General features: G+C 32.6%; 4 protein-coding genes and 2 long non-coding RNA genes across 6 annotated transcripts in view; 2 read left to right on the forward strand and 4 right to left on the reverse strand.

Annotated features, from left to right (window-relative positions):
- LOC139528414 (uncharacterized) overlaps positions 1 to 2,914 on the reverse strand; it is a 3,009-nt gene extending 95 nt beyond the window's left edge. Inside the window, exons 1-3 of the long non-coding RNA XR_011665587.1 lie at positions 2,788 to 2,914; positions 1,170 to 1,300; positions 1 to 277 (exon numbers count right to left, since the gene is read on the reverse strand). The exon at positions 1 to 277 is cut by the window's left edge and continues 95 nt beyond it. This is a non-coding gene — a long non-coding RNA (uncharacterized lncRNA). The remainder of the gene's footprint in view (positions 278 to 1,169; positions 1,301 to 2,787) is intronic.
- LOC139528415 (NTR domain-containing protein-like) overlaps positions 1 to 7,855 on the reverse strand; it is a 19,165-nt gene extending 11,310 nt beyond the window's left edge. The window contains exon 1 of the mRNA XM_071324390.1: positions 7,746 to 7,855. The gene's annotated coding sequence lies outside the window, so the exon portion shown is untranslated. The remainder of the gene's footprint in view (positions 1 to 7,745) is intronic.
- Positions 7,856 to 9,886: 2,031 nt separating this feature from the next.
- On the reverse strand, positions 9,887 to 13,348 carry LOC139528444 (uncharacterized). The gene is made up of 5 exons (XM_071324418.1): positions 13,271 to 13,348; positions 12,161 to 12,284; positions 11,410 to 11,492; positions 10,665 to 10,752; positions 9,887 to 10,331 (listed from the first exon to the last, which is right to left on the reverse strand). The coding sequence occupies exons 2-5, from the start codon at positions 12,204 to 12,206 to the stop codon at positions 10,198 to 10,200; spliced, it is 351 nt and encodes a 116-aa protein (XP_071180519.1). The 5' UTR covers positions 12,207 to 12,284; positions 13,271 to 13,348; the 3' UTR covers positions 9,887 to 10,197.
- A 3,536-nt stretch (positions 13,349 to 16,884) lies between these two features.
- Positions 16,885 to 49,825, reverse strand: LOC139526809 (uncharacterized). Its single transcript, XR_011665185.1, has 2 exons — positions 49,762 to 49,825; positions 16,885 to 17,115 (listed from the first exon to the last, which is right to left on the reverse strand). It is a non-coding gene; the product is annotated as an uncharacterized lncRNA (long non-coding RNA).
- LOC139528968 (uncharacterized) lies at positions 23,583 to 25,079 on the forward strand. Its single transcript, XM_071325213.1, has one exon. The coding sequence runs from the start codon at positions 23,637 to 23,639 to the stop codon at positions 25,077 to 25,079; it is 1,443 nt and encodes a 480-aa protein (XP_071181314.1). The 5' UTR covers positions 23,583 to 23,636.
- A 9,916-nt stretch (positions 49,826 to 59,741) lies between the features above and the next one.
- Positions 59,742 to 70,623, forward strand: LOC139526810 (low-density lipoprotein receptor-related protein 8-like). The gene is made up of 9 exons (XM_071321963.1): positions 59,742 to 59,849; positions 61,852 to 61,952; positions 62,397 to 62,558; positions 63,489 to 63,614; positions 65,624 to 65,743; positions 67,649 to 67,774; positions 68,299 to 68,424; positions 69,177 to 69,299; positions 70,042 to 70,623. Exons 2-9 carry the CDS (start codon positions 61,859 to 61,861, stop codon positions 70,128 to 70,130), a joined length of 966 nt encoding a protein of 321 aa, XP_071178064.1. The 5' UTR covers positions 59,742 to 59,849; positions 61,852 to 61,858; the 3' UTR covers positions 70,131 to 70,623.
- Positions 70,624 to 72,089: the final 1,466 nt, after the last annotated feature.

Consider the following 72,089-nt stretch of genomic DNA (forward strand, 5'->3'; position numbering starts at 1 on the left):
TGTAGATGAATTAATGTGTTAACTGACTAAATATACATTGTGATATTTGATATGCTGTCATTTATTGTCTTTTCCTTTACTTCTCATCATTGATGTCCTCCAATAGAAGCATGAGAGTATTATCTGACACAAGTTTGGTAAATTCTATATTTTGATTCAGTTTATATTAAAGTTCTATTCGTCACAGTCCTGTTGCTACAAATGACTGGAACTGCTTCCTAGCAGAGTTACTTCTCCTTTTTAATTTGCCCAAGACATTTCCGTGTGACAATTTCTTCTGTAAACATAAAAAAGGGTGATTAAGTAAAAAGACATTTGTGATGTTTATATAAGAGATGTTGAATTTCACAAGAACTGAATGTAACTGAAAGTTAAAAGATCACGAAAGGCAAATATATACTGAACATTCTTATGAAAAAAATGCGCAAAATCAACAAGTTATTATACTTGAAATAAGTAACAAATGCAGTTTTCCAGAGCAACTTAACTCCTGTAAAAAAAGGTAATCTGCAACATTTATTGAACTCATCCATGACTTTGGCTTGCCAAAACTAACCTTTGAATTTGATAAAAAAAAATATAAAAACAAACATGATGTTGAACAATAGGATTGAGATTGACAATGCAATTTTCATTATACTTTCCATTTTAAAGGGGAAAATATAATTCCTGTAAAAATAGTTTCTTAGCACTTAAGTTTTAAACTAGAAAAAGTCAAACACCTTCCTTTTTAACAGAATTACAATGCATAATTGACCAAAGCTGATTATTTAACTGGTCTTAGCAAAGGTGGATTTAGAGTGGGGCCAGGTAAAAATTTGGTTGATTATATAGGGAATCACTGAAGCAGGACCGGAGCGGGCGCCCTCTTAGGCAGTCAGTGGCCCCCTACTTATGAACAAATGATTAAAATTTCGAAAATCCTACAACTCACATAGGCTTGCGAGAGCTCACAATGCTATTTTCCATATTATTTATATTTCCAAGTGGCAACATGTGTACAAACTACTATTATTTAACTTCACCAAAACATTGATATTTACCACTTGATATCTCTTCTTATTTATTGTTTGTTGGGATGCTGTCCCACTAAAATATACTTTACACATTCTTTTATTCAAAAACAGATTATTATTAAACAAAAGTTATTGCAGAATAAAACTTCTTACCTGAAGAGTCCATTTTTTCTCCAGTGTCGATTACAAGTACATTTCCTTTTCTTTTCTTTGGTCACGTTTTTTAAACAGTGTCTTCTGTCCCAAAAGTTTTTTGTTATTGCATGTATTGACTTGCTTGGAAACTTTAATAAAAAATATATCAGTTATAGATAATTAAACATGTTAAACAAAAATTGTAAAACGAATTTCTCTGATAATTACATCTATACATATATATATATGTGTGTACGGGAAAACATGGTTTATATATAATGTTTGAGTTTTTATTAGCTTTTAATGAGCTTTCAATAACTGAAAGTACTATTAAGTTTTGATTGTTTGTCTTCATGTTAGATTTTTTAGCTTTGTACCAATTCAATGAATCAAAACAATTTCTAACCGATTTCACCACTTTGTTCCTCTTTTGTGCTGTTACACAACAGTCCCAACATTCTATTTATGCCTGTTCCAAGTCCGGATGAAATTTAGTTGTTGTTTGATGCAGTCTGCCATATTTGATTTATTTTGGCAAATCATTTTACATTTTGTCATGTCAAGCCTTGATGGCCTGTTATACATTTTTTGTAGCTGACAGTATGAGCTTTGTTCATTGTTAAAGGTATTCAGGTATCCTATATAGATGCTTAAATCCAGTTCATATGGACATTAGTAGATAGTAATCTCATAGGTGCTGACTGACCTAAGGGGGGGCCCGCTCCAGTCATGCTTCAATGATTCCCTATATAATCAACCAAATCTTTCCCACGAAAAGGGCCCCCCCCCCCCCCTGGATCCGCCTATGCATAATTGTTTTATAAACTATCTAATATAATTGAACTGATCCTTAAACCTCCTTTGAAAAAGGAACCATATTTTCACATGTAGAATCTAGGTGCTCTATTTATATACAGTGCTGTTTTTCCATCTACCATTGGACATTTAACCAAATTTACATGATCAGCTTGTGTGCTCTCTGTATAAACAATCAATGGAGCCACAATAGATCTGTTCCTACTGGAACATATATTTATTATAATGAACTTTTATTTCATAACAACTGCACAATACTAGCAAACAATAGTATTTATTGTTTTCAAGTATACAGGTAAAAGCATAGGTGGATCCAGGGGGTGGGGGGTGGGGGGCTGGGTGGCCCGCCCCACCTTTCGTGGGAAAAATTTGGTTGATTATATAGGGAATCATTGGAGCATGACTGGAGAGGGCCCCATGTTAGGTCAGTCAGCGCCTCCTCCCCATAGGAAAAGTTATGGATCCGCCACGGAAAAGATCAGGAAAATCAGGAAAGGCAGATTATCAAAAAAAAAAAATCATTGATAAAATTTAAGTGTTTTCTTTTCTTTTTATCCTCATCTTTATTATATATACTGCAGTAGAGAAGAGAACCAAAAATTACTTTCAAATAAAAGATGAAAAACGTTTTAAATATCAGGTGACAGTTAAAAAATCAATTTCAGAAATGTCCTGAAAAAAGGTGCCGATTTGACTTTAATAAGGTAATGAAGGTGACGAATTCAATTACCAGGTGCCCGTGTGTTTTGTGTCCAGTAAAATTATTAAGAAATTACAGAGTTTTTTCATGTTAATTAATTCACCGTATCGAAATACTTACACTGAGTGAGTCTTTGCAAAATTGTTCATTCTGTTAGGTACATAGTGGCAAGTGATAGTCATACCGTATTTTATTTATAAGTTGTACAAAAATAACCGCGGGAAATACCATTACACTGGCATGGAGACTCGGAGGAAATTACGGAATCCACATTCATATATATTTTTTTAAGGTCCAATCGGTTACATACAATTATTAATCATGTTTACTTGTTTTTATTACTTATAAATCTACGCATGGATTTCAATCATTAAATGCCGTTTAAATGGAATTTTTAATGCTTCGCCTTTGGTTTAATATTAGCCCGTACGGTTCACCCGGAAACGAGCGTTCAGACAGACGACACTGATACTGACATCATGATTCGTGAAGCAAAACGCAAATTTTATGGAAGATATGAGATGCAGCTAGGACAATGTAGGATATCTTCAATCTAGGACACTAAAGACAAAATGGGTAAGAATACAACTTTAATATTTTATTCGATTAACATTTCACGAAGGATTTTTAAATGTCATTTCCAAAACTGATTTATTTATCCACAGGACTCAGGAGTTTGAAATCCTATCAATAACGGGGTAAACTTATACCAAACTTGAATATCACAGTAGAGCTTCACTCGAATCAATCTTCTGTGATTTATCCAGTTTGAGTAAATTATAAAGACATGCACGAACTTATAAGTTAAGACCGTAAAGTAGAACCAGATGACCATTTATATTCTTACACTTCCGGAGCACCTGAGATCACCCCTTGTTTTTGGTGGGGTTCGTGTTGTTTATTCTTTAGTTTCCTATGTTGTGTCGTGGGAACTATTGTTTGTCCTTTTCTTTTTTAGCCATGGCGTTGTTAGTTTATTTTCGATTTATGAGTTTGTCTGTTTATAACCATTGAAATGTATATGTCTCTTTGATAACTATACATTTTTTGGTAGCAAGTGAAACCGGAGTGAAGTTAACACTGGCTTCGTAATATTCCTGTTGTCTTCCCAAGTTCTGAGATAAACTATCAAAGCACGTAAACAATAAGATGTTTATTTAAAAGACATATATATATGGTTGAATATAAGTCTACTTGTTAATGTTATTGTAACAGTCCCTAAAGTGGGAGCCATAGGATGAGCGTCCTCTCAATTCAAATCCTATTAGTAAACTTTCCTGAACCCAATGAGTGACATCATACTTATAGTTCCTAGCTAGGGACAAAGAGTCCAATAGGGTTTGGAAGTCTGGCAAGATCAAAGTCCTGACAAGAATAATAACATTGCAGGTGGTGTCTCGGGAGAAAGAGTTACGGAACTATAAGTAATACATTTGTACTAACAATAGGAACAATATATAACACCAGACTAGAGGACTGTGAAAACAAGTGACCTGGCATAAAATGAATATCCTGGTCTGGTTTCTCAATCTGGGGTGACTGGTAAGAACACATTCATAAATCATGGGCTTTAAGGAATCTTATTTAAGAATGTCATATCAAATTAAAATTTTCAGAGAATTGGATTTTAAAATTAAAGAACCAGGTGCTCTGCAGGGAGCAGCTTTCTACGACCCGCTGAGGGTGAACCATGAATAGTTGGGGCTAGTATCATGAGTATTGACACAACATTCAAGCTTGATACAGCTCTGAATTTGGATTCTGATAAAATTTTTGACATACATGTAATATGAGTTTCTGACACTAAGCAAATGTCAAGATCTTACAAATCTATTGCGCAATATTGTGCAGTTTAACATTTCTTCTTTAAACTTTTTAAAAATTTGGAATCCAAGAAATTCAATGACATTTTGTCATTTTTTTTATTAAATCGCTATTGACAGTAAAAGCTCGTCTGGCCTACTAAACAAGCCCCTGTGAACCACTAAAAAACAATAAATTAAGCAGCTTTGACTCCATAATAAATAAGATGCTCAAGCGCAGCCAATCATATCTGCTTAAATGTTTTGTAAAGATATTTATTTAAACAATGTATTAACAACAGGAAAATTTCCTGAAATATGGGCTAAAGGATTTATTGTCCCATTACATAAAATTGGATCTAAAGATTACCCATCAAATTTTAAGAAGCATCACGATAGGAAGTTGTGTAGGAACTCTTTTTAAAAATACTCAATAATAGATAAGAATAGTTTATATAAACTAAAAGAAATATAGTTGGTCCAGAGTGGACAATGCTCATTGTTGAACGCTGTATGGTGGCTATGGTTGTTAATTTCTGTGTCATTGGCAATCATATCACATCTCCTATTTTTATAGGACGACTGCAAGTTCTGGTGGATGGTTTTAGAAAAATATCATAACATATACATGTACATGTATACCGGTATGATAGAAAAAAAATTTCTCCGATAAGTAACTGTGTGGATGATGAATACATGACAGTGATTTTAACCTCACTGTAATAATTTAAAATATTGTAGCACTTGATACAATCACTTTTTAAACGACTGCAAAAATTAAAAAAAATCACGTCTGCGTCGTTGTCGTCCTCGTCCGAATACTTTTAGTTTTCGCACTCTAACTTTAGTAAAAGTGAATGGAAATCTATGAAATTTTAACACAAGGTTTATGACCACAAAAGGAAGGTTGGGATTGATTTTGGGAGTTTCGGTCCCAACATTGTAGGAATTAGGGGCCAAAAAGGGCCCAAATAAGCATTTTCTTGGTTTCGCACTATAACTTTAGTTTAAGTAAATAGAAATCTATGAAATTTTGACACAAGGTTTATGACCACAAAAGGAAGGTTGGGAAAAATTGAATAAATGGGGTTCTTTGATATGCCAAATCTAACTGTGTATGTAGATTCTTAAATTTTGGTCCCATTTTCATATTGGTCTACATTAAAGTCCAAAGGGTCCAAAATTAAAAACTTAGTTTGATTTTAACAAAAAATAAATTCTTTGGTTTCTTTGATATGCTGATTCTAAACATGTACTTAGATTTTTTATTATGGGCCCAGTTTTCAAGTTGGTCCAAATCAGGATCCAAAATTATTATATTAAGTATTGTGCAATAGCAAGAAGTTTTCAATTCCACAGTATTCAGCAATAGCAAGAAATCTTCAAATGCACAGTATTGTGCAATAGCAAGAAATTTTCAATTGCCCAGTATTGCACAATAGCAAGAAATCTTCAATTGCACAGTATTGTGCAATAGCAAGTATTTTCAATTGCACAGTATTGTGCAATAGCAAGAAATATCTAATTGCGCAATAGCAAGAAATTTTTCAATTGGAGTTATCTTTCTTTGTCCAGAATAGTAGTTGAATCAACTTAAATCATTGTTTTATACAATATACAATGTATATTCACTTTTACTACCAACTGATAAATTAAAACAATCTTTACCTTTCAGTGATAACAAGCACTTTTTTTTATATTTTAATATTTTATGATATATTTAAATGAGTAGTTATTGTTGCAAACTCCATTAGAAATTTGAATTGAGATCAGTTTTGGAATAAGGGAAAGGGGGATGTGAAGAAAAAAAATTTGGGGGGGGGGGGGTCAATTTTTCTCATTTCAGATTTCATAAATAAAAAGAAAATTTCTTCAAACATTTTTTTGAGAGGATTAATATTCAACAGCATAGTGAATTGCTCAAAGGCAAAACAAAAATCTTAAGTTCATTAGACCACATTCATTCTGTGTCAGAAACCTATGCTGTGTCAACTATTTAATCACAATCTAAATTTAGAGCTGAATCCAGCTTGAATGTTGTGTCCATACTTGCCCCAACCGTTCAGGGTTCAACCTCTGCAGTCTTATAAAGCTGCGCCCTGCGGAGCATCTGGTTATAATTATACTATGGTTTGTTTTAATACAAAAATGTATATAAAATATTAATACAACTGATCAAAATATAGCATATTCCCTCAACCAATATAGTGAGTTCAGTATAATATACACTTCTTAGTTTTATTATTTGATTGACATGAATTGTTTATACTGTCTTTTTACTGATATCTGAAATATTTGCCACTGAGACATTATGCAGACTGCCTTATGTAGGCATTAAAAATTTAAGCGACTGTTGGTCCATCTTTCAGTATTACATTGGATGATGATTCAATTTTTGTTTCCTTTTGTTAACTTTAGTTTGCAGTTGCCTCAAGCAAAGGATTAGGTCCAGTAAGACCCCTTTTTGGCCCCAAAATATAGCAGTTTTACAAAACTGTTTAAATGTAAACTTCTAGTTATTCATCGGAAAGTAGAATGCTACTGCTACATAAATGTGGGCTGTTTTCAACAATACAACGCACATATATCGGGTACTAGCATCATTAAGTCATGCTAAATTACTGAAATCTTCACAATTTTAGAATTTTAGTTAAATTTTAGACGTTTTTTTGTCTTAAATGAAAGTAGCCGCATTGGTGTCCATTCTTAAAAATATTGAAAAGTAAGTTGTATTTGATGATAACACATAACATATATAAAGGTTCAGGATGAACACGAATGCAGCCATTTCAATTAATATTTTATAGTGTGTCTTTCTATGTTGTGATGTTACACTATTGTTTCAGACAAGGGTGAAGGTTTGGTACCATTTAAAAGTTTAAACCCCCTGCAATTGTGTGTCACCTGTCACCTGTCCTTAGTCAGGAATCTGAGGTTTAGATGCGTTTTACATAACATGTACTTTTCATGCGTAAAACGCATGAATAACGCACGTTTAAAACATGCGTTTTACATAACATGCATTTTTCATGCGTAAAACACATGAATAACGCATGTTTAAAACATGCGTTTTACATGCGTGGTAGGAAAAAGACGTTTCCCGTGCGTTACCAAACACATGTTTTACATATGTAAAACATGTGTAAAACATGCGTGGCACTTTTCCCTGTGTAGAAGTATTATTTTGTAAATTATTCAGTCATACTTCATAAAATCATGATTATATTTAATTGATTTTTCAATATTATCTGTATACTAATATTTGACCTAACTTACCGTAAGTAGCTCCACAAAACTTTTGTTTATCTGTTTCATTTTTATATTTGCATCCATAGGTCTCAGAAATAAAATAAATCAGCACAAGACAACATATAGTCATTATTGTTAGCTTCATAGTTATTCTGAAAGAATACCACTGCATTTATTTAGATAAACAGTGTCGTTCTAAATATAAACGTTTCATGAGTTAAGTAACTATTGTTTATAGGTATACTAATGGCTTTTATTTCCTGTCGGGGAATCCGAAATTTCTCTGTTTGGAGTTTATTCGATACCATGAGTGTTTTGTGTGTCCGCTTGAATTGTGAGATATGAACATTGATAGACTTCTGTTGCCTGCTCTTAAACATTTAGCTGATACAATAATAAAATAGTATGTAATGCTTAAAAACTAGGAATACATTAATGACAATTTGACACAAACAAACCATCTAATTTTATCTAGTTTAACTTCTTCTTCACTTAAAAATATAGACGCCAAATATGATTGTTATATAGAAAATATGTATTTATTTACTGAATAGTTGATGTCCACAAATATGAAACTATATCATATGTAAAAAGATAACAAAATATATGTCAAAATCAAAAGCTTTAACACTTCAAACGAATGAAAAACAACTGTCATATTTTCTGCATCGGTGCAGTTCATATGTTAAACAAATGTTGATTAAACCTGTTTTTATTAACCAGCTAGATAATATTGTGTTCAAATCTGTAAAGCTATAAACCAAACCAATATGTTCACAAAGATTGTATTGTGTTCTGTTTGGTCCATTCATATCGCAAAATAAATAATGAAGATACTGATATCTGAATTGCGCTATACAACATAATCTACCTTATTCACGACGAAAATGTTTCCTGCATTTTAAATTAAAAGTCGTAAATGTACATGTTAACAAACAGGATACTGTAAAAATTGCTCCCAATTTATCATTTCAAAAAACCACAATTTTATGACGAACTAGTTTTTTTAATAAAAACGATTTGAAGCATATAATTAGCATACAACTGTTCGACATTCATAATCGACGGAGAAAAAAAATCCAGGTTACAAACTAAAACTAAGGGAAACATATAAAATATAAGAGGAGAACTACGACACAACAGAAACACAACACTAAAAAGCAACAAACACAGAAACGAACAATAATATAACAAAGGCCATGTTCCTGACTTGGTACAGGACATTTTAAGAAAAAAAAAAAACCGTAATGATTTTGTGCGTCCGAGTAGATTACTTAATGGCCTATACCAAGCAACTTTCACAACCCAAACCAATACTATGAACATTGCAGAAATACGCGTGAGGCAATACGAGCAAAAGAAATCATAAACAGAAAAAAGTAAAAACCGTACGTGAACTTTAGTTGGGAACGTTTGAACCGTAGTTAGAACATAACTTCTATAGATCAGTTTTTGGTGGGGTTCGTGTTGCTTATTCTTTAGTTTTATGTGTTGTGTTATGTGTACTATTGTTTGTCTGTTTATCTTTTTTCGTTTTTAGCCATGGCGTTGTATTTTCGATTTATGAGTATGACTGTCCCTCTGGTATCTTTCGGTTCTCTTCTATATCTATCATTGGAAATTTAAAGCGTGCGTTTTACAAATGAAATACTAGCTCAGCCTCTGATGAAAGATATGGATACATTGATGATATATGTATGGTTATTTGGAAACTACATGTTGTTTGATAATTATCATAACTATTGACATCCGATGTATACTCCAGTCGGCTATTGTCAAACATAATTGACGCAAACCTTTCTCAAAGATAAGACACACATCTGGCAGGATTCTGTAATTGTATGTTCACATATTTTGATATATTTAGTCAAACTGAATTTAACTCTACTTACACAACTTTTAAATTATGCTGACTACATGAACTCTCTCAATAATTCAGTGTTTCAACGACCATATCTATTTTGAGACGCTTCTACTGTTAAAGCAACTGGTTTTGATTGTTAAGTGCGAAGTTTTAATGGGATTCTATCAGGTTATTTTATCAGTTTTTATTTCAAGGAGGATTTTTACAAGTTCGATGCCAATGAACAACCTTTGTCTTTTTTGTAAGATGTAAAAAACAAATAACTATTTAAAGACATATTTCTGACAGTGACATAAGGTACAGCAATATTTGAATGTATTTACTAAAATAAGTTCACCTTCTTAATCTTCAAATCTGTATCTGCATTTCAATTTGAAAGCTCCCCTACCCATATTTTTTTAAACAAATCGTCGCAGTAATTTGCTGTACATTTTCAAAAATTCTTAATCACATTTTCCCGACGACAGTTATCTTAAAAGTTTATATTTTCAGTACAATTATTTTTTTCTGTTTTGTTTGCATTATTGAGCATAATTTTTTGATATAAATAACATTTTGAATGATTTATGAATCAATTGGATTTTACAGTTAAATAACAAATCTGCGTCATAGCGATTAACATGTAGTGAAAGTTCCTGTTTTTAGAGCTGTTTGTGTATCCTTTGAAATATCCTGCCATAAAATTTGAACCGAAAAACAAAGTCTTGTATAGTAAAATCTCCCATATGGTGAATAACTCCTTACTTCTCCTGAAATTAGAATATATAGCACATATATATCTGTTTGTTTGATATCTTATGTATCTGTGTTGTTTAAGATCCGTTAAATATGATTTAGGACAAGGACTTTATTCATATTGTGAACAGAATTATAGATCAAGCAGGCACCCATACATTACGTGTTATATCTACTTAGAAGAGAGATAACATTTTTATGAAAGAGGTTTAAGTATCGAAGTAATTCATTGTATGATGACAAAGTCACCTGTTTTTACCAAAATTCATTAAAAAAAATGTGTGTTGCAAATAAAAAAAAAGTGCATACATAATGAATCTTAATACAGAAGTAATTTAAACACTTACCTGTAATTAAATATTCAGATCCTGTTGTAAGACGTACTCCACGTGAATTTTTCGGTGAACGTACTTTTATCATATTATTCACTTTGTTCTGTAATTTTACAAGAAAAAGAAGAACCAATAACAATAATTTAAAAAAAAATTTGATCACAATTCATCATCGACCTGCTAATAAATGGCGTATATTTTACAGACGTATTTGTATCTCAAAAGTTTAACCCATCTTGCATATTTGTTTTTACAACAAAGATGTTAATTCGACTTCTTTTTTGTAGTAGTGTTTAGTGTTCCGGATTTTCAATAGTTAGTTTTTCCTCACTTTCCATAGCTTCTCGTAAGATTTTACATTTCGCGTCTGTATATTTTGTGATGCCTTTCTTTCATTTATATGTGAGCTTGATATCAGTGATGGATATTTCGTCATTTATTTTCTAAAAGTTTATTTCTCCAAGTATATACATATATTAGGCTTTCTAAATTGCTTGATTGATACTGATTGAAAATCAATTAGTCACGCTCCACCGAGTTAGGCGATGATGGTCTAGTGAAATAACTTTTGTTTCAATGTTGTTAACAGTTTAATGGTGATTTATTGAATAATTATTGAAATCTAGAAATAGCTTATGTATAGTCATAGAAGAATGATTAGACGATTTAATATAAACAACTGCATGTCACTACGTCATTTACCGATGATCAATTCTATCTCCTTACCGAATAATAATAATATTATCACACTGTTAATTACCTTAAAATTGTCCTTCACTTCCACGTCAAATTCAACCCAACTGCTTTCAAGGGTCCTGCTGTTTTTAACAATTCCTCGTATTACTTAAAAGTAGAACAAAGGCAGACAATAACATTATTGGGTTCAAAAGGTTTCCAGTATGCAGACACAAAAATAGTGTAGTTAATTCAAACACTACCAATGATGCTTTCCGATAATACAGGTAATATCAAGAATAACTATTATTGCTTTTTATTCCCCGGTATGATTGTGAAACTAATGGGCAACGTTTCAAACCATTTGAATGATCAGACGAGTAGTCAGTTCCGTTGTCATTGACACATAAAATATCATTGATATGCTTGTCTTTAAAGTTTACTTTTTTTTAATAAACTGTTGAATTATTCGAGCTATTTAGATTTTTCTAACACCAAGTTTAGGCTTCCTGACCGTATTCGTCACAGATTCCTTGGATTATTAGTTTTAAAATGCCTGATATATTTGATTTGGGTTTATCACTGTTTAGATTTTAGCGTCACTGATGACTCTGATGTACATGAAGACGAAACGTGCAATGTGGTTGTCAAATTATAAGCCTGGGATCCTTGATGAAGGTAAACGAGTCTAAATAGAAAATTCCTAAAAATAAAAGCAAGGAGTATATGCTCAGGGTTTATGCCACGTCAGATATTTGAAAGAAAACATATATCAATATTTTCATTAGAATAACAAGATCCCTAATAAAGTCAATAATTAAATTCTTTAAACTTACCAAAAGCAGCCCGACAGAATGCCTCTTCCCTGAAAAGTATAAACATCTACATCCGTACGCCTCAGAAATGAAGTTAGTCAACATAAGACAACACAAAGTCACTCTGGCTGTCTTCATGGTTATTCTAAAAGACATACACAATGCTTTCTATTGGCCTGCACTGTACCATAATTGTATATATAAACCATGTTGTTAATACGATCGAACCCAGTTATCATAGTAAAACTACAAAAAGATCTTTGTGGATTTGTGGAATACAATAGGACGTGTATTTTGTAATAGAAAATTTTTTTTTTGTTATGTCAAAAACTACTGAACTCAACCTCAAATACTTATCTTTAACTATCTTTGTGATACAAATATTACATATGTCTTATATCTCCTTTAGTTCATATTTTCAAAGTAATATCATATAAACAATAAAAAAACATTAAGTATATATTTTCGGTAGACAGTGCGGGTATTAAAATAAATGCTTAAGCTTTAAGTATATGACAGCTTTTTTTTAAACATTAACGTTTTCGAACAGCGGTATACTACTGTTGCCTTTATTTACGTCAACGAAATACCGCATAAAAAATGAAAAATAAGTAATGTATTCTTAATTCAGCTCAGTAGTCAGTATTTCGGTACTGACATGATATAACAAACTTTACTAAAATTGTCCGTTTATAAATTTATAAATTATTAAGAAACTAAGGTTTCAACTCCCTCAGGCAAAGTTGGCTTTAGATGAATTTGGCTATTTATTTTAGGTATTTTTTTTTATATATAGCTCTTCAACGGTTTCGGTACTTATACATCTTCGGATTTCAAATGTTTGGCTTTGAGCGTTCCTGATGAAGGTAAATCCAGAAAAGCGCTTCGGACGCAAGAAACTAATAACGTGTTGTTTTCAATATTTTAATGTCATGTGATACTCTGTTTTATGTACTTCAATGACTAAGTTTTACTATGAAAACGTGGACATATCAAGGATAAGATAAGAACGTGAGTAGTGATAAATTTTGAAATTAGAAACAATTTAAACAACAAGATGTAACACATCTCATGTTTATTTAATATGGAAACACAAGTATAATAAAACAGTGAAAAAACCATTACTCGTACCTTATGTTATTGAATAAATGGGTGTGCCTTTGTCTGAATTAATAAATTATATATACATTTGTGAACAGGATTTTATAATAATAACGTAATATTAATCACTCTTTCAAAACCTTTATATGACAGAGTTGTAGTTGTTGCGTATAAATTAATTGTCCAAATCTAAAAAAAGATAAGTTTTGTTGTAATTTGTTGAGGGTTATTTACCTTATACTGTTTCTAATTAAATAAAACTCACTTAGTATATAATTTCTGCATCTATTTCCTTACAGAATATTTAGAAAATAAACATAGCTACATCAATATAATTTATGATGCACATTTTACAACGGGCTGGTAAATACATTATATTATCCATACTTCTTCATTACAAACTTAACATTTCTCAGTTCCAAGTTGACATTTCTCAATTCCAAATAGTATTTATTAAGGCGACAATAGCTTACCTATGCTTAAATATTGCATCTCGACAAGAATGAGGCAAATCAAAGTAACAAACAACAACTGAGGAAATTTCATGAATTCAGAATATACCTAAACCTAGTGCGTCGACAGGGTAAGTTTTTTCTGCTATCTATTTTGAGGTTCAAGTGACATTTCCCAGTTTCAAGTTGATATTTTTCTTACCAAGTTGCTGATGTTGCTATGTATCATTTAGAAATCAATATTTCTCAATTCCAAGTTGACATTACTTACCTCAAACTCGAAAATTAAAAAAAAAGTCGGCTTAAAAGAGAAAATTTTATCTTCGAACTGAAAAATATTATTTTGGCATTAAACAATGTCAATTTAAGGATGTACTTAGGTGAGGTTAGGTGAAAATTAATAAATTAAGAAGTTAAAATTAATACTATAAACTGGTAGAGCATCAATTGAGGATAAAAATAAGCTAAAAATATTGACAGGTCATGGACCTCCTTTTTGAGATATTTGAGATTTAAAATATGGCGGGAAAAGGCTGACTCGGACTTTTACCTTATATTTGCATTGATATTATTAGTTCTCAAAACAAAAGAAAGAAAATTAAGAATCTTCTAAAGTTTTGGTAAATGACCTTTCATGAGCTATTAAGTCTTATATGAAAAAATAAATAGGTGTTATGGGGCAAAATATTTTACATTGTATTGTATGGAAAAACACCAAGGAGTCCGAACATTTGACACAAATTCCAAAACCTCACCTAAGTACATCCTTAAGAGTTATAAATGTTATTTTGGTAATCAAAAATTATTAAACATATATATTTCATGAAATCTTGTATTATATTTCACTTGTAGCTTTAGGGGAAAAATATGTGTCATTACATATATATATATTGTAACTTTGCGCAACTGTTAGATATGGGTGAAGTTCTTACCTGTGCAAAAGTTTAAATCAATTTGACGACTTTCAAAGAGAACTTTATTTTTTTTTTATAGCAGACTTGCAAATTAACTTTGTTCTCATCAGCCCATACCTACAAAATGTTTTGTTTCGTTTTTTTTGCAGGACTGCTGCAGACCTGTCCTCTAACGAAGCAAATCTGTAATGGGGACATGTCAGGTGGACCAGACCAGACCTGTGGACAAGGTCAGGTGGACCAGTGAATTCCCATGTACAGGAAAGCTAGACCAGACGTGACCTGTGGAAGGTCTGCTTGACTAGACTAGACATGTGAACAAGTCTGCTGTAAACCTGTCATGTGGAGAAATTTACAGACCACTCATGACAGTCATGGCAACTGAACTACTTTTTAAACGGATCTTTGTTTGTACTGATCGACATTTCTGTTCTGGACCGTCATAAATCCTGTCTCAAGTTACTAGTAACTTACAGTCATAAAGACTGGTCATCAAGTTAACTATCTATACATGTGAGGTCTGTATCCATCGATACTTTCCCCCGCCTTCTTATTGTAAGATAATACTGAAACTCATTCTAAATGCACTGGTGATTTCTAAATATCTGATAACTATTTTTTTTCGTATATACTTCAACCATGCTACTTACGCAATTTCATAAGTCGATTCGATTCCATTGACTGAATATAAGGAAAAGAGAGCTATGCATTTTAAAGTCATCCACTCCGAAGCTAAACGATGTAGGTCCAATAAATCAGCTTTTGAGCTTCAATTATAGGTAATATATTTTTTTTGGCTCAAAACACAAATCAAATTGTTTAATCGATTAATTAATGCCGTGTTGCATGTCTTGTGTGTTACATGCTATACTTTATTAAATTGATTGATACACGCCTCAATACTTAGGAAATGTCTTAAATATAAGAAAATATTGACATATATTAATCTACAATTTTGGTATAGCCATCCAGTAACCTACAGAAGAGGGGCGAAATATACCAGAGTTTTAGTCAAACTGACAACCCATCGACTAAAAGAGAAAAAAGACAAACAGACAAATTACAATAAACAAAACACAACAATCTGTACCCACATCTTAGAAAATGTAGACAGACGTTAATAAAAAAGGGACGAAAGATACCAAAGGGACAGTCAAACTCATAAATCTAAAACAAACTGACAACGCCATGGCTAAAAATGAAAAAAGACAAACAGAAAAACAATAGTACACATGACACAACATAGAAAACTAAAGAATAAACAACACGAACCCCACCAAAAACTAGGGGTGATCTCAGGTGCTCCGGAAGGGTAAGCAGATCCTGCTCCACATGTGGCACCCGTCGTGTTGCTTATGTGATTACAAATCCGGTAAATAGTCTAATTCGGTAGGTCACATTCATGAAGGGGAAGGGGATTGTAGTTACGACGTAAGGAACATATCCGATATCATTTGTGAAACGGTTCTTCCATAACGGTCAACCAACTCGTGATGGCGTCCGTAAAATTTACAAAGGGATGATTTCAACTTCACCATTTGGAACTCTTGGTTTAATAGCTTCCTTGTGAGCAGTAACCCTCTATCAAGAAAATCATGATAGGAAATGCAAGCACGGGAATATCGTATCAATTGGGAGATATATACCCCGTATTCAGGTGCTGCTGGAATGTTGCTACTTAGAAATGGAAAGTTCACAATTGGAAAGCTGAAATCATCTCTTTTGTCGTAAAGTTTTGTTTTCAACCGACCCTCATTGTCAATTTCTAGATGTAAGTCAAGATATGAAGCCGACTTAACTGTATCTGTAGTATCCTTTATCTCCAATTCGATGGGATAGATGCGTTCCACATAGTCACCAAATTTTGAATTGTTTAGTGAAAGAACGTCATTTATATAGCGGAAAGTAGAGTTAAAGGATATTGCTAACTTCTTATCTTTCTTCCTAAGAAGTTCCTGCATGAAGTCAGCCTCATAATAATAAAGAAACAAGTCGGCAAGTAGAGGGGCACAATTTGTTCCCATTGGGATGCCGACAGTCTGTTGAAAAACACGTCCTCCGAACGTTACAAATATGTTGTCAATCAAGAAATCCAGCATCTTGATAATATCGGTTTCAGAGAATTTTTTGTTTGAATCAGAGTGATTCTTTACAAAGTATGATTTATCCCTCCTTAAGACAAGATACTTGTATCTACGTTGGTCATTCTTTTTTATGAAGCAAAGTAATACCAACTCTTTCAATTTGTCTTTTAGTTTGGAATGTGGAATACTAATAATAAGTTACATCTGATAACTGTTTTAATGTCAGCCTTTATCGTATTGCTCATTCGTGAAAATAATGCATTTTGTTTTCATATTCGAGGCCTTAAACGCAAAATGTTAATGGTTAATTCCTAAAACATGTCTATGGGAAACCGCTCGCCTACACGATTTCAGCAAAGTTTTACTTTTATTCTAATGAAAACACACTCGGAAGCCGCCGCAGCATTCATATCGTACTAACATATCTACAAAGAAAAACAAAGAAACATAATTTGTTCATACCTATAAAACAATATCTACATAAAAGATCTGCAAAAAAACCAACCTGTATTGCTTTTACAATAAATATAAACATAATACCAAAATATTTAACATTGGTAGGAGGGAGTGGAAATTTTATCTCACTAAGATTGAACTTCGATTGGGTAAAGCGTATTTAAATTTAAACTTTTATCGGGAATGACTAGTCTGTTCTATCAAATCAAGAAGCTTTAGGTTCTGAACTAGGTTAAGGTGACTTATTGTTGAGCTAACATTCCCGACCGAGTTTCAGTGGAAAAACATTGTCAATAGTGCTATCAACCGAATTGAAAGACTTCAAAGGAAGAGCGAATTCGAAGGGACAAGAATTTTGTCAAATTGTTAAGATTGTATGAAAGCAATAACTTTGATTTCCTGTAGCAGTATACACAATATAGTGGCAGACTTTTAACCGCAAAACATATAGCTTAACACTGGACTACTAGCGGAAAGGAGTAAGTTCGGTAAGTGCCATATTTGGCCCCAATTATAAAGTTCATGATTACAAGACAATAATTGTTTTAAGTTGCCTTAAAGACATGTGAATAAGTTAAACAGAGCTGTTTTTGTCAAAGTTTAATTCTAACACAACGATTTTTACATTCCAAAACGGTCAAGATAAGGGATTTTGGTGAAATTGACAAAATCAGCGGGATTTCAACCAAATAAAGGACCAGGAAACATAGAGCGCAGGCGTCGACAAGCTTAATATTCAAATAAGACATGTTAAATGTCTTCACAAACATTATTTTAAAAGATCTTTGTTGTCGACGTATGCGCTCTATGTTTCCTGTCAAATAATCTTTGGAAATTTACCCATTTTCATTGTTTTTTCGTGAAAAATCAATATGAGTACAACTTATGACGTCATAATGAAACGCAGAAACGTAAAATTTTAAACAAAATGGCTTATATCCTATCTAGTCAATGTATTAGCTATAATTTATCGTGATATTGGTCAATAAATCCGAATTTGAAATTTACGCTAAAAAAGTGGGCCATTTTAGGACCTTATCGAACATACTCCTTTCAAACTGTGTGGACACTTTGTTCTAGATATACTCTGAGACTACTATAACACAGAGATTGGTCACTCTCTGTACTGGCCAGTCAAATCGTATTTTCACGATGTCCACGGATGCGCGCGCATTCGTACTGATTAGACAAGAAGGACGATCAGCCATTGTTTACAAGCGTGGTGCAAAATAATAACAAATGTGGCTTATTAAGGCGTTTTTTATATCAGTAAGTATAATAATAAGATTAAAAATGTTAATTATTGTTTGATTATGTTCACATTAGCCTTGTTTAGTATATTTATAAGCGTAAATTTACAAATGAAACATTGAAAATTTACCGCGTTTGACTTTTCAGTTCGTTAGACCGACTCGAGTTATTTTGTAAATAGGTTAAATTCAGAGGAACAGTTGGTTTTCTAGATAGTATTAAAACTTTCTTTCATATTTTTTCTTTACACTGATGTATACTTTGTCATAATTTGATATACCAGCAAACTGCTATTAATCCCTTTTTGTGGGGAGATTTACCACATGAAGGTTTTCAAAATGGCCGATGTAAATTTTGAGTCAATTTCTGCTGTGCTAGGGTATAATTCAGTTGAATAATTTGTTTTCCCAAATGGCATTAAAACATTCCCTTGTATTTCTTCTTTCTACTAATGTTTACTTTGTCATAATTTGATATACCAGCATACTGCTATTAACCCCTTTTTGTGTGTGTGTGGGGGGGGGGGGGGGGTCCCCATGATGAAGACTCCCAAATGAAAAATGTCAATTTCTGTTGTGCTAGGGTATAATTCAGTTGAATAATTTGTTTTCCCAAATGGCATTAAAACATTCCCTTGTATTCTTCTTTCTACTAATGTTTACTTTGTCATAATTTGATATACCAGCATACTGCTATTAACCCCTTTTTGTGTGTTTGTGTGTGGGGGGGGGGGTCCCCATGATGAAGACTCCCAAATAGAAATTTGAAAAAGGTAAGTTTGTCCACATTTTAAACAAATCCATCAATTTACCATGGCTATTAGTTTGTTTAAGTAAAGTTGCAGACCCTATTCTGAGTATTCATTTATCATGTTTATAGTCTAGAAGCATAAGTAAGTTTTCAATGTTACTGATTATAACTTTATTTATTGCAGAAATGCCTCTCCGAAAGAAATCCCGTTTGGGACGACCTAAAAAGAACAGCCATCAGAAAAAAGAACCGAAGCATAAAAATGGTAAGTTTATTTTTCAACATGATAACATTTAAATATTTGCTGACTTTGAATACCAATGAAGAAGGTTTACTGTAATATCCATTACTTTATACATATGTCACTGAGTTCATTGCATGTCTAATGCTGAAGAAAAATGCTTCATTCCCTTTGTCGTTTAGGTGAACCCCATCTCTAAGGTGGTTATGTCTGAAACACTTTTGGTTCCAAAATTTAATGCCTGCTGTCTGTGGTGTTTTCTCTGACAAATGTTTATTTATCTTTGTCCTTTTGTTGTCATATTGTGAAACTGACATATTTCTTGGTCTAAGTCTTATAATAACAGAACCTATTATGACCTGTGATACTCCTTGTTGTTGAATTTCAACAGCTAATTCAATCAGGTTTTCTGCTATGTCCTTTACACTGGCTTCTGGTGTTATATCATTTCCACCAACCTGTATAAATACTACATGGGGTCGAAATCTTCTAATGACGTGCATGTCCATTCTTTTAAGTAATTCTGTGGTTCGACCTCCTTTTCCATGAATGTAGGATTGATGACCTGACAAAAAATCTGAAGATGTGTCTTTCATCCACTGATTGAGATCCCTTACTAGACTATGACCAAATACTAACACTCTCTCTGACATTTTTAAACTTAGTGTTTTCAGGGTCAAATTGATAATGTGAATTAGTTTAAATTCATTCTCTTTTATAGTGTTGGTGAACTGTGTTAAGCACTGGCAGCATAATCAATAAGTGGTGTTCACATATAATTAATTATATAGATTAATTATCCATATTATTTAACCAGTTAAAGAAAATAATATTATTTATAGACATTCAGAATGATTAAGTGATTAATTATATAAAAATAAAAGGTTTTCTGTTTAATTAAAACTATACAGCCTAGTACCTTTCAAAGCCAATAAAAACATGTTTGACCTCAATACTTTTTAATTATAATTAATAAATAATAGTTTCAGTCTGTTGGATAAATTTATGAATGGATACAAAAAAAATCCACAATACCTGCAAAGGAAGCCACCATAAAACCCAAATTAGATTTATTTAATAAAAATTACTTTAACTAGTTTAGATTAGATAACTTCTTTGCTTGACAGATTTTCAAATTTTAAAGGATGGGAAGAAATATTTGAATACATATATGTATGATTCTGATGGTGAATTAAATGATAACTACATGTACCTTAACTATTTACATGAATAATTAAATGATTTTGATGAATAGGCCTATACATATATATATAGGATGAAATTATTAACAGCCAAGCATGTAGTTTTATTTTGATTCAGAAATTTAATTGTGAGAGATTAACACACACATAAATATAACTACAAGAACTTACAGATACGGTCAAAATGTACTGTATGCTTAATATACTAATTCAGCTAAATATGCAGAAAATAGTAGATATACAGGATTGCATATGCCATGTAAAAAAGTGATATAAAAATTTTTTTTCATCTTTATTTCAGTAGGTCCATGTATAGAAACAGAGAGATCCAAAGACGCATTGTTTCCCTGCGAAGACAGTTCACTTATTGTAGAGTTTCCAGATACTGAAATCCATTTTATTGATGGTAAGATTTTAGTCAAATTTTATGATTTTTTTGTGCAATAATGCATTATGTACCATGATGGACATATTGGATTTGGTTATCATTATGTACATGTATACCCCCCACAAAGGAAGTTTGTTCAATTATATATGAATCAGCCTGTCCATATGTCTGTCGGTCGGTCCATATAGGGAAAACAAATGATATTTATTTTAGGCCCTATGTGGAATGTGATTACTTGAGGCATTCTGTTTCAGGTCTTGTTAAATTTTTGATGAAGGTACAGTTATGAGCCATCTTATAAGGATTTTGACCCCAATTTCATGGTTTTTGTCGAGCCTGTTACTTTTTTTGCAGAAAGCTCGACATAGGGATAGTGATCCTACGGCGACGGTTCAGTGACCACTTGAAAAAAAAGTTAAAAATTTTTTTGTAATGTTGAATTCTCTCTGATTATAGTAATAGGATAACTATATTTGGTATGTGCGTACCTAGCAAGGTCCTCGTGGCAGTCAGACAGTTTTCACTTGACGTCAACCTGATTTCATGGATCAGCGAACAAGGTTAAGTTCGGGTGGTCAAGTCCATATCTCAGATATTGTAAGCAATAGGGCAAATTGGAAAGTCTGTAATGTGTACATGTCCAATTGGCAGGTGTCATATAACCTTGACCTCAGTTTCATGGTTCAGTGGTTAAATTAAAGTTTGTGAATTTTTGTCTTTTTATCTAATACTTTATGCCATAGGTGAACTATATTTGGTGTATGGAAATATTTTATGATCTATATGTCAGTTGCGCAGGTTTTATTTGACCTTGATCTCATGTTCACGATTCATTGCTCAGTGTTAAGTTTTTGTGTTTTGGTCTATTTTTCATAAACTATAAGTAATTGGTCAACTATATTTGTTGTTTGGAGGCATTGTTAGCTGTAAATGTCTGCCAGGCATGTTTAATCTGACCTTGACCTGATTTTCAGGGTTCATGCGCCTTTGTTTAGTTATCTCTTGGTTAATGTTAAGTTTATGTGACAGTTGTAATAAAGCTTTATACTTAGGACTGTCAACATGATATCAATGGTTAGTAAAGAAGGCGAGACATTTCAGCATGATCACTCTTGTTTTAAATATGAAAATGACACTTTTCTTTTTCATTCTTATTCAAAATTTATTCATAGGAAATGGTTTTCATATAAAAAGAAAAAGGAATATGTGGTACTTTAAATGAAATGCTAACTCAAAAATTGTGAAATGCAAACCAATGTGAATTTGCTCAATGCATACGTGATAGTAAGAGTAACATGCAAACAAAGTAAAGAAACAGGCCGTACGGTGACCTATAGTTGTTGATTTCTGTGTAATTTTGATATCTTGTGGAGAATTGTCTCATTGGCAATCATACCACATCTTCTTTTTTATAATTAATCACTCAAAATGAAACAATCCACACCATTTTCGGAGACAACAAGTGAAAAAGAAAGAATAATCATTTTAAAACATATTCAATTCCACGACATCAAGTAGTTTTTTTATTTTATTTTTCAATCTGAAGTTGGTACAAACGCTATAGTTGATACGGTGTAGTTGCTTATTAAAAGTCAAACTTCGCAAGAATCCTCACAGACAAGCCTGATAATGCCAGAGGAAAAACTTCAATTCTAAAAGCATAAATTTATGACTTGGATAACAGGTTGTCAAATTGACAATCATACCACATCTTATATCAATGTGTAGGGTACTATTGATAAGGCTTGCAAGCACCAACTCAAACTACCGGTTAACCGGTTAATCGGTCGAACGATTATCCGAGTAACCGGTTAGGCAAAAGTGTACAATTTGACAACACTAGTTCAAACACATGTTCTTGTTTTAATTTTTTTTCTTTTTTTTTTTAGACAAAGACGAACAGTTCTGGGAAATTCCTAATTTTCATGATGATACAGTTACAAGACAAGACAACATGACCGAAATGGTTGACAGTGATGGTATACTTGGGAATGAGTTTTATGTTGTTTTGGACCATATACACCGTTACCAAGCAGACATCAATTTAGATGAATTTGTACTTCAGAAATCAAAAGAAAGGTTCTACATGCTTAAAAATGACTGTCAGCAAAATTTGAATGTGTACAGAACTTTTGAAATGGTAAAAATGTCACAGTATTTAAGGTATATTGAGTTGTATGATACAGATAAACCAACAGTGAAGACGTGCATCACAATTGATGACAATTTTCAAGCTAACATAGTTGTTCATGGAGTACAGTTACCAAAAAGTCATGTTATATGGAACACACCTGGCCTACCAATCAAGTATTTAAAAAAACATCATGTTCAGAAGCTGCTCACAGCTGCATCATGCTACCAAGTTTGCATTGGAAACCCAGAATCAGAATTCCAGAACAATTTGCCCATTGGTTACTATGGTAATAAACCTTCTTCAACTTCTGCAGGCTTTAGAGAAGATGATTTAGGTGCATATCGCAAAGACTTCCACTACAACAGTACAATAAGGTCAAGTTACTGCACTCTGTTGTCAGACGTACAAAGATGTAAGAGATGCCAAGCCTACCGTAAGAATCTTCACAAAAAAAGAATCGTCTGAAAACAAAAGTTCCAACACCAGAAAAGAATTGGTTGTCATCACATAAGGGAAATAAAGTTATGACAGAGAGTGAAAAGCTGACCAAATTGAAACAACTAACAGCTCTATCAACAGACTTGAAGACAAGGGTTAAAAACTTAGAGAAGAAATTACAGCATGCTATACAAGTAAATGGACTAAGTCTGTTGGATTCAGATAGTAAGGACTTCTCAACACTGATGAAAAACCAAAGTGAAGAAATAAAAAGGCAATATCCAGATGACAGTAGCTACCAGCGTCTATTCTGGGAGCAGCAAATAAAATTCAACCGATTGAAAGACAAAAAAGGTATGAGATGGCACCCAATGATGATAAAATGGTGTCTTTATCTGAAGAGCAAGTCGGCCTCAACCTATGATGCTTTGCGACACTCGGGGTTTATTAATTTGCCAAGTGAGAGACTACTTTATGATTACAGTCACGTTATAAAGCCAGGCGTTGGTTACAATCCAAATGTTATGGAGGCGTTAGCAACCGAGATCAAACAGAAGAACCTGACTGAGGAGTGGCAGCAGTATGTTGGCATCCTGCATGACGAAATTCGTATCAAAGAAGACCTTGTTTATGATAAGCATTCTGGAGAGCTGATAGGTTTCGTGAACTTGGACCAGACCGGTAATTCGATACAAAACATTGAACAGTCACTAAAAGAAGAAGCACCTAAAATGGCCAAAAATGTTCTGGTGATAATGGTCCGTGGTATTGCGAATAACCTGAAATTTCCCTTGGCCCATTTCGCTACAACAGGGATAACAGCAGACCAACTATTTACCATTTTGTGGGAAGCAGTTGAAATTTTAGAACTCGATGCAGGACTGAAAGTCTTATTTATAACATCAGATGGAGCATCACCAAACAGAAGATTTATCCGTCTCCATGCCAATAACCAAAACGGCATTGTTTACAGATCTCTAAACCGATATGCAGATGACGGACGACACATCTATTTCATTAGTGATGCTCCACACTTTCTAAAGACAGCCAGGAACTGCATGAGCAACTCATTTTCTCACAAGAAATCCAGAAATTTGTGGAAAAATAATAAAAACATTTCTTGGATGCACATTGTTAACCTTTTCAAGGACCATTGCTCCGGGGGATTACGGTTGTGTCCAAAGTTGACAAAAAACCATATTGACATTTCATCTTTTGGGTGCATGAAAGTGTCCCTAGCAGCACAAGTTTTGAGTTCAACAGTTGCTAATGCTTTGGAATTGGTGTACGGTCCAGATACAAGTGAAACAGTCTGCTTTATCAGACACATGAACAAATTCTTTGATTGTTTGAACACCAGGAGTTTGTATGAAGCCAGAAACACAAGGAACAATAATGTAGCACCATACACTTCAGAAGATGACGAAAGATTACAGTACCTGTTAAACGATTTCTTACAATACTTTAGTGAGTGGAAAGCAAATAATGTAGCCGGACAAGTAGTACAGAATGGACTGATCAGTTTCTGATAGGCTGGTTGGTTCTTTGGATTTTCTTGTGTAAAGTGTGGCTCTTTGTTTTATTAGCTCTTTAAAGATGCGGTCTTGTAGCAATGCAACAAATGGTTTAATAGGCATGCTGTCATCTATTTCATTAGAGTTAATTTCAGTGGTCAGTAGATTAAAAAGAAGAGTTTGGATGCTGTCTAGGCAAGTCATGTTATAATAACTGCTGAATAGCTGTTCATTAACTGTTAAGTCACTATTTGATGAACCTTCTGATGAACTTATAACCCCTTTAAAAGATGGACTTAATGCACTTAGGATTGAGTCACTTAGCTCTTGCTTGTCTTTTAAAATTGTAGCAAGTTTTATAATGTTTTTGCCTTTAATAGATGATGAACTATTGCGAAATGGGCAGCTGATGATTGATTCTATGGCACTTGTGAAAGAGTCGGACAGTATCTTGTCGAATTCTTGGTCACTTAATGAGAATTTAGTCTGAGTTGGGGTTGAGTGGCTAGTCTTGCTTATTCTGCATTCACTAACTGAAAGAAAATAAAAATACCGTTATTAATGTATACATTTTCATTAGACATTTATCATTTCAGAGACTAATAAGGTTTGAGAATTTACTGGATTTGTTTATGTTTGTTCCGTTTCAAACAGTGCTTTATGCGCGGATAAATTCCAGGGATTCAAATGACCAACTAACATCTCCTTTTCAGAAGTCTGTTTTAATTGTACGTTTGCATTTAGTATTTAAATTTGTACATAATCTGTATGTATTGTATATTAGTTTGTCTGATTCATTGTATTTAGATTTGTACATAATTATTCAATGGTGAAAAATAAAGTTTTCTTTTATTTTTAAACTCATTTAATGTCTTAGTTATACATAAAAATAATGTAAGGATTGGGCCGAGGCACAAAAGTTCATTTGGAATGGTTTAATGACCACTATACGCAATAGGTATTCTATATTTGGTGTATGGAAGGATTGTAAGGTGTACATGTCCAACTTGCAGGTGTGATCTAACCTTGACCTCATTTTCAATGTTCTGTAGTAAAAGTTTTTTTGTTTTGGCCGTTTTTTATACAACTGTATTCGATGGTTTTGCTTACAAAAGTGGCAATGGCTGGAGCACCATGAGCGATATAATTACATACTATACTTAAAACAATAATCTGTATTTAATACTGTTAATTTCATAACCATAAGGACTTTGTAATGAAACACAAATGTTTCTTGTCTATGCGGTTAAAACATTAGATGTGGTGTATTTGCCAATGAGTCAACTCGTCACATGAGACACAGACATTAACAACTATAGGCCCCCTTACAGCCTTCAACATTGAGCAAAGTATAGTTGGTATGGTTCAATATTTAGATGTTTCAGTTTGCACAGTAATTAATTGTTTTATGGAATCTCTTCTGATTCGTCAGGAAACCTGGAGCTGCATTTTTTTTAAAGGAAATTACTACATTTGGTACACAAAAACTACAAGTCACAAAAGAAAAGTAAAGACCGGCCAAATGAAAAAAAGAATAATTCTCTTAGATTAAAATACACATGTAAATGGAAAGTAAGTTTCATGAGACAATGCACTTTTCAACTATGAGTATATTTAGAATGGTATGTTACAAAATTTGTGTAAAACCGCAACCTAATCCACATGGTCTAGCTAATTTTCGCTTACTGAAATGCCAGAAATATTTGCCACTGACGGTCAGTTATTGATTATTTGTCAGAAAATGTGGTGTAATTCCCAATGAGACAACTCTTCACAAGAGACCTAACGACTCAGAAATTAACATTTAGGTCACCCTACGGCCTTCAACAATGATCAAAGCATATTTAGATGCTTTTTTTTAAAAGTGATTATTTGTTTTATTTCATCATAGTAAAATTTTCTGCATTTGGAATATCTCTTATTCGTCCAGAAACCTGGAGCTGCTCTTTTTTTAAAATAATATAAGTTCATTTTGGTACACAAACGAAAAAATAAGGACCTGTCAAATGGAGAAAAGAAATAATTCTCTAGACTTAAACATATATATATACACACATTTAAATGGGAAGATAGTTACTTGAGATAATTCACTTTTCAACTATGAGTATATTTAGAAAGGTGTTAGTCATAAAACTTCTGTCAAAACGTAACCTATCCCACCCGATGTAGCTAATTTTCGGTTACCCAATGCCAGAAATATTTGCCACTGACAGTCAGCTATTGATTATTGGGCAGTACTCGACTATAAAAATATTTATTTTCTATCATAATTTAATTCTAGTTCAGAAGTATTTTAATTTCTCGTTATGTATATACAAGTCAGGACGATTTTCCCGATGGATTTTTTTTACAATGGTAATTTTTAATTTTTCGATGTGAGCCATAGCTCCGTATTGAAGCCGAGACGGGACTTAGTGTAAGCGGGATCCGGGATCGGAACCCCCAATGAGACCCCCCTGTATTCTGTGGCGGGTCGAATTGATAATCATAATAATCTCGGGAATCCTCTCAAGTTCCTATATACAAGGTGATAGGACGTTCCGTTGGAATAAAGGTTCATGTGGACCCTATGGCTAAAATGGCCATATTTTCACCTCAAAATTTACTCTGAGTACAGGCAAAGTTTTAAGGCATAGCGTGAAAAAGTTACCTATTCCAACGGAACGTCCTATCAACTTGTATATAGGAACCTTTAAAGTTGGTCTAATTGGGATCTAAGCGTGACGCGGAATTGCCGATTTTTCGTAAGCGAGAAACGTGAAAGTCAAATTATTGAGTCGTGAAAACGGGAAATGGTCTTGCGGGACCCGGGAAATGACAAAAAATGAGAATTGCTTACGTACATAGTGTAAGCGGGATACGGGCATCTGAAAAAAAACAGTAAGCGGGATACGGGCATCTGAAAAAAAAAACAGTAAGCGGGATCCGGGATTGGAATCCCCAATGAGACCCCTTAAAAATATGTGAAAGGTCGGGAAAAACTCTCTTTTGACACTTAGGTATTGCACTGTTGCATTAAACACAAATCAAAACGCAAACAATATGGGACAAGATAACATTTTAACCTACACAATATATGAATAAGGTATACACTTTTGAAATATACAAAAAAAAAAGTGCTAGAAATATTTGCCACTGACAGTCAGCTATTGATTATTGGGCAGTACTCAACTATAAAAATAATTATTTTCCATCTTAATTTAATTCTAGTTCAGAAGTATTTCAATTTCTCGTTATGTATATACAAGTCAGGACGATTTTCCCGATGGATTTTTTTTACCATGGTAATTTTTAATTTTCGATGTGAGCCATAGCTCCGCATTGAAACTGAGACGGTAACCTATAATTAAACTACAATGAGGCATACCCATTTTCTTATTTTCATATCATATCACAAAGCTTCGTTGGTTTGAGACAATAGGTTGTTTTAACACAATTCGTTGGAGATGTGGTATTGAACACAAAATTTGAGGAAAACAGTTTAGAATATTTATATTTCATAGTATACTCTGCACTTAACTTTCTTGGGCTAAATACGTTGAGAAGGGTATGAAAAAAAAATGTTTAGAATACATACCTTTAATGCTGCTTAGGCTGTGCTTTGTTCTTAAGTGGCCACGGAATCCAGAAACTGAAAAATAGGTTTTGTCACAATCGGAGCACTGATATAAAGCTTGACGTTCAGTGTTATTTGCACTAGCAGTTGTTGCTTCTTTTTGGGGTTTTGCGGTTTTTGCAGGCGGGACGTAGTCATCTTCAGATTCAATATCTGATGCGGTAAAATCCCCAAGTAAAAGATCAAGATTGAGATCACTGTCATCCCAAGATAAGAAGTCACTTTTAGAGGACATTGTGAAGTGAAAAGGGTGACTACTACTACTAAATAGAATTTAATGGCGACTACCCTTGCGGGTATTGCGCCAGATTACCTTATATAAAAACATTTCAAGTAAATGTTTTAAATTTTTTTTTTTTCATTATTTAGGTGTTAGCCTATATTATGTATTCATATTATAGAAATTTTGTGAGTTTTTTTTTTCCCCCTTAAATTTAATTAATCTTGTTATTTAAATCTGAGCTATAGTGTGTATTTTAATTATCTTGATTATCTATTGGTTAATTTTTATCACGAAGAAAAATATATGTGAGCTTATTATTCCATTATTTGTAACTTAACCTTCTTTGTTTATAAGTATTAATTGATTTGGTAGGTAGGTGTGTTTGTTTTTTAAACATGAAAACTGTAAATACTTGTATCATATACTTTTGAATAGACATATCTGACTTTTACAAATATGCAAATCGTCTGGGGCGTAGCTCCATATACGCTGTCACGCCATGGCGTGCACATCGCGGGGTCTAAAAAAATAATTTTAATACGCCGAAAAATTTAAAAAAATACAAACGAGTAAAAAATATTAAATCTAACTTAACCAAGCAAAGTAGAAAACAATACAGTATAACTATTTTAATAACGTCACAATAATATTTCCGTCTGTAAAATCAACCCTGACCGAAATCGTTTTTAATTTTTTTGCGAGAATTTTCTTCTGGTACTGGACGTAAAAAGCAGCGTATAAAACCGTGAATACATAAACAGTTCAAAGCGTGACAAGGACTGACAAGCCTAAGTAAAGGGCAAACGTTAGACATTTTTATCATCTCTCACAAAAACGCCTACCAACAGTGATAGTCATGCAGAAACACACCCAGCAACAAATCAGGACAATTTAGACCCCTGAAACGTCAAAAATTGACGATGATTGAACTTAGCTTAATGCCACATCAGTGTCATGTCAAAGCCAGTACAAAAAAATCTGGGACCATCTTATCAAGATATTTCTTTGTTGATAGATTCGAATTCTTAGGAAAAGATGTAAAGTTACAACTTTTGCCCGACAAATGGAAAGATGTCCACACCTTCAAATTTCCGACAAGTATATTGATCTATATTAACTCCATTTCAATTAAAAAAATATATAATGCGCATCGTTGAACTAACAGGGCTGCAGGGGTTGTAAACTCACATGTTTGTTTAGATAAGGGTTGTAAATTTCGTACATTATTTTGGCAAAAAAATGACCAATTGACTTTTGTTCCATTTTTATCTCTCAACTTTAGTTTTGAACAATTTAATGAATTACAGTAAACTTTATATGAGTTTGGCTGTCCCTTTGGTATCTTTCACCCCTCTTTTATATGTAAATTACGATAACGGTAAATACAAATCTGAATTCCCTCTTTAAATTATTGTTTTGAAGGGCTACTTCATAATGTTCTGTTTTGACACCTTCCTGTCGACGAAATATTAAGGCGTCAACGCATTTAAAATAAAATAAAATCGCCTTTCAAGACTTCATCAAGCCAAGTTCCGCAGTACTAGTCCGTTACTGAAATGGTGCGTTCCGAGCAAAATGATGATAATGTTTGGAACGAGCTATACCAAACCACTCTTGATATTGCAGACCTTTTTGGTATAAATGACAGATTATCGGCTCTGGGTTCCACCGTGATTTTGAGGTCAATTTAGACAAGGCCATGGACGTTTTTGTTGCAGCCAAAAAAACGAAGGGCAGATTTTTGAAAAATATTCAGGATGTTTCTCAATAAAAAATGATCAAATACAGTCTTAATAATTTGCTAATCAAATCAATTTTAGGCCGTCAGAACGCACCATTTTGCGTCTAGCCAAAAAAAAAATCTTGGAGGGACAATCCCCTCCAAACCCCCCCCTGGTTGGCGTGCACTTCAAAGGGAACCAGCTACGCCCCAGATCGTAGAAGGGGTCTGACATATTCCCGTACATGGTATACACATTAATACAATTATACCGCGGCTCGTACGTCCTTGGTAAATTGTGATTCTCTGTATATTGAATTTGACTTAAAGATAGCACCCTCACTTATAAAAGTTTCTTAAACTTACGTTCTCTGAGAAGAAAAAATATATATAAATTACTGTGTATGTATAATTAGAATCTATAATGTATTGTTGTAACATATTTGTGTGTAATAAATTGTAAGTGTTCATGTTTGCAGTTATGTACAGTATAGATGTATACCAGAGAGTGCTATCTTGGTAGTACTTGATTTAGTGTACGTACTACTTTAAAAATAAAAACTTTCGTAGAAGTTTTAGTGCCGTATATTGTCAAATTCAACAGGGTTATGTTTCTTATATTTAGAAATCATAAACTGATAAATGATACCCTCCAGCTCTGTTACAACTATTAAAAAGCCAATATTTAGAAATGAAAAAACTAAGAAAAAAAGGTAAATAATATATATCTACCGAATTATTTGTTTTTGGTGTCGCCCGTTTAGACTGGAGTTGTTTCCCTTGCACTGTAAAGAAATAAATTGTTGGTAAATACTTGCAGCCGTACCACGTGGTAACCATGTGCTGCAAGCATACCCGGCGAGGAGGCTGTAAACAAACATTTTCCAGTCTAAACGGATGATTTAGCAGCCGTGACTAAAAATGATAGACAATAATACTAATACAAGGTTAGTATTTACACGGTGCAATAAATGTGGTAAACTTTTCACCGACCCGTGTATTCACGCAATTTCGTCATGTGACTATTTATCCGACATTCGGGATGAATTCTGGTGCGAGCTTCTATGCTTAAATCCAATAACTTTCAGTGCCTTTCTTGGATCCTTAAATGACGAAGATTTCTGTTACATTTTGCTCTCATGCGAAACCGAATTTGAACTAGACTGTGAGCAGAAAAAACGTTTTCAATTTTTATGTGTCAAATATGTTTACAGATTTTGCAAAACATTTTCTCATTCCTAATTGACAATATGAATTAAGTTCAAAGTTTTGTGTGGTTTTTTTTTTTTTTTTTTTTTTTTTTTTCCCCTTCTCAATCCGAATTTACAATGTGAATTAAGTTGAAAGTAGTTTCAATTATTCTTATTACTATTTTTTATTTTTCATTTATGTATTTTTTTTTTTTTTTTTTTTTCGATTCAAATTTGTATATATTGTGTTATGCTATTATATTGTATTGATATCACTATCTCTCCTTAGGGAGGCTAATAAAGATATATATATAATTTGTAGGGCTTATGTTTGTTTAATGCACCCTCTGAAGTTTTAACTCCTTCAGCCGCTTTGTTCCAAGGAATTACTCAATTACTTTTAACGACATTTTCTTCTTAAATGATTGCCGCTAATTACATTGTTTGTAAAAACCTGATCAAAATTGATTGAAATGATTGACCCTTTTAATTAAGGAAATACATTCTCATTAAATTTATATTTGGAAAATAATTTGATTGGGGTAAAAACCCAATTTGTTTACAAAGCATACTAGACTGATTTAAAGGGTAAAGAACATTGCTTGCAAATAAAAACGATTATTTGGTAATAAATCTTTTTTGGGGCATATTTTTTTCGGTTCTAAATTTCAATCGATTACTTTTCAACTATTCCTATTCTATAATCTTGGGTTTTTTTTTCATCCATTATTCTCTAATGAATAACCATCCTAACCTTCCTTTTATACTTTTTGGCCGCAGTGGCCGTAATCTTCAGCCGTAATTAACCTTTATTTGGAAAAACAAAAACAGAAGCCTTTTTCCATTTTTTTTCAATCATTCATGAAAATTTAAAAAAAATATTAAATAGTATCGATAATGAGATTTATATATCTTAATTCCATTTTTAGTTAGCATGTGTATACGTGTATCAAAACTATATCCCAGCCAATTCACAAATGCACCTGTTTTTACAGGTAGGTAAAACAGGTAAAACATTTGTATATTTGATCGGGGGATTGTTTATATGATTCCTTGATTGGATACAATAAACGGGATGTTTCAACAACTTCGTTTGTCGGATTTATGAGAATTAACAATCCATTCTTAATCATAGTCGCATAGCTTATTTTAAAAACTTTTAAAACATGTTTATTATGAAAAACTATTAAAATACATTTATTATTATAAACTATTATAATATAATAATCATTAAAGTAGGATAATCATAATAATATTCATATAATAATAGGCATAATAATGGCAGCATTGAAAATAATATTTTGCTTTGTATTATTCCTTTTTAATTGAACAATTACATGTCGTCTGCTAACGGTAAAATACGAAACTACGTTAAATTAACGCAGCTAGCTTTTTTGAGTGTAGCCGGTTTAATAGGGAAATCGAGAGTGACCAATCTATGTGTTATAGTAGTCTCAGATATACTGAACCACAAAATTTGTTTGTGTACAGAACTTAAATCACAGAGACTTTCACTATATAGCCGATGAACAGAATTGACGTGTTACAAGTTTGTGTACACAATGGTTTCAAAATCAGACAAGTAGTTCTCATATTTTCAGCTTGGCAATCGGGAAGATCTCTGTGACATTTTAATACGAAGCATCATTTGAAAGTCCTTAACGAAAGATGTTCCTTACTAAAATACTGTAAACTGTAATTAATTTTCCATTCAAAATATTAACATAGTGATACTTCTAATTTTGTGATTTCAAAACTTTGTGATTGTCAATAATATATGCATTTTGTCTTATGTCAATCTCCTACAGGAGGAAATAAAGTATGATGATGATGATTCTAATTGCCAACAATGACGAATTAAAAATTTCGAATCGGAATTTACTTTTCGTTAAAACCTTGCATACACATTCTTTCTGGTTTTTTTTTCAAAATTCTTCAACATCAACGACATAATCGTGGTATATCATTTCTTTTAAAAATAATTTGTACGGCAAAAGACTACAGATATCCATACCAGGACATTCACTGTACCGATTGCCTTGCAAGCTATAAAATGTTAGATAATTCTAAAATAAAAAAATGTAATCTCTTCAAACAAGTTTTGTGTAAAAGTATCTTTGAATCAAACTAGTATGGCGACTTATCATTAACAAAGTATTGAAGTTTTTAGTCTTCAATTGGAAGTTTTTCCGGACACTGTGATACTAAAATCTCATATTAACTTTTGTTTCGGAGATGAGTTTATCGCTTCGTTCAAAGAATTCACGATAAAGGCTTAAAAGGGACTAGTTAATCAAAACCAGTATTCCATAAATCAGAAATAGCTTCATCAAAAATTGTCTTATTCAACAAAGAAGATTTGTTATTCTGACAGTGCGTCTGTTCTGGTGTTTCTGAAAACGAAATTATGGTCAATTAAAAAAAAAAAAAGTTTAAAATAAAAACAAAATCATTAGCGCCCATTTTTTTCAAGAATATATCTTTTGGAATAACGACTGTAATGCTAAGCATAAGAAGGATTTGGCACTTGTATAAGAGGCTCATTTTTGGTACTTGGTATTATTATACAGAATGTGGCGAGGTTTGCTCCTCTTTTAAATTTACCTAGCTATCTGTACAATGTTAAGCCTGTCTTATCTTCTTTTTTATCATTGGAGTTATTGGCGATAGAATCTACCTCATATTCATGTACTGCAGATCTTTTGGTAATCCTTATCTTTAATTTTACTCATAAGCTTATACAACTCTGTCAGTCAGAGAATATGAAGAGGGGCCTTCTTTTGTAGGTTAAGAAGCCGGTAAAAAAATGTCGTTGGAATGGTACTGAAAACTGTTCCTTTCTTTCTTATATTTAATCTCGACTACTTTTATTATTTTTTCAAGACTCACATCTATCATGCACATTAGTTGCAATCTTGTCCGTCACACCAATATCAGACATAGCTTGATATTAAGCGAACTTTACTGCACTAAGACTGAGCTTCGAATCGACAAAATATGAAAAATTATTTTAAATGTAAACTTTTATCGCGAATGACCAGTCAATGATATCGTACCTGCATGGGGAAAGAAAAGTGTGTTGAATAATTTCATCATTTTAATCTAGGGTTTAGTCCCATTTGAAATTTTACCACGTCTTCGCATTTTTTTTAAAACCGTTTATTATAAAATATATGACCCGGATTATATAATGATTACACCCTATTTGTCACACGTCGTGAACAAGGTTTATTCCTGTCATAAAAAAATAATATGACAGCATATGTTGCGCACTGTTCCTTTTGAATACAAAACATGAACACCGTGGAATCCGAAATAGTCCTACTTAATGTTGGATACTTCAATTCAAGTGGTTTACATCCTACACTTTGTAGTATTTTGTGTGCCAAATCGGACTGAACACTTGTCAAAAAGGAGTATTTTAGTCAGTGTTCAGCGTTCGTGAAACAACTGAGAAGTATGGAACGCCACAACTGTCTTATGTGGAACTCTGATATTACGTTATTCTGTTCTATTATAACTTGATGATAGTTTGTCTTCACATAATATGGTTTCGACATTACGTAACGATGTTTTGATATAACTCAATATAGAATAGTCATTACATAATGGTATTTCGATCTTAGATGATATGGTTTCTTATTGACTTGATATAGTTTTGTCATTATCTGATATGGTTCAGTCATTACTCAATGTGGTTTCAGTATTATTTAATGTGGTAATGTCATTCGGCAATGTTGTTTTAACATTACTTTAATGTTTATGTGACATAACGTAATGTAGATAATTGTTTCATTATTAGATGCTATGGTATTGTTATTTCGTAATGATGATTTGTCTATTCTTTATATGACTTTCATATTACGGAATTATGTTTCAAAATTTGACGATTTTACACTGCATGATGTGTTTGTTTCAGTATGTGATGTGGTCGTGTCATTCTTTGATGTGGTTATCCCATTGCTCATACAAGGGTAAAACCACGTGACTTGGATGAGTACCGCTTTCCATAAAGTTTAAGTTCAAATTTAAGTTCAAGTTGTTGTTCATAGTTATTTGGTAATAAAAAGGGGAACGACAGAAAAAATTAAGAAAAAAAAAACTGAAAGATAAATTTAACAGTAAATCGGACAGAAGCGGGACATCCCAAAACCACTTGCCGGTTTTTTTTTTAGTTCTCAAATGGAAGCAGTATTATAATAATTTCGTAAATGATTCCAAGGAACACTGCTTTATCTTGGTCTTGGTGAATAACTCCTATACAAGCTTTTTAACATTTCATGGAGGTTTACAAATTAATCATGTCAAAATAGTGTAATGTAATATTCAATGCATAAAAAACTGTGGTATAATTGCCAATGAGACAACTCTCAACCACACACCAAAATGACGAAGAAGTTTATATACATGTGTGACTGTTATGGTCTTTAATAATGAGCAAAACTAATACCACATAGTAAGCTAAAAAAAGGTCTCGAAATAAAAGAAAAATTAAACAATTCAAACTAGAAACCTAACAATCTAAATGATGAAGACGCCGACGATACTACCGACGACGGAATATAGGTTTGTTGTATCTCACCATCGCTACATTAATGTCGCAGGTACGGAACAAACCAGAAGACTTGTACTGTATTTCAACCAAGGAGACACTTTAAATCAACTCGCACTCAAGTTAAGGTAACACGATACCGAATGGCATATCTCCCGATTTCCAAAATTTTTGGCATACGTGTACTTTGAATCGAGTTACATCGGAATATGTAATAAAAAATGGGGGTCACCATTTTTGTTTTTTTTGTAATTTTCATAGGAAAACGTCAATTTTTGCGACAAATTTACTTAGGTATATACATTGTAGGGGAAATGCCTTTTTTTCGGCTTACCTTTTTAGATTTTCGAATGGATGGCTATTTTCTTATATACGGAGAAAAACAAAAAACTAACATAGTATCCAGGATTGCATAGTGAATCCATACACGTATAGAAACTCATATGTCACCATCCTTGTTTTTGAAATAAATGGCTTCAAAGTTGATCGATAGGCCTAGAATTTGACCAAAAACGTGTGACGTTATGGTGTACGGAATATATATATATATAACGTTATTCCTTCTCAGAGAAATGGAGAAAAAAATATGTGTCGGGATCTGAATGAGTACATTTTATTTTCATTTCCCCTGTCGACTGTCGTAAAGTTCCTAGTAATGCAATATAAAATTCTACTGAATCAGATATAATTTTATTTCGTCCTGCACATGGAATTTCACTTATATGAATTAATATCAATATCGTCTGATTTTCACATTAAACGAGTATATCATGACTTGAAACTTGCGTGAACAGGTTCCATGTGAATCTTATGATAATAGTTCATGCATAAATCACCGGAATTTTGTACACGTTAAATTCACGTAAATATTTGAAATAAAATTATTTGAATAATATCTTTGTTCTAAAATTTGATTAAAACCATATAGGCGAGTGATGTGAGAGCCAAATTTACATTTTTAATGCACCTACCTAACACACGGCTAAATTATATATCACTGGAAAGCTAAGCATGTGTACTTTCTAAATATCCCGGTCGTCAAAAGAAATTATGGTGCATTTTTTTTTAACTCGAGGTCAAAGGTCATGGGTGCAATTTCAATTCACGGATACTTCCAATAGAAAAATCGAGTCAAAACAAATGCAAAAATGAAACAATTTTATAGGAATGCTGTATTACTGTTGGGAAAATATATTTCTATCATAGTGTTAATTAATTTTTGTTGATTTTAACGGTAACACATGTTACGTAACGTTTTCTCTCGGAGTCTTTGAAAATCAACCATTAAGTCACACAAATGTATCTGTAGTCGCCCTTGTATTATCTAAATCTTATAATACCTCCGTATCATTTGATTGCACGTATTTACAAACATATATCTGCAAATTTGATATAAATAATCCGAAACAAAATATTTGAAGCAAGGGGAAATTTAACATATGACGTATTTTTAATTGTTTAGAAAGTCCCATGATGAGCTGTACATTAAAATTGAGGAAGCGTATGGTCTCCTGTTAGTTTGAAAGCCTACGAACCGCTTCAAGATCAGACAACCACAGGGCGGATTTTTTTGTTATTATTGTAGTGCAATATGTTGAGTCTGGATCATACCGCAATTTCATTTACATCACTAAATCAGATATGATAAGAGTACTAACTAACATTACTAAAATGAGTAAAGTGCTACTAGTATATTTATATCAACAAATTGACAATTTTAATATAAAACATCACAAGGAAAAAATGACCACTCATTGTACGTCAAACTGTGTTTGATTTTACTTTAGTCGGCCGCCGTGTATCTTGAGATATCTTATTAATTAAACAACACTTGACAAAGGAGTTTGTACTTTTTTTAAATTACGCTAGTGATGACATTCGGCTACTTTGGCACTACGTAATACTTGTGTATATCTTGTTTCGCCGCTTCAAACGGAGGACAAGGTTATCCTAATATTGAACGTTTTATTTGGCTTTCTTATGTTAAAATCCCGTTAGCGTATAACCTAAATGATCGAAACGTCGGACCAATGAGATGTAGGACCATTTAGGTGTCGGAATATTGCAATATAGGAATATTATAGCTTCATTTGAACTTGTAATCTAATCATTCATATCTGTAAAAATATCCATAAAAAGACAACTTCCTTGGCATGGGCATATACCAGTACAGCAGAGGTTTTGCTGAAAGCGGACACAAGATCTACTATATACAAATTGAATTAAAAATTGAAAATGGACATGAGGGATTTGTCAGAGACACCAACCCGTTCAAAAAGCAGGCAACGGCCGAAGACCACCAATGGGTCATCAATGCAGCAAGAAACTCCCAAACCTGGAGGCGTTCTTCAGCTGGCACCTAAACAAAAATGTACTAGTTTGAAATGATAATGGACGTCATACTAAGCTTCGAAATATACTCAAGAAATTAAAACAAAAAATCATACAAAAATAAGAAAGGTCAGAGGCTTCTGACTTGGGACAGGCGCAAAATTGCGGCGGGGTTAAACATGTTTTTGCAATCTCAACCCTCCTTCTGCGTGAACAGATCAAATCTTGTAGAAAGTTGGGTAACATCATACCGGACCAATGTTGCCTTTTAACCAACCAAAGTCATACGGAGAACTTTTATTGTTTCTGTAGTTAGGTCGACATTGTCTTGGATAAAAATTTGACCCCCAGAAGAAAAATAATGTAGAATGTATGCCCCATTTTCAATTTTTCTAATCTGTTGATCAGTCAAACTTGTTAATAGTTATCAAAGGTGTGTCCATAAATACGGTGCATTTGTAATGATAAATCTAAATGAAAAAGAGTTAAAAAGAATAAGACAAAATTATAGAGCTGCTGTATACAATATTGGATGTACCTTGGCCTTGTTGATGCTGTATACATGTACATTGTAACTATAAATTGACCATATACATGTATTTTTTAGTATTTGTTGAAGCTGATAATATGTTATGTAGTTTTCTCGGCAGCGATCCTCGGGCATAAATTAAGCCCGGTTAACTGATCAAGTAATTAAAGTTGTTAACCAGAATACTTCCTTGTGTACAGGCACGTCATCTTTAATCGTCGAAATGTTAGTAAAAGCTGTTTTATGTTCAGAATAAAATAGCTCTTTACTTTCTGACTTCAAATTTATTAGCAAATATTTAGCGATGCAAGTTCGATGGTATAAAGATTTAATAGTAAATTTATCATGAGTTATTTTGTAAATCAGATCATTACGTCCACTTGTATTTTTGTCCATCTGATGAGTTAAGCCTTTTTCAACTGATTTTTATAGTTCGTTCTTATGTTGTACTGTTATACCACTGTCCCAGGTTAGGGGGAGGGTTGGGATCCCGATAACATGTTTAACCCCGCCACATTATTTATGTATGTGCCTGTCCCAAGTCAGGAGCCTGTAATTCAGTGATTGTCGTTTGTTTATGTGTTACATATTTGTTTTTCGTTCTTTTTTTTTTTACATAAATAAGGCCGTTAGTTTTCTCGTTTGAATTGTTTTACATTGTCTTATCGGGGCCTTTTATAGCTGACTATGCGGTATGGGCTTTGCTCATTGTTGAAGGCCGTACGGCGACCTATAGTTGTTAATGTTTGTGTCATTTTGGTCTTTTGTGGATATTTGTCTCATTCGCAATCATGCCACATCTTCTTTTTTCGATATATTGTAGGAGATATGTGTATTTTAACACTCAATACAGCTTGAGTTTTCTACTCAGAGGATATCTTATGAAGTTGTGTAACTTGCTTATAGGCTTTATACATTTGCAAAATATACAAACAGACAAATCAGAATGAGTTGTAGATCTATTGTCCTCGTTGATATATGAGAAGAGACTGGTCGGTAGAATTGGTTCATGTAGTACAAAGTCTTTGTACAGAAAAAACAGAAGATGATAGTTTGTGCTTACTTTTGAAATATTCATAGCAACTTTTGTGATATTTTGTATTTTCAAATGGGATGTTTTCATTTTTTTCATATTCATCGACCAGTCTTCTGTAAACTTCATCTTTTCGTTTTCCCACTGCGGCAATACAACTGTATCTTCATTTAAGTGTTTAACTACATAGTTTCTATGTAGTAAATACATGACAGACTATGCATCTGTGTCAATCAATAGATAGTTTTTGCTCTTTCGCATAGGAAGGGTTTCATTGTGAACTGGACTGTAAAAATTTGACAGGACTCGGAAGATTTTCTACAATTTTCCGATACGATTCCTTATTTAGAAATGGGTGAATTCTACAGAACTCAAAAACTATGTTTTACTTTGATTTGATCTTAATTTCGAACGATTTTATATCTATTTAAGCTACACTGAAGTTCAAGATAGAAATAGAACCGTTTAAATATGATTTATCGTACTCTAATAGCACTATTAAGTACACGCGACTAATATATTCAGTAAAAAAACGATAACGAAATAGATAAAGGATTCCGGAAACTATAGTGATTTTACCCAACATCATAGAATTACAGAAATTTGTGATTTTAAGAAATGTTGAGATAAAGTCTTGATCTTGAATGAAAAAACGATAACTGATGAGTGATTTGGTGTGATCTAAAATGAATAGAGTGCAAAAGCATTTAATAAAAAAATTAATTTTAGATCCGAAAAGGTCAGGATTATGAAAATTTTCGTACAAAATGTCAAATATTTAGAAGGAATGCAAAAGCATGCGGAGTTTTAGTTGTAAATATTGTTTTTCATTATTTTAAGAATCTAATTCACTTAATTATTCTGTCTAAAAGAAGAGATACGACTAATTTCTTTTGCTTGAAAAACATGTCGTTATTTTATAATTTTCAACTAATTTCTGAAACAAACGTCAATTTTACAAAAACTGCACCGTACGATTTTGTGACGACCGGGCAAAAATCAAAGTTAAATCATTATTCTTTCATTTAAAAAAGAAATTAGCCGTGTGTTATGTGGGTGCATTAAAGTCCTTAACTAGACGTCTTTTTCAAATATTACACTCGCCTAATAAAAAATACCTTCAGATTTTTGTTAAGTTTACGTGAAAATTAAATGAAACATTTCACGTGAGATTCATCCGAGTTACTGATTTTTAACTCCATCATATTAGACAATGGTGGTATCATCACTGAATCCCGTGATGCAGAAATATAGTATTTTAAAAAAAATGATTCACTTAACAGTTTTTTAATTGCTCGGTTTGATGGTTGTTTAACGTTCAGTGGCAAATAATTCATGAATGTTCGGGACGATACAATACGATTTTAAAAACAGTTGTTTATAAAAGACACATTTGATGCAACAGTCAAAAAAGATTTTGTGAAAATTATGAGGAAAAATAATGATCATGATAAAATACACATTCCAAAAAATAAAATAACAAAACTCCAAGAAAAAATCAAAACGAAAAAATCCCTTATCAAAGGACGAAATCAAAAGCTGAAAAACATCAAAAGAATGATAAACAGCTGTCATATGATTGACTTGGTACATACAATACATGTAGTATAGTGTACTCTGCGTTGTGTAAATGTGTTACTTGTTTGCTCAGCATGTCGGACAAACCTTGCAAACTGTTAACCCGAATAATTCAGTCGTTATATTCCGCTTACTACATTAAGTAAGTAGGAGAGATCGATTACGGGGAGGGACTGAATTATTCGGGTTAGCAAACTGTATGCAAAATTTCACAAATTTCAACATTCTGTCATTTGTGAAAAATTATTTACATAACAAATCTTGAGATCATATATGCATTCTTTATATAAGTAAAACAACTGCGAAATTTAAAAGTTCTAGCTTGAAATTCAACCTGTATCAGATGTAAGCCGGAGTCTTTACTCTAGCTGTGTGCCTTTGTATTTTTATCAAAATGCCTAATCCAGCAGCCTGTCATGAAACAAAAAAGAAACTCCAGACGATATGCGCACCTATAATATGAGTAGTACACCAGGTACATAGTTTTAAAGCTGAAGCAAAACTACTGTAGTTCTAAATAATTAGCCGAATTAACTCTATATATACTAAGTGCGGGATTAACGGTCGAACGGACGAATGTAAAACAATATGATGATACGTGCTCTATAAGTAATTTGGTGACAATGCATATTTTTGAATATGCAGTTCATATAATGGAATGGTAATTTGGAGATCTGAAATGTAGTAGCAATGTAAGAAGGATAGCATTTCCGTCATTTCGTCTTTGGTGGAAACTTGACTAATTGGAAATTTTACCGCATCTCCTTATATTTCATAATGGTTTGAATTTTCTAGAGAAGAGCAAAAGTTTTAAGACTTAAACTAATATTTACCAAGAGACTGAAATGTTACTGTGACAATTATACTACACATGCTCAAAACTTTCCAACGTTTACTAAAACATCAAATAAGAAGTGTAAAGATACTATTCCAATTAGCATTAATCACGATTTTCTTGATGTCTTCAAGGTGTTGATGTCAGTTAATTAATGCCCAGCTGTTGCTATCTTATAAATTGCATATCACATATCTCCATTTATCATTCTATCAGCCAACTTTTGTACAAATAACATGTACATGTACACAATTTGTTTTTTATTTGTACTTGTACTTTTTCAAATAAAGTCTCATGTTACCCCACTTCCAAAATGAGCTAGCGGTAACGTAGATATTTAGTTTTGCGTAACTGTTCAATTTTGGTCTTCCTCGCGGTCTGCGTTTAAACTTTGTCGAATTTTTTGAAAAATTAGAGGCAATGATTTAAATTTTAACATCTAAAGTTCCAAGTGACGGGGGTAAATTGTAGGATTGATTGCTTTGATTATTGGTTGGTTAACGTCCAGTGGAAAATAGTTCATGCATGTTCAGGACGAGAACAAGTTAACAATAAATTCAATAGGTAGGTTTGGCAATAGAGGCAGGTCATCCGTGATGATGGTCGGGAAAATTTAAACTGACGCTATACATGTATATATATACTTGTATACTTGTTCTAAAAACTAATTTTAAGAAAGAAACTTTCCGGGCCTTTTCCGACGCCTATTATGCGAGCAATATGGCCCTCAGAGCCCTAAAAGGTAACTTTGTTAATTTTCTTTCAGTCGTTTTGTCTCCCAACTTGTACATGTACATTATTTCCAACTCAAAACTAAAAAAGCACCAAATACCCATGCAAGCGTAATTTAACACGAATATAAAATCTAAATGATTTCAAGATCTAGCTTTTTTACAGTCTCTTGCCGTTTGAATAATAAAAAGTCAGCCGTTCGCATGTAAATTTCGAGAAAAAAATTATAACGGAATCAGGGAACACGGAACCGGTCTGACTACAGCCAGCCCCAACTATAAACTTACGTTTGTAGGCGCAAGTGGATACTCGGGGCTGGCTTTATTCAGACTGTAACGGAACCTGAATTTTGTAATTTTATTTCTGCCGAATCAAGTCCCCATGTATTTCTCAGCCTTCGTTAACTTTCTAATGCTTCATTCCGATGTTGCTGTCCGTCCATAGTAGACGTGGTTTATACGATATCAAAGCTGGCACTGTATTTGAAAATATTTCCAAAACTATATCGAATTTACTCTGTACAGACCAATGAATTTCAGAGACTGTTTACACATGGAACACAGGAAAAGTTATTCGGCTAAATAACCACTTTTTTACATTCCATACAAACAAACTATTTTCTGTATGATTTTCAACGTCTGCTTGTATTGTGCTTTTCCCCCTAATTATATCCGTATTCTCATCCAAATAAATTTCAATTTTGTCCGAGCGATGTTTTTGATGACCATTTTAAAACGAATTTTTCACACATCATCCTAAGCTTCTATGAATTAGATTTCTACTTTCAAAACAAAATTTCATGGGGATACGACGTGAATCATGAATAAGTACTTATTGAAAAATAAACCAAGGTTTACTGTTATAAATTGTTATTTGGATGGAGAGTTGTCTCATTGGCACTCACACCACATCTTCCTATATCTATACCAAGAATAAAAATGAAGTGATAAAACTGTGCCTGTTATGCATAAGAACATATATAGATAAAGCGTGCAGATGCTTAAATATCAAAGAAACAGAATATTTAAAAAGTAAAGTAATACTTTTTAAAGATTAACAATGAGTAGAATGACTGCCGGAAAACGACAAAACAATCTATGTCAAATAACCGCTACGTATTGCATCAAAACTCTCGGCACTCTGCATCTAGGGAAAGTTATCGTTAAAAATGCTACACAAAACCCGCTGCATTGGCTTATATATGTGTGAACGTTATTCGATAACGTCAGGAACGATAAGAATCTTTAATTTTCATATTAATTTACAGCTTCCATTTCAGAACTAAGGAAAAACTGCGGGACCAACTGGTTTGAGAATATCACCCTTATGACCGAATTACTGTTAATTTGTACTTTTTTTCTTACTTTTGTCTGTCGTTCCTCTTTTTCATACCAAATGACAATGAACAACAATTGAACTTTAATTTGAACTTTAATTTAATGGATAGCGGTACTCACCCAAAGCGAATTACACAAACGAAATATGGAAATCGGTCTTAAAAAAGAACATATTTTTCCGAAATGGTCACGTGGTTTTACCTCATCAAGTAATGGGATAACCACATCAAAGAATGACAGAACCACATCAAAGAATGACAGAACCACATCAAATACTGAAACAAACGCACCAAGTAGTGTTTGATGGTCAAATTTTAAAATATCATTTCGTAATGTCAAAGCCATATAAAGAATTAGCAAATCGTCATTACGACACAACAAAAACCAAATAATGTAATGAAACAACTACATTACGTCAAGTCTCATACACATCAAGTAATGTTAAAACAACATTGCCTAATGACACAACAACATTAAATAATGGTGAATACACATCGAGTAATGACAAAACCATATTAAATAATGACAAAACTATATCAAGTCAATACGAAACCATATCATGCAATATCGAAATATCATTAAGTTATGCCTATTCCAGATTAAGTTATACCAAGACATCATTACGTAATGTCAAAACCATATTATGTGAAGACAAACTATCATCAAGTAATAATAGAACAGCATAACATAAAATGTTCCATGAATGAGGATAAAATGCTTCTCTACTCCGCGATTATAACATTGTTGCCCTTTTGTATCTGCTTTCTATCTGTACTCAAGGGGTACAATCAAAATCACGTGATGGATACACACACACCGGAAGTTACAGTCGAACTCGCCGCTTGAAAGGTTAGTTATTGCATTTTCTTGTTTATATCAATTAAATTTTTATTAATAAGTTGGCACACCGAATGTCGGATAGTGTGTAGTTTTAAAATACACAATTGTTTTTGCTAGAAAGCGTATAGTTATTGCAAACACTTCGACACAGTTATCTGGTGAAATTTTGGAACTGTGTCGAAGTGTTATCATTAACTGCACGCTTTCCAGCAAGGATAATTGTGTATTTCAAAACTAGATAGTATCCGACATTCGGTGCACTATCTTATTTATTAAATTTTATTGATATAAACAAGTAAATACGACTACTTACCTTTCAAGCGGTCTGCTCGACTATAACTTCCGGTGTGTGTATATCCATCACGTGATTTTGATTGTACCCCTTGGTACTTAAAACAAGTTTTTCAAACGAATGAAACTGAAAGATAGAAGGGTCAATTAACATAAACAAATCAAATATTAATAATTAATAAATAGTTAGGATACAGAAAAAAACCAACTGATTATTACTTATTTAGGATACAAAAAAACCTGAATAATTGTTATGAACGATGCTAAAAAGAAATAAAACTATGATTGTTTATCCCATAACATTAACATTTAAGCGTGAATATTCATATTGCGTGATAAAAATGTATATGCTTATATTCCAGGAATGTATAAAGGCTAGAATTTAGTCAATTTACTCTTAGTTTTATGAAATTTGAGTAGAGCTTAAGCTCTTTAATACCGAATGAGTTAGAAAATATATATCCCTTATACAGGTGCAGTTAGTATATTGCTGCTAGGGTGAAGGAAATTAAAATCGTCTCGATTATCATAGCGCCTGTGACTGAGCTGACCGCTTATTTCAAATTCAAGGTTTAAGTGTAAAAATGAGGATTGGGAGGATGTGTATGTTGTTTCCTTAATTTCTAGTAATTGATAATATATAAATGGAACCAAATAAGTTTGGATGTTATCATAAAGAACATCATCAATATATCTAAAAGTGAAATAAAATAGATCTGAATAAACTCAGATTATATGAAAATAAATAGAGGTCGACAAGGAGTGACGAACAGTTCGTTCCAATGCTAGAATTTGTTGAAAAATTCTTCTGCCAAATTCAACAAATATGTTGACACTCAGAAATCCAAGCTCTCTGATCACTTATTTGGCGGTGTTGCATGTTTTATTTCTTGTTCACTATTAACGAAATATGCCGTTCGGTATCCCGAAGCGATACATTTAGAGCGTATGTTACCATTGTACTGGAAAGCATTGTGGACTATTTCATGTATTTGTTTGAAAAAAAAATCAATTTGACAAAGGTAATGGTTTTATAAAGGGATAAACAAAAAAGAGTTCGCTGTTCACGTCAACTCCCCTAAATGATCGGGTATCGAGTAATGATTGTCTCCATTTGCCATTTATAATGATGTGGTCAATCTAATTTTTGTCCCAGTTGTTGTGAGAATTTCATGTAATTTTGTGTTTTTCTTTATGCTTAAATAAAAAAAATCCATTATTTGAACACATATTTGCCAGTCTCTCTCCATTCTCATTCATTACACAATGACCTTTTTTTGCCATAGCTCCTTCGTGTGTTTCCGATCCCAAACTTAGCATTTTTGTCTCCTATAATAAGGAGGACATCATATTGTGGTGTTTTGCTAACCTGAAACTGAAGAGCTTCTTAATAATCGTCTTTGATTTCTTCTTCCGCAATGTTGTAGGCGAGTAGAACTGAAAATGGTTGTCGTGTCATAGCTGGAATTAAAACTAGCTCTGAGCAATTGCTCATATATAGGTTCTCATTCTATCAAGCTCTTTGTACATTCCTTATCCATAATGAATGTCATTCCTTCTGTATGTTATTTTTCTTTTCTTATAATATGATGGTATGTCTATGTGTGATATTCATAGCTTGTATCTTTCCATCTCTCTAATGATTGCTCAGTTTTTGAGACCTGGAACATATTTCTCACATTCCATGCGCCAACCTTAATAATTTTTTTGAATCCATGAGATTCCAGTTGATGTCCAAGGCCTCTCGAGTTGGGCTTTCTTCTTATAATATCAAATTGCTACCTGAGAAGCCTGACATATCATGGGTACCTGCTGTTTGTTATTTTTTTGTGTGTTGATGTTTGTAATAAGTTGTTGTTTTATGAGATGAGGTTTTTAGCTTTATGCTCAACCCAAAACTTCGAGGACCAGGCCTTAAAGTCATAAAATTTTGCTCAGTACTTGGAGCACTTAAATCGTGCCAGCAAAATGAAGTTTTATAACTTCAAGGCCTTTGGTTTTGTCGTTGAAGTTCCCGTCCTCTAGATCAGTTGCCTTTAGTGGTGATTTATCCAGGTTGTGTACAGTTTTCGCTCCTTGAGAGGTTGCCTTATTATTATTGCTGATTATCTAACCATACATGGGGCAAGGTTGTTTATTTTAAAAGACCCATATTTAAAGTTATGCCAAAGTTCTAGTTTTTTACTAACATATTTTTTGTCTATCTGATGGACAATTTCTTTGTAGAACATGCAGGTGATACGGCAATGTACCATTATGTGTACATAATTTTGTGAATTTTATGTATCTAAATTATGAAATCGTGTAGAAATATATTAATGAACTGGATTTTGTAACACTTACTCTAAAGTATCATGTCTTAACGTATCAAGTAGTCGTGTTGCAGTGCCCAAATTCTAGAAAAAATACAAAATTTGTAAAATGCATTGGTTACCAAATATGTTAATAAGTCCTGTTGAAAGTTACAGACACATAGCACAGACCTGTTGATTTCATACAATTTATCAAGTTATCTATCTAGTATATCCTAGTTATATGTCCGACAAGTATATTTTCAAACGTATACTAACATCAAAATCATAGTCTAAAAGAATTCACTGCATTTACTTTTCTTTTACAGTACATTTCATACCCCACCCTTGTTTCATTTTTTTAAGTACTTGAAAACAAGACTTAAATTAATGTCATATTACTCTATGTGCATATTTTCTGACATGAAATACCTAGAACCTGTATGAAACTATTCTGATAACATGTTGAAATCATTCCAGAATACTATAAATGTAAAGTTTAGTAGTTAATCATTACAAAATTAAAGATTATGTAAAGTGTCTAATCCTGCCTTTGTCTCCAGTCCACATGTTACTGTTTGCCTATTTATCTTTGAGAGTTCACGATTTCTACCTCAAAATGGTCAGTGAAAAATTCTTGTCATACTTATATGATCTCTTACTATACATCTAACATAATTTGGCTAATATATTACTAGAAGTGTTTAAATAAAGCCATATTTGCAAACAAATGTATGTATAAAGTTAACAGTTTGTTATATGAATCTACTAAACGTTTTTAGAACTGACTACCGGAATCTGATTTTGCATAAATTCAAAGCACAGATGTTGTTTTTTATACAGAAGAACTTAAGAATAATAAAATCATAACCCTTACAGACTAAATTATTCTATATGACCCAGGGGTTTTGGGATTTTTCTCAGTTTTTGCTCTTGAGGCCTCAAATATGCAAAATAATTTTGTTGTACATGAATATGGATTATTTATTACATTGGCAGGATAGAATAGACTATTGTTGGCTGTTTTGTATCTTTAACTTGTATAAAAAAGAAGATGTGGTATGATTGCCAATGAGACAACTCTCCACAAGAGACTAAAATGACACAGTAAGTAACAACTGTAGGTCACCGTACGGCGTTCAACAATGAGCAAAGTCCATACCGCATAGTCAGCTATAAAAGGCCCCGAAATGGCAATGTAAAACAGTTCAAACGAGAAAACTAACGTATCTTTTTATGCCACGGTAACAAGACACCTCATTCAAGTGTAACAGCTTATGTTTGGGGTTTCGACACAACGAAAACACCCCAACAACAATATTCATCAGGAATCTTTGAGTTTCAATGACTGCAAAGAGTAAATATAAGCACTGCTTAACAATTTGAATTAAAAATGAGCATATATTATGAATGTACTTTGCATACAGGGCTTTAGGTAACTTATGCATATTAAAGAGGGACGAAAGATACCAGAGGGACATTCAAAATCATAAATCGAAAATAAACTGACAACACCATGGCTAAAAATGAAAAGGACAAACAGACAAACAATAGTACATATGACATAACATAGAAAACTAAAGAACAAACAACACGAACCCCACCAGCAACTAGGGGTGATCTCAGGTGCTCCGGAAGGGTGAGCAGATCCTGCTCCACATGTGGCACCCATCGTGTGCTTATGAGATAACAAATCCGGTAAATAGTCTAATTCGGGAGGTCGCATTTATGAAAGGGAAGGAGTTTGTAATTACGACGTAAGGAACATATCCGATATCATTTGTGAAACGGTTATTCCATAACGGTCAACCATCTCGTGATGGCGTCCGTAAAATTTTGTAAACTGTGCATTTATACTGAGTCATCATGGTAGAGGCCAAGGATTTCTCAATCTTCATGAAATATTAATATAACTTTGTATTTGAGTTTATTTAATAAGATATGGCGAAATTATAAATGTTCTTATTTTTCACTCACTATAGGTTCCATTTCTGTAAAATATAGACAGTGCGATTTCCCATAGGATTACCTTTAACTTTTAAATCTGAACCCAGTTTTCTATGAAGTTTCGAAAAAAAATATATCCAAGAATTGAAAGTTCATATGCATTACAATTTTTTTTCAAAGGGCACCTCGAATATTGGGCTGTGTGTCGTATTTTCAAAATTTATATGTGTGTGTTACATTTTAATGTTGTGCCGTTGTTCTCCTCTAATAGCATTAAACTACGACAGGTTGGTCTTGTCAATTCAGAGTTAATATACCATTTTCATTGTTATCGTGGATATCAAAATGCAATTGTTGTAATTGTATCTTATAACTGAAATCTTTGAAATTTGTAATACTTTGTATCTGTTTATACCACAAAATTCCAAGATAAAAAATGCATGTACATATTTTAAAACATAAATTTAATTCGTATTCGGTATAAAACTGGAGATAGAGAAATATATGTAGGCCTTTAAGGGTACGTTTAATATCAAAATACTACCTTAGACCGCTTAAAACGATAGTGAGACTTTCCTTGCAACTAAACATTGATAAGTTTGGTAAGGCTTAAATAAGAATTAGATCAAAAGACATCTCGACAATTTGCTGGAAAGATTTGCTGATAAAGTCGAACGTTTAATTTTTTCAAAATTCTTATGGACTCCACTTTTTGAATTTATCTTGGAGTTTGGTATTTTGTTTAATCTTTTGTAAAATACACTTCTAAATAGTGTACTATAGTTTTACTGTGCCAAAAAATAAGGATCAGAAGTTAATCACGGATTTGTCATCTTCCTTGTTTTTTGTAGCCGTCGGAATCATAAGAATAGTCATGCTTGAGTTTCAAACTTTGTCGGTACTTTTGTAAGTTAATGCGATCGATATGATTAACACTAGATTTTATACTGTTTTATATTCGACTTATAACAAAGTGGCTAACAATAGGCATTACTACGATGTGATCAAATATTTCAGCTCTATAGTTCCTTGAAGGATAAATATGATTAGAATATCTTCGTTGTTTCAATAACCTATATGTTTAATGTTCTAAATACTACCAATTTTCCTATTTCAGGCATAGATTACCTTAACTATATTTGGTACAACTTTTGGGAATTTTTGTTCCTCAATGCTTCGATTTGTTTTGTTTGGCTTTCACATTATTTTGATCTGAACGTCACTGATGAGTCTTATGTAGACAAAACGCGCATCTCGCGTATCGAATTACAAGCCTGGTACCTTTGATAACTATTATAAGTTGTAAACCAAAATGTGTTCCCGGTATTGGAATCTGCGACGGTTGAATCGCCATGCAACATTGTCAAACCTATCTGTAACTGTTGATTTTCTGAGAGTTAAGTATCCCAAGCTTAAGCTGTAATTGACAAAACTTTTAGGAATAACAGTTCATCAATGCTTTTCAAATTTTACTGTATTTGGTCTTTTTAACAATTTTTGTTTCGAGCCTCATTGATGAGTCTTTTGTAGACGAAATGCGCCTCTTTTTTCAAAATATCAATTGTGGTTACTATGATGAATTTTCTTTCACTGTACAACATGTCTATATAATTGAACCAGAAAACGAAATTGTGCAAATATCATGGTTGCAGTAGCAATGGATTTGAGCGGTTCAATGAGATACCAAACCTGCAAAAAACAGAATCATAATAAAATTTCAATATCAATTTTGCAAATATTACTGTCAAATTGACATTGTTTAGTTAATTATGATATATTCCGGTTCTATGTTTTTCAAGTCGTTTTTTTTTAAGTTTGAAAGCTATGTCTGCCTTTATAAATGTTTACTTAAAACTAAGAAATGTCTACTTGGAATTCAGAAATGTCATTTTGAAATCGAGAAATGTCATTTTGTAATGGAGAAATGTCAACTTAAAATTCATAAATGTAATCTTGAAATTGAGACAATAATGTCAACTTGGAATCGAGAAATATCAGCTTGGAACTGAGATATATACGGACTTGAAATTGAGAAATGTCATCATGGAATTGAAAAATGATAACTTGAAATTGATAAATTTCAGATTGAAACTGAGGTACCAACTGGGAAGTGAGTTATGTTAAAATTAAAATAAGAAATTAAATTTGAATTGATAACTTATAGATAACAAAATGTATTTACCGGTCCTTTTTCAAATATACATTCTTAAATTGATGTACCTGTTTTTTTAGTTTTATTTAAATATTCCAAAAAGACATATACAAATGATAGAAGCAGAAATTACATAAGACACGAGTTTGACTTCAATACAAACCACAAAGGAGAATTAAACATTATTAACAATACAACTTATCATTTTAAGAAGGTAACAAAAGATTTTTTTTCGACAAATAATTCATACACAACAACACCACTCTGTTGTTTTAAGAGTGAATAAGAAGGATGAACTATTGCGAAATTCAGTTCCCTAGTGTATATATTAACGGTTCAAAATTTAAGACAAGGACGTGTATATTTATTCAATATCCTAAGCTAAGATTGCTTTTTCCATGTTTAATAAGTTATAAAATGTGTTGTTGTTGACTCTTTAAATCTGTCATTATTTGATAAATTTTAGTTATATACAATGTACAGTATCATTCCTTCATAACCACTGATAACTATAGTAACATCTTTCAATCTTTTCTAAGTCAGTGCTTAAAACAAAAACCAGAATTTTTATCATTTTCAATGTTTAAAAAATATATACACGCCCTGATTACAAATTTTTTCTTAAAAATTTTATGCCATGTTGATAAGAACTTCAACACTTTTGGGTATTGTTAGTTCTTGTCTCGCTGACGTTGTGGATTTGTTTTTAATTTTATTTTCCTTCATCGATTTACCAGATTTGAACATCGTCAATGACTGCATATTGTTACGGTATGAGGCTTATAGTACCTTATAGCGATACAATTGACTTTTATATATTTTGCGTTGTTGATATTTCCTATTTGTCAATCAAAGTAAATTCATTTCGTCTTTATATCTACAATAAACACCATTGTCATAGCTAACCTATACACATTCCTTTTTTGTCTTTATTCTGTTTTCAACGTATCATATATTATTGTCAGTATAAGTGATATTATATTTTTCGGAAAACTTATTTAATGAAAATGTTAAAATTCTGAATGGCAGTCTTTATTTTAGAACAACCATGACGCTAACGGTAGTGATCGTCACTGGTCTTGTGCTGGTAAATTTCATTTCCGATGCCTATGGATGTATATGTGATATTGTTTTGGATCAACAATTATGTGGAAATATATATTCGGTAAGAGTTATATACATATGTAGATATTCAAGAGATTTCGATTTTATTAATTTCTCATTTTTAACATACTGTGGATATCTATAACTCGTCTTGATAATTGTCCTACAGCAAAGCAAGATAATGTCAAATGTATGACTCAAATATTATCAAATCAAGGTTTTATTTTCATTTCATAACAAAACAGAAAAATCAAATCAAATGAATTCGGCTTTCTTGTCTACGTATAAGTCTTGCAGATGCAAAATATTTTTAACGTTTGAATCCTATAATATAAATATATTTTATCCATTTTTTTTATAAAAGTTATTTTTTTCTTACTTAATAATTATCTTTTACTTGCATGAGAATGACACTTATAGCAACTTTTATTTTTATTTTACCTGACATAGGTATCAGCTACGAGGTATATATATAGAATTATATATCAATCAATTGTTTTATATACAAGTCACATTACCTAAAGATCTGTGAAAGCAGTGAAAGTACTAGTAAAAGTGATGAATTGAAACAGTTATTATCTTTTATTTTTTTTCTTATATATATACAACTCGTCTAAACATCAACCCAACAATGTTAGATCTGTAAATTTGCTTTCGCAAATGTTTTGTTCTTCCCTCGCCGGAATTCGAACCCATGCTACTGAGATATCGTGACACCAAATCGCCTGCACTGTAGCCGTCCCGCTAGACCACACGACCACCTGGGCTTCATCAAAATGAACGTTTCGGTGGCCGGGTGTTACCTTTCCACGTAAATTTTAATCTAGCGTCGTACTACAGTACATGATATATAAGGCATGGAGATGTTATTTTTTACAGACCAGCTAAATTATTCATAGTAAAGGATCCTACAAAGTAATGTAAGATACAGTGAAAGTTAATAATTATATTTATAAGTACGTCTGAGCCAGTGACAACTCTACAACAGATTTATCCATCGGATCACCAGCAGTGATGGTGATACATGGCTGTGTACATTATGTATATACAACTCGTCTAAATATCTACCCAACCAGGTTAGCTCTGTAAATTTGCTTTCGCAATTTTTTTGTTCTTCCCTCACCTGGATTCGAACCCATGCTACTGAGATATCGTGACACCAAATCGCCTGCACTGTAGCCGTCCTGCTAGACCACACGACCTCCTAGGATTCATCAAAATGAACCTTTCGGTGGCCGGGTGTTACCTTTCCACGTACATTTTAATCTAGCGTCGTACTACAGTACATGATATATAAGGCATGGAGATGTTATTTTTTACAGATCAGCTAAATTATCTATAGTAAAGGATCCTACAAATTAATGTAAGATACAGTCACAGAAAATAATTCCATACTGCATATATGATGTCATATAATGCGATAAACGGAGAAAGGTAAGGTTTACGGGCAACGGAATCGTCATGTTTGTTCCTTCGGTCAATTTAGAATACGAAAGGTTTGTATTTGAATTTTGCAATGTTATAGCATCTGTTGGTTGAACTTCACAGCCGTTGCTATATATTTCGTTTCTGAATTAATCACTTTGAAGAGCTTCAATATTGCAGTACTTCATATCGTTAAAATTGATGGCATTATAAGATAAGTTAATGAATTTCAAGTAAGTTATCTTCTTTTCGAAAACTATAAGCTCTATAGTCCATATGCTATAGAAAACCGGTTCCCTGAAAACACAAGATACTCTAAGCAGTGAGGATATGTAAACGCGAGTAAAGAATTTTGTTCATATCCAACAATATTACTTTCTGCTAAGACTAACGTATGCACACAAATTTCTTTCAAATATTTCACCATATCACAGGTAATAAATTAAGTTATTGAAGTTAGTTCCCTTCCAGTAAACGGGAATAAAAGGTTCAATGCATCTGCTAGTTTGATGTTGACTTCAATCATATTTAACTATATAAGTGTGGGGAAAGGTTTTAAGAACCCAAATTATACAACGGGTATAAACGTGCTACACCCGCAAATGTGTAGCGCTGTAATAGTACTTGGTAAATTGATCAACGTATCATTTGACATTTTTTGTAAATAACATTTTTCAAATTTTAGTGTATGAAGGTTGAGCAGCTGTTCAAATCTGCTTGAGTTGAAAACGGGTTTTTGGGCAAGATCCATATATAACTGTTTTAGTTCAAGTAAATCACCAAAAAAGGAATAATATTGTTGGTTTTCTGATCAATTTGTGCATATTCTATCTGTTGTCTAAATGAGTAAGAGATGATAAAGGTTTAAATGCACTTTTAAAAATTATGGATGATATATTAAATTGATAAATTCTCATTGAAAGCCACCTATGTTTGGTTAGACCATAAAACGTTTCTATTTCAATAATCCCCAAATCAATATTATCGATCTTTAATATCTCAAAAAGCCAAACCGTTCAAATGCCTTGCTTCCGAGGAAAAATATATTGTTATAACTGAGATCAAGTTCAGTGGCAAATGTTTTTGTATATCATATTATCCCATCCTTGTGCAGTCGGCCACAATTTTCTTCTTTATTTCTTTATTAGGACATGTTTGGACAATCCTATATATCAACACAACATGAGCAAATATAATATCAGCATATCAAAATTCCTCATGACGTGAGCGGGTTTTCTATTGTGTGTTATATTAATGTTTGCAACGTAGAAAAAGATAGCAGCTTATCCAAGATCTGTCAAAATAAAAATAGTATAAAACAGTTGAATATCAAGAACTGGGTTTGATTTGTTTTATGATTGTAAAGGTTGCTTCTAAATCGCTAAACAAAGCAACAAATAAAAATATGAAAAAAACCGCGTGGCTTACGAGACATTAAATATTATAGTTATGAAGACGAAGTCTTCATTAAAGGCAAACAATCCAATTAAAAGAGATAGAAACATAACAATCAATACACAAATAAAACCAACACAATTGTGCTTGCGCATTACCCTGTCGCTGTTCCGTTGATCCCCACTGCCATGTTGTAAATCAAATTATTTTTCACAATTGTTTATCTGATAACCAAAAAGAATAATGTCAACATTACAAACGAAAGAGGAATTCGTAATACGGAATTGATAAATTGTTGATAGCGAATATATCATGTGAACATAGTGATATGTTTTTTTAATTACAATAGAAATAAAAACTGGGAATAGAAATTGTAATTAATGGGAATATGTCAAGAAGACAACACCAACAAGCAGATAACAGCATAAGGCCACAGTGGGTCTTCAACACAGCGACATATCTATGCACCTGTCCTGAGGCAGGAGCCTGTTGTTCAGTAGTTGTCGTTTGTTCGTATGGTTCAAAGATATTTCTTGGTTTGTATACAGATTTTGTCGTTGGTTTTCCTGTTTGAAATGTTTTACACTGTAGTCGCCGTCAGCTGAAATTCGTAGCGGTTATAGGTAAAAATAATCTACACTATCAACCATGTTCACTCATGGTATAGTTTTTAACATTCCATTCATAAATCGCCAAAAGAAAAACCACTACTGACCTACCTTTTAAGTGATCACACTCTAATAATTCTGACCTTCACATTTTCCAAGACAATTTTCAATGGTGGAATCAGCCATTGTTTTTTCCGAAAGTGTTTCCATGGAGTTCAAATTCAGAAAATTTGCATAAAGACCGGAAAACTTTATCACACCAATGACAAGAATATTACAGGAAACTCCGAAAGTGACATGTAAAAAAAGAATCCTCATAGAAACAACGATGACGGAATTACAATGGAAAACATTCTGGAAAATGTGAAGGACAGGGATGTGAACAATTTGAAGTTATCTTTCAATTTTCTGTGAAACAGATTATTCATAATTGGTAAACCAACTGTGATGGCGTCCGTAAATTAACGAAGGGATGTATTAAATTTACTACTTGAAATGCTTGGTTTTTTACCTTCCTCATGAGCATTAACCTTCTATCAAGAAAATCATTAGAAAACATTCTGGATATTGTATCAACTCGGAGGTATGTATTCCATTGGCAGGCACTGCTAGAATGTTGCTATTTATAAATTCAAAAACCACAATTGCGAAGCTGAAATCGTTTCTTTTTGTCGTACAGTTCTGTTCCCAATCAACTTATATTGTCAGTCTCTAGATGAACGTTACATTAAGAGTCAGACTTAAATGTATTAATTGTATTCGTTAACACAAGTTCGAAGGGACAGACGTGTTTACACAGTCACCAAACTCAAACAATTGGCTACTAGAAAGATTAAAAAGTATAATTTCTTTATTAAAATATAAATCACTTTAAAAAGAACAGCTGTTATCTCAAACATACCAAACGACAGAGAGGTCCCAGTTGTTAGGTTTTTTTTAGGGGGGGGGGGGTGGTAAATAAATATTTACCTTTATAGCTATATCAACATTGTTAGTTTCATTTGCTTTATGAACTTAGTTCATGCAATTCAATTTTTGATACCTTCTTAGATTATTTCGTATAATTTATTATAATAAGATTTAACTTCATGAATTAACATGTTTTTTAGGATGTGTGAATCAGCAACGAAATAAACATGTCTATAAATATGAAACTGAATTTGTGAGGAAGTCACGAATTGATTATTTCAACAACATTATTATCTGTTACATATAATTGATTTTAACAGATTATATCTTTTTTTAAACTTTTCATGCAAATTGAAGGTCGTATGATTTGATGGTCATACCTGAATACCACCAATGGTTTAAAAGTTATCATAGCTCAAAGTTATAATTTTTTTTAACAAACTGTCAACAGATCTCAATATTTCCCCTACTCAAGACTTCTATTTATATATGATCGAACCTAGTTTTTAAGGTCACATTTGATAATTATCAGAAATCTCCTAGGTGTATACAACTTACGGTTTCTGAGTTTAAAAGGCAACAGATATCGGTTAATTTTCAAAAGCATAACACTAATAAGGATTATTTTGAATGTGCTTTGTCCCAAAGGGGCACTAGCTACGAGCTATATAACAAAAATTGAAACATGATTCCGTTTTGTTTAATCAAATATGGAAGTGAAATAGTGAAATAATAATTCGCTTTTAGCAGCCAATACAGTTCAGTTTATATGTCAAAATATGTTTCGAAATATCGATGATGAATTATTTACTTGCAGGTGAATAATTCAACCTCATTGGATCTGTATTCATGTGAACTTTAACCCTTAGCAAATGATGGATTGCATGAATTGTGCGTATTCTGTAAGAAAAAAGGAAAGAATGTCAACATTGATAAAGTGAAACACAGGTACATCATTTGATTGACTTACTCGATCAACAAAACTCATATCTATACAAGTAAAAACGATTATTAAAATATATTTTCAACCTATAGTATGAAATTAAAAAGCCCTACAAACATCAATGAGATCTCTTTCTATTTATATATATGTTTATGTTTTTATTACTTATATGACCATCGACAGTATTCGGAGAACAACTCGAAAGTTAATTATATTGTGTCTAGACTAAAAAACACACGAAACGCTGAGACATATATTATCGACCACGTCTATTGTGTATTGTTTGTTTGTGACTTTCTATAATTTGAATAAAAGTTTTAATATTATGGTAAAAATCAAATATAAGAATTTGAGTCATTTCGGTGACTATGAATTTGACAACTAGTGCCCCTTTTATGTAACAACGTACCTTTATAAAGTCCTAAATAAAAACCTCTTTTCTGTTTGGTGTGCCTATTACGGTTACTGTGTTTCCATTAACGGGGATTTTAGGTTTCGGATTGATAACTTCGTAGTGACATCGTAAGACTCTCATTTCGCGAACTCTCATACCTGAAAATAACACTATCAATTTCGTTCGTCTAGAGAGCTTTTCTTCATCAATAATTAATCATCTTTAATACCTGAAGGACTATATGGTCAAAAGTTCCCTAACAAAATAGCCAAATTTATCTGAGGTCAACTAAGGTATTTAGAACCTAAGTTTCTCCTTAACTTTTTAATATATTAACGGAAACAGTTTCTAATAAATGAATTCACTACCGGATCCGGAGCACTGACAACTGAGTTGGATGATACGAACAAGTACTACCAAAGTGTTTCCAAAAAGAGAATGCACGACATTTCCTATAGAAGCAGAAATGGAATAGAATATTTAGAAACTGTGTTGTCAATCGAAAATGCATTCTAAATTCTGTTTGATAAGCACAAACCAAACCCTGAATCATATAAATGACCTTTATGCATTGCCTATAAATGTCTAAAATAAATTTTGCGTTTAAATTTTTTATCAGCCTAATAATTTCCGTTATACACCGTTTTATTCTAATAAGTATATAAAGAGATGTAATTTTTTATGATTTGGACATAACAAGTTCTAGATTTTATTGATATTTGGCAACAATGAATTTGACATTTACCGTCAAAAAGTTATATATACGAACTTAGTTGAAAACTTGTTTTATAATATTTTAATACACAGATGGTAAGTGAATACAATTTTGTAAATCTTTTGTTCAAAACCTCATTGCTAACGTTATGGCTATTGACAATTCTTTAGTGTGTTCTTAAAACGTTTGCTTTACATGCACAATCATGGTCATCACTAAAAACAAAAAACAAAAAACCCATTTAATTTTCATTCCTATCGTTAATTATCCATTTTTAGATGGTGGCGTTCCATTGTCACCATCTTACGGTGTTTATATATCTCAACTTATATGATTCGCTCGTGTATGTAACAATGTTTTAGATTTTAACGAGAGAAATTTATGTATTACTGAAAAATTATTACACCAGGGTTTTCGATATCACAAACTAGTCAAAACGTTTACTAAATTTTATCATCGGTTTATATAAGGACATCATTCGTAAATATAGCTCAACATGCAGACTTCTTATACGTTCAGGTATTTCACATCCAATTTTTTATGGAAATATTCTTTATAAAGCACAAAAATTTCAGTATTCACCCCAGAAACTAACAAAACCTTTAAATAGACTTATCAAGAAGGGATATAGTTACGATACTGTTGTCAGGTCACTAAAGATTGCTTATTTTGGCGTTAATATTGATTCACTTATAGGGTCTTTGCATCGGAACTAAACACATTTATTAAAAAACAAGTTGTTGGCATGACACGGGTTATGTTCTTCTCATATATGTTATGATGGTATGATACTAAACCCCTAACGGGAAGGATTGTGCCTGATATTCATATGATGAAATCATAATCTTTCAATCAGTTTAATTGAAGTCTGGAGCTGGCATGTCAGTTAACTGCTAGTAGTGTGTTGTTATTTATGTATTATTGTCATTTTGTTTATTTTCTTTGGTTACATCTTCTGACATCCGACTCGGACTTCTCTTGAATTGAATTTTAAATGTGCGTATTGTTATGCATTTACTTTTCTACATTGGCTAGAGGTATAGGGGGAGGGTTGAGATCTCATAAACATGTTTAACCCCGCCGCATTTTTTGCGCCTGTCCCAAGTCAGGAGCCTCTGGCCTTTGTTAGTCTTGTATTTTTTTAATTTTAGTTTCTTGTGTACAATTTGGAAATTAGTATGGCGTTCATTATCACTGAACTAGTATTCTAAACGGAAAGTTCCAATTCAAATGATCAAATCAAACGCTTAATGATAACAATTGTCACATTCCTGACTTGGTAAAATGTGGGATAATTTGCTAATTTGCATAGCGGCCATTTTGCCTTATCATGACGGCAGCCATTACAATAGGATTATACAAGCCCCTTAAATAAAAATGCCAATATGCCAATACCTGTGTCGAATGAACAATTTGTTCGCATATAGGTGAATTGTACATTGTTTTTAGCTTCTGTCCGTATACAAATTGACATTGTCTATTCTGAAATCTTTCGGCCTTTTTATTTTAAAAATCGGAAGCATAACCATAGTATGATTGCTATACAAGATCATATAAAATGACGGAAAATCGTAAAATAGTAAGATTCAAAACAGAAATACATATGCAAGAAGATGTGGTTCATCATGATTTGTTCGCATATAGGGATATAAAGTTAAATAATTTTTAATTTACCTGCTTTCTTAGGTTTTCGCCCATTTTTTTTTAAACATGATGCTTTCAACCTTCCTATTTCGTAAAAAGTCAAATTGTAAGCATTTTCACTTAGGATTTCTCTGCATTTTTGTGAATTTTTAAAGATACATTAGTTTTAGATACATGACAAAAAAGGACTGGATTATCCGCAAATATAAAATAAATTATATTTTCAATCTTAAGCTAAGGGAAGTAATTTGATCAAACGGGACAAAGTCACTTGGTGCAAATCATTTGAATTAAGTACCTTTGATTTTGCGATATGTTTTCTGATGTAGAAAATGGTGTGTTGAACCTTGTTTTACAGCTAGCTGAACCTCTCAAAAGGGCGTAAATAGACACCTTACAATATGGATATAGATAAAACTGAACATATTCAATCCCTTTTGAATTTTGTTTTAGCTAAAGAATGATCCTCATGTATGTAAAAGTGGTCTTAGCAATAGTGTGTTTAACAGTTGTCTCAGTAGTTACAGTTGTACACGGAACAAGGTCCATGAAAGGTAACAAATGTGATATGTTCATTGTTCAATTGATATCCATGTGATTAAGACAGACTGCAGAAATCGATATTAACATTGTTACCAAATTGACGTGAGGTAAGCAGAGTGCGATGAAAAATTCTAGTTTCTTTAGTCGCTCTTTTAACTTAAAATTGAACAATACTGTATTAGTATATTATTGTAAAATTTAAATATATTTAATCCATCATGTTCATACACGGGTTTCTTTCATGTTTTAGTATATGTGAATGTGCTAATGTTCCCTCTTATCTATCTGTTTATAAACGTGTACGAATGAGACGTTATTAACCATTGATGTTTTAGCATTCAACTCAATATATTAAGTATTATACTAAATGAAATATCTTGTCTTGTATAAATGAAATATCTTGTCTTGTATAAATGAAATGAATGCTTTCTAGTGGTTTATACATTTAACTACAGATTGCCACCTAAGGTTATCAGACGACATTGTTACTTCCTGTGATCTATGTTTGCCGTGTTCTGATGGTTCGGGTATTCGAGGTTACATTTGCCGTACATCATTTTGTGACGGAAAGGAAGATTGCAACAATGGTGGAGATGAATTCGGATTATTATGTCAAAGTAGGTACACAAGAAGGAACTTTCCAAATGTTAGAACACACATAACATATATTTAGGTTGAAACCTTCCACTTTTACATCTTGTCATTGTGTTATTATTCTGTGATAATTCTTTAATTCTTGCCTTTCATTTTTTGCTAAATGTGCTTTGTCTGTATGCCTTTTTATGTTTCTTTGATACATATGACGTGGCTCTGTACTTATACATCCCTTTATTGTGCTATTGTTAAACATTTTTGTATTCTTGTCTTTCATGTGTGCCAATGTACTTTGTCTATAAGCCTAAGTTATGTTTCTTTGATACATATATGACGTGGCTCTGTAACATTCCGTCTTTGTGTTTATGCTATGTTAAATTTGTGTATTATTGTCTTTTATTTTTGATAATATGCTTTGTAGTTATACCTTTTTGAGCTTCTTTGTTAAATATTTGTTTGTTTTAAAAGTGATTAAGATTATAATACATAGTCGACTGCAATATCCCTATTTTTGACATTTTTATGTACTAGTATTGTGTCTGTACGGTTTTGTTCACAACGTTGTCAATATAATGGAATTTGATGCGAGTGAGAGGTTTAGCTAGTTTTTAAACCAGGTTTAATCGACAACTTTCTATTTAAGAAAATGCCTGTACCAAGCCAGGAACATGATAGTTGTTATCGCTTCCTTTGATGTGTTTGAGCTTTTGAGTTTGTCAGTTGATTAGGGAGCTAAGTATTTTCTTGATTTTACTTGTTGATTATATCAGGTTTTATTGACTTTCCCCTTTTGTGAATTTACCTTGGAGTTTGGTACTGTTTTTTTAAAAAAGTAATATCAAATATAAAAAATAAGAACATTCATTACCAATATTCTAATTTTATTTAAGCCTATTCAATGTTGTATAAAAGAAACAACATCAATGATCAAATAAAATAATGTATCTTATTAGTGGAACCTTGTGCAAATACCCAATGGCGATGTAGCGATGACAAGCAATGTATCCATTCATCTGCACGGTGTGATGGAAGAACAAATTGTATAGACGGGTCGGATGAGGATCCTGACGCATGTAGAGGTAAACGAATTTCGTTAAAACAGATAATCGACGCATTTAGATTTAAAAGAGTATTTCACACAATCCATTGTATGATCTCTTTGTCATTTGACAAATCTATGAATTAAGATCAAATAATATATGAAATACAACGCGTACACATTGGCTAGAGGTATAGGGGAGGTTGAGATCTCATAAACATTTTTAATACCGCCGTAATTTTGCGCCTGTCCCAGGTCAGAAGTATCTGGCCATTCTTAGTCTTGTATGATTTTTTTATTATAGTTTCTTGTGTATAAATCGGAGTTAAGTATGACGTCCATTATCACTGAATTAGTATATATATTTTTAAGGAGCCAGCTGAAGGACGCCTCCAGTTGCGGGAGTTTCTCGCTATATAGAAGACCCATTGGTGGCCTTCTGCTGTTGTCTGCTCTATGGTCGGGTTGTTGTCGCTTTGACACATTCCCCATTTCCTTTCTCAATTTTATTACATTAAACATTAAAATATGATGGTTTAGAACCATCAATAAAACAATACTCATGAAGTAATGAATACAAATTGTACTCACACATATTATTTTTACTGCTCTAACAAATACATAAATATAACAAAAGATAAAGAATATAAAAACTAACATTTCTCTTGAATATGCAATTGGTAGATATTTGAATAGCACTCGAAAAATTAGTGTTTTCTTTTTCATGTTGTGTATATAAAATAGAAGATGTCGTATGATTGCCAATGAGACAACTCTTCCAAAGAGACAAAAATAACACAGAAATTAACAACTATATGTCACCGTACGGCATTTAACAATAAGCAAAGCCCAAACCGCATAGTTAGCATTAAATGGCCCCGAAATGACAATTCTAAACAATTAAACGAGAAAACTAACGGCCAAGTCTATGTACAAAAAATGAACGAAAAACATATGTGCAACATATAAACAAACGACAACCACTGAATTACAGGCTCGTGACTTGGGACATGCACATACATCGACAATGTTAAACATATAAGCGGGATCCCAACCCTCCTCCTTACCTGGGACATTGGTGTAACAGTACAACATAAGAAAGACTGTTTATGTTGGACGAAATAATTATTTTTTCATAAACCCTGCAACATGAAAAAAAAAAACATGGATGGGTGCGTTTTAAATTCAAATGATATTTGGACAGTATAGTTTGTCTTAAAACAATTACAATTTTGCATCACACATCTTTTGTATTCTAGAATAAAGCTTTATATCAAAGATACATTTAATTGTACCATTCTTATAAGATAAAGTGTATCTCTGATATCTCTGAAACAAAGCGAATACGAAGGTTAAGGGTATTATATAAAAGGGCGAAAGTATCAACTACGGGTGAGGCAATATATGCATTAGAGTATATAAGACTTAGTGTCCCGCAAATTGAAAACTCTAGGCAACAATCTGGTGGGCTGTTGATACCTTGATACGAACAAACCAACAATCATAAAAGTCATCAAAGATACCAGTTTTAATATTTTTAAGCTTGACGTATTTTTGAGTATCAACATTGACACAATTTCTCCTAATTACAGAACAGATTATAGACAAGGCATTTTGTATTGGTATAGTGTAGTATAACATGTGTCGGGCAAAACAACGCAGAACAGGCGTAACATTCCAACATTGAGTATTAAAAATATTAGGACTTAAAATGAAGGATGACTAAAAGAAGAAGTTAAAACCCTTACAATTTCGTATTCTGCCAATGAACTGACTGTACCTGAAAAACATTTACATTATGTGATGTTATATTTCAAATCACTCGAACGTCTACTCACTTTAAGTTTAAAACGCGACAGAAATATTTGTTTTCATTTCCCTTTTATATTTAAATTGTTTACACAACTTTTCGAGACAAGATCGTTTAGTTTCGCACTTTTATAAAATTATGGTGCAACTATTTTAAAAGGACGACTGTCGATATACGAGTAGATGATGATTTAAGATTTTTGTAGTCTTTATTCATAATTTGTTGTTTGTATTTAAAAGCACAACAATGCTCGGAAAGAGAATTGAAATGTGCCAACAAACTGGAATGCTTCCATGAGAATGGACGTTGTGACGGTTACCCTGTTTGTTACGACAATTCAGACGAGGCTAATTGTACAGGTATTGAAAACTATATTTTTGAACAGATACTAATGGTACGATGAATCGTATGCCGATTGATTTTCATTTGTTCTTATATATAAATTAAATGAAATACGACATAAGTTCCTTATGATATCTTTTCGAACAAAACGATTAAGCAACAGAAAGCTACAACCCCTCATCGTTACTTTTTTTAAATGAGGAGCTCAAACTGATAAACATTCCATTTCAATCTATCTAGTTGATCAAAATAGCAACCATTTTGTTCTATTTACTTTTAAATATTCTAACAATTTTGTCTTTCACTTTGAAATAAAACATCCAACAGATAGATATATATAAAATGTGGTATTCGTGCTAATGTGCAAATGAAACAACCTCCATCTAAGTAACAGACAGAGAAAAGTTTACTTCATATATAAAAAAAAAAGGACAATGGGATTCGGTTGATATCAAAACTGTAAGTTAAATCATTTCTTTGAAAATGTTACGATCCTCAATGCTCTTCAACTTTGAACTTGTTTGTATTTATAAATATTTTGATTTGAGCGTCACTGATGAGTCTTATGTAGACGAAACGTGCGTCTGGAGTACTAAATTATAATCCTGATACCTTTGATAACTATTTACGAGCGGCATCACAAATTAGTTGATAGTTTTGAAAAGTTTGATTTATGATGATAATGAATATGTTGCAATCGTCGCAACCGCGATCCCGTTCTCTTTTTCTCACATGTGATCTACACAAGGGAATTGCAACCACAAGAAGTTGACGTGAATCAAAATGACAAATTTAGTTTCCTTTTTTGTGTGCACAAAACACAAAATAATGTCAACAGTTACACTTCAATATCAACAACCTTAATATAACAGTATTAAACAGATCATTTAATATATTTAATTAATAAAAGAGTGTCAAAGTCGTAACTCAACTACTAACCGTGTATTGAAATAAGCCCCGCCTCCCTAATAGCCTAATATGTAATATACACGGTCTCCGATGGTATCAGGTCTAGAAATGTATAGGAGTTAAGATAACGTCCTTAACTTGCGGTATTCTATGAAATATTGAAAATGGTTGAAAAGTCGTATTTAAGCATTTATGAATGTATGTTCTACGACATTCATTTCTACGTATACATAGTGTTACGTGTATACCAGGTAAGCATGCCTGTATAAATATCTACAAGGTTAGTTACCTGTTTGATAATGAATCCAAAATGTTCTATTTAAAAAAGGAAAATTATCTAATAATTAATATGTATCAATAAAATAATATCAATGAACAAAACATGTACAACTGCACTTTACGTTCTTTAATGTACTGTCTTTAGATATCCCTCTTCAAGTACATATAAAACAAATGCAAAATTGTACAGTTACAAACATTTTCTAGGTCAGGATCAAACTTTTCCTACTAGTAAAATTATGTTCCTTACACGCATTCACACTTGTTCAGTACAGTACAACACTGCAAGGCTTCTTCATGTCCGTAATTTTCCTTATAGACATCAATCAATTTACGAGACTTCAATTAATCTCAAATATCCACGTACCATACCTTTGTCGTATGTCTACTGAGATTTTTTCGAATGACCGTAAGTGAAAATCCAGGCCTGCTTATAAACGACTTTGGAAGTCGTACACTTATTGAACATATGAACTTTTTAACGTGTTTTAATTGGGTATTAGAGTTTCGTTTACCTCCTTACTAAACATGTTATATCGCAATATCTTCTTCCTTTCTACGTTTTATCTCAGTATATACAAATACTTCAAATAAATATTCTACCGAACAGTAACTACTCTTATTTACAAAATCATCACAATAGTATACTCTTATGTCGTATTAACATGTAAACTTATGAATGTCTACTGGCAGAATTATAAACTTCTTTTTCTTATATTTTGTTTATAATATAGAATACATGTGTTCCCAAGGACATTGGAAGTGTTTGAATGGACTGCAGTGTATCTCTGAAAAAAGATTATGTGATGGTTATATCGACTGTAAGGACAAATCAGACGAATCAATACAAGTTTGCAAAGGTAAAGTACAGTATATCTATAGTAATAAAGGGAACAAATTTGGTGGACTTGAAAGAAAACACGTGGGCTCCAAAATGCAGACATGGCTAGTTATGTACAAGTTGTGCTGGCGTTAACTAGACGCTGTAAAAGACCGAAATCAATTATTGTGCACAAAAATATCGACAGACTTCAGACATTTAAGACTAAACAAATATTTGGGATATAAAAACTTTGTAGATAAAAGATAGTTGAAACAAATCAACACAACGAAATGTTTCTTTTCAAATAACAATTAACTTTGAGCATTTTAAAAAGTATGTGATGATTAAGTGTGATACTATATTCTAGATTTTTTCATATTTTTTAGCAGCTGATGTAATCAACATTGATATAAATGTACTAAAAACAAACGATAGGATCATCGGTTCTTTTTTGGGTGTGCGTTATTTTGTTATTTCTTATAAATTATTATTGTGATTGCTTCTTTTGCTATAATTAATAATATATAAATCAGGTTTGCAAAGTTGTATTCCTTTTTTCAGATTACACCTGTCCGTCAGGGAAATGGAAATGTAAAGACAATGAAAAGTGCATACATGATGAACTGGTTTGTGATGGTAATAACGACTGTACAGACGAGTCAGAGGAGAATGAGGCTTTTTGCAGAGGTATTTTTATGCCCCATTGATGGGCATTATGTTTTCTGGTCTGTGCGTCCGTTCGTTCGTCCGTTCGTTCGACTGTTCGTTCGTTCGTTCGTCCGTCCGTTCGACTGTTCGTTCCTTCGTTCGTTCATCCGTCCTGCTTCACGTGATTCTTATGAAATGATCTTTCTAATTTTAAGGCCAAATTAGAGATTTTATCCCATTTTCACGGTCCACTGAACATAGAAAAAGATAGTGTACACATTCTTGTTCGATATATTTCTTGATGCGAATCTTAAGTGTTTTGTCAGATTTTTTTCTTTTTCGATTTCAGAAACGTTTATAAACTAAACGTTTAAGAATGAGTCCTGTTTGTTTTGAAATATCTTAATATGCCGTGTTCTTATCCTTTCTTTTTTTATCAACCAAATTCTACTATTTTGTTAAACATGTTATCATGGTTAAATATTGTATTCAAACTCAGCGGTAAAGGTTTAGGTGGCAATGGAACAAAATGCGGAGAAACATTCATTATCTGCATTCGATTTATCTAAACACCATAACGTTGGTAGTATTAAAGTAATAACATTTCCTACAAGATAGCCAATTCGAAATAATTCGTTTATTATTCTATGGAAACTGAGTGACTCATGAATTGTGCTTTGGTTGCTTTTTATATAATGTATGTGAATGCTTAAATAAATGAATTGTGCTTTGGTTGATTTTTATATAATGTATGTGAATGCTTAAATAAATGAATTTTATTATTCTGTAAGATTACCAGTGTCTTGGAGACAAGACTAAATGTGCCGATGGATTACAATGTGTTTCACAGACTTCTGCATGTAGGTGTATGGTGCCCGGATGTAAAGACGGCAGTGGATGTGTAGGCTTATCGGGTGAGTAAACAGACTTCATTGCGAATCTTACATAGACGCTAAAAAATAAACTCATCATCGATACCAGGACAAAATTTTGTATATACGCCAGACGCGCGTTTCGTCCACAAAAGACTCATCAGTGACGCTCGAATCAAAAACAGTTAAAAAGGCTAAATAAAGTACGAAGTTGAAGAGCATTGAGAACCAAAATTTCTTAAAGTTTTCCGAAATTGAGCTAAGGTAATCTATGCCTGAGGTAGAAAAGCCTTAGTATTTCAAAAATTCTAAATTTTGTAAACAGTTAATTTATAAATAAAATATAACCATATCGAATCGAAATCGATTATTTTACTGAAAAATATCGACAGGCTAGACAATTGTGGCTAAATTAACGTATGGGGGGAGGGGAGTGAGAAGACATTTTAAAAAGCATTTGGCCCTAGATTCTAGATTATTTCATCTAATTCATATATATGTTTTTAAAAAATCGATATCTTATTCACTACTGTATTGTTGTGTGTGCTTTTTTTGAAATATTGTTTTATAATATTCTTTTGTTTTTATATGTTTTGAATCTTCGTTTATTCAGAAATATGTCGTTATTTTTTGGCGTAAACGTACATATATAAAAAAGTATTATTTAATATTTACGATCGAGTGTGAGCATGGGAACACAATTTAGTTAATCAGTAATATAAAAGTTGTAAATAACGTATTAACCTTTTAATTGCATATATAGAACACAGTTTTCTTTTAACAGATCCGTGTGTTTATCCAAGTTGCTATATACCTGTTTCATCGATGCCGGGTGTTGCTGGTCCTCCAGGATTATCTCAATGGTGTCCTTGACTTCAAACTTAAAGAACATACTCACAGAATAACTTGGCATAAATACATATAGCTGTATATATAATTTTATCTTACTTGCAATTTTTAGAATATCATTAATTTAAAGCAAAAAATTGAAAACAGTGTTAACTTAATACCAGGTAAGGTCGGATGTTTGTCGCAACTTTTCTATTCCTTTGTAGACGAAACGCGCATCTGGCTTAAATACAAAATATAATCCTGGTATCTATGATGAGTTCATTTCCTATTATGTGTATCATGTTATAAAAAGTAAAATGACAAATATACCCATCTACAAGAAATATTAGGACGGGAAGTCAACAATTAAATGGCAAAATCAAAAGCTAGAAACATATCAAACGAATGAATAACAACTGTCATATTCCTTACGTGGAACATGCATTTTCTTGTGAAGGAAATGGTGGATTTAACCTGATAAACTGAACTGGCACAACTCTAAAATTCCAGTTGAGTCAGTTCATATCGCAAATTACTATTCTTATTGTTGTGCCAGTTCATATCGCAAATTACAATTTTTATTTTGGCATATATTGGCAGTCTTTGTGTCATGTTTTGAAATTTTAATATTGTACCAGCTTTAGCTGGGTTTTCTTGTATGAATTTAAAGATTGGGATAGTTTTATAATTAGAATAGAGTGACATGATTCATTTCACATCGTGATCATACTGATGAAGGATATCTGTTATCCGAAATATCATATTGTTCGTTTTATTGTTATTCTATGGTGATGTTGTACCCTCTTAGACTTGTTATACATGTATATTATATTTTGTAGTGTGCTGTATCAAAATTATATAAATCATCGCCCCGTAAGAGTTACCGTTGACTATTATTCATTATTAAACAAACATTGGCCATTGCACAAAATCAATGACAGGATGTATAAGTACAAGGCCACGTCATTTGTAACAAGGAAACACTACAAGGAATATAGACAAAGCATATAAGCAATAATGAAAAACAAGAATACAAAATTGTCCTAGAACAATAACATAATGACGGGATGTATAAGTACAGAACCACGTCAAATCGATCCTACAAAAAAAGATTTAACAGTAAAAGTAATGGTCATACATACAAATAAAAGAATACTATAATAGTTATCAAAAGTACCAGGATTATAACTTAGTACGCCAGACGCGCGTTTCGTCTACATAATAGACTCATCAGTGACGCTCAAATCGAAATATTGATAAAGCCAAACATGTACAAAGTTGAAGAGCATTGAGGATCCAAAATTCCAAAAAGTTGTGCCATATACGGCCAAGGTAATCTATGCCTTGCCTGGAATAAGAAAATCCTTAGTTTTTCGAAAAATTCAAAGTTTTGTAAACAGGAAATTTATAATTACCACATTATTGATATTCATGTCAACACCGAAATGTTGACTACTGGGCTGGTGATACTCTCGGGGACGAAACGTCCACCAGCAGTGGCATCGCCAATACATGTTATTAAGATGATAAACAAAGTCAGTATCTAGAATCTATACTTCATGAACAACGTGTATTATTTGTGAAGGTGATACGGCATATTTATCAATAAGGTCTTGGTATCGTCCAATGATATTATTAGGAAAAAGACGAGACGTTCTTTTACAAATCCCTGGTTTATCAACTTTCTACTCAGACACTAGTGCCGTTTTACAAAGTCTGGGTAGTTGATGCATGTTATACGTTGGAAATGTATATCCTATGACATTAATGACAAAATTGTTAGATCAAAAATATCATACGAACTGGTAAACAACTGTAATATTCCTTACTTTTGACAGGCATTTCCCTCTGCAGTTATGTCAATAATGGAAAACAAAATGGCATATAGACAAAGCAAATAACGTCGCTGGGCTGTAATAAGTAATTATGTAGTAGATCACCCTTTTTTTTAAATTCCCACAAACAGACTAAATTAACACTTTGTTATCGGTCCTCTTAAAA

This window comes from Mytilus edulis, chromosome 6, assembly GCF_963676685.1.
Source record: "Mytilus edulis chromosome 6, xbMytEdul2.2, whole genome shotgun sequence".
NCBI classification, from domain to species: Eukaryota; Metazoa; Mollusca; class Bivalvia; order Mytilida; family Mytilidae; genus Mytilus; species Mytilus edulis.

Coding starts and splice junctions, on each gene's coding strand:
- LOC139528968 (XM_071325213.1), top strand. CDS start 23,637: ATGACAGAGAGTGAAAAGCTGACCAAATTGAAACAACTAACAGCTCTA.
- LOC139526810 (XM_071321963.1), top strand. CDS start 61,859: ATGATCCTCATGTATGTAAAAGTGGTCTTAGCAATAGTGTGTTTAACA. Junction 61,953..62,396: donor CGGAACAAGGTCCATGAAAG/GTAACAAATGTG, acceptor ATTTAACTACAG/ATTGCCACCTAAGGTTATCA. Junction 65,744..67,648: donor AGACGAGGCTAATTGTACAG/GTATTGAAAACT, acceptor TTTATAATATAG/AATACATGTGTTCCCAAGGA.
- LOC139528444 (XM_071324418.1), bottom strand. CDS start 12,206: ATGTTTATACTTTTCAGGGAAGAGGCATTCTGTCGGGCTGCTTTTG. Junction 11,493..12,160: donor ATTCTGTCGGGCTGCTTTTG/GTAAGTTTAAAG, acceptor TCTACTTTTAAG/TAATACGAGGAATTGTTAAA. Junction 10,332..10,664: donor ATCTGAATATTTAATTACAG/GTAAGTGTTTAA, acceptor TTCTAATTTCAG/GAGAAGTAAGGAGTTATTCA.